A 72,089-nucleotide genomic window follows, 5' to 3' on the forward strand; every position below is an offset into this window, starting at 1 on the left:
TGTTTCTTGAGAAAGGCTTGTACCGCTATATATTTTCCTCTCAGGACTGCGTTTGTTGTGTCCCACAGATTTTAAACCGTTGTATTTTCATTGTCATTTGTTTCCATGATTTTTTTCAATTCTTCTTTAATTTCCCGGTTGACCCATTCATTCTTTAGAAGGATGCTGTTTAGTCTCCATGTATTTGGGTTCTTTCCAAACTTCCTCTTGTGGTTGAGTTCTAGCTTCAGAGCATTGTGGTCTGAAAATATGCAGGGAATGATCCCAATCTTTTGATATCGGTTGAGTCCTGATTTAGGACCGAGGATGTGATCTATTCTGGAGAATGTTCCATGTGCACTAGAGAAGAATGTGTATTCTGTTGCCTCGGGATGAAATGTTCTGAATATATCTGTGATGTCCATCTGGTTCAGTGTGTCGTTTAAGGCCTTTATTTCCTTGTTGATCTTTTGCTTGGATGATCTGTCCATTTCGGTGAGGGAAGTGTTAAAGTGCCCTACTATTATTGTATTGTTGTTGATGTGTTTCTTTGATTTTGTTATTAATTGGTTTATATACTTGGCTGCTCCCACGTTGGGGGCATAGATATTTAAAATTGTTAGATCTTCTTGTTGGACAGACCCTTTGAGTATGATATAGTGTCCTTCCTCATCTATTATAGTCTTTGGCTTAAAATCTAATTGTTCTGATATAAGGATCGCCACTCATGCTTTCTTCTGATGTCCATTAGCATGGTAAATTGTTTTCCACCCCCTCACTTTAAATCTGGAGGTGTCTTCGGGCTTAAAATGAGTTTCTTGGAGGCAACATATAGATGGGTTTTGTTTTTTGTATCCATCTGATACCCTGTGTCTTTTGACAGGGGCATTTAGCCCATTAACATTCAGGGTAACTATTGAGAGATATGAATTTAGTGCCATTGTATTGCCTGTAAGGTGACTGTTACTGTATATGGTCTCTGCTCCTTTCTGATCTACCACTTGTAGGCTCTCTCTTTGCTTAGAGGACCCCTTTCAATATTTCCTGTAGAGCTGGTTTGGTGTTTGCAAATTCTTTCAGTTTTTGTTTGTCCTGGAAGCTTTTAATCTCTCCTTCTATTTTCAATGATAGCCTAGCTGGATATAGTATTCTTGGCTGCATGTTTTTCTCGTTTAGTGCTCTGAAAATATCATGCCAGCTCTATCTGGCCTGCCAGGTCTCTGTGGATAAGTCAGCTGCCAATCTAATATTTTTACCATTTTATGTGACAGACTTCTATTCCCAGGCTGCTTTCAGGATTTTCTCTTTGTCACTGAGACTTGTAAATTTTACTATTAGGTGACGGGGTGTGGGCCTATTCTTATTGATTTTGAGGGGCATTCTCTGAACCTCCTGAATTTTGATGCTTGTTCCCTTTGCCATATTGGGGAAATTGTCCCCAATAATTCTCTCCAGTATATCTTCTGCTCCCTTCTCTCTTTCTTCTTCTTCTGGAATCCCAATTATTCTAATGTTTCGTCTTATGGTGTCACTTATCTCTCGAATTCTCCCCTCGTGGTCCAGTAGGTGTTTGTCCCTCTTGTGCTCAGCTTCTTTATTCTCTGTCATTTGGTCTTCCATATCACTAATTCTTTCTTCTGCCTCATTTATCCTAGCAGTGAGAGCCTCCATTTTTGATTGCACCTCATTAATAGCTTTTTTGATTTCAACTTGGTTAGATTTTAGTTCTTTTATTTCTCCAGAAAGGGCTTTTATGTCACCCGAGAGTGTTTCTCTAATATCTTTCATGCCTTTTTTGAGCCCGGCTAGAACCTTGAGAATTGTCATTCTGAACTCTAGATCTGACATATTAGCAATGTCTGTATTGATTAGGTCCCTAGCCTTTGGTACTGCCTCTTTTTCTTTTCTTTTTTTTTTTTTTTTTTTGTGGTGAATTTTTCCGTCTTGTCCTTTTGTCCAGGTAAGAGTATATGAAGGAGCAAGTAAAATACTAAAAGGGTGGCAACAACCCCAGGAAAATATGCTTTAACCAAATCAGAATACAGCTGGCTGATTAGCTCAGTTGGTTAGAGCGTGGTGCTGATAACCAAATCAAAAGAGATCCCAAATCGTGAGGGGGGAGAAAGGGGATAAAAAGAGGTTCAAAAAGAAAGAAAGAAAAAAAAAAGAAAAAGAAAAGAATTAATAAAAGAAAACGAATAAAGAAAAGTATAAAATAGAAAAAATATATATATTTGATAAACTAGTTAAAAACGTTAAAAAAGAAAAGGGTAAAAGTTAAAAAAAAATTACCAGAAGAAGAGAAAAAAATGAAAAAGAAAAAAATTAAATTAACTGCAAGACTAAAAAATCACAGGGAGAAAGTGATGAGTTCTGTGCTTTGCTTTCTCCTCCTCTGGAATTCTGCTTGGTCTTGAAACTGCACTCCTTGGTAGGTGAACTTGGTCTTGGCTGGATTTCTCATTGATCTTCTGGGGGAGGGGCCTAGAGTAGTGATTCTCAAGTGTCTTTGCCCCAGGCGGAATTGCACCGCCCTTACCAGGGGCTGAGTAATCCGCTAGGCTATGCTTTCAGGAGCTTTTGTTCCCTGCGCGCTTTCCGTAGAGTTCTGGAGGACGGGAATACAAATGGTGGCCTCCTGGTCTCCGGCCTGAAGGAGCTGAGAGCCCAGGGCCCCACTCCTCAGTGCGCCCTCAGAGAACAGCGCCCAGTAACTCCAGTCTGCCTGACCTCCGGCCGCGCTCCGAGCTCACTGAGCCTGTGGCTGGTTCAAGGTAACCCTGAGTTGTGATCTTACTGTCGGCTCTGTCTCTGTAGCCAGCTTTCCCGTTCTAATTCCCGCAAGCTCTGCAACACTCAGACACCTCCAATCCTTCTGTGACCCTGCGGGACCTGAGGCCATGCTGCCCCTGCGTGGGCTTCACCCCATTTTAGCCTCTGGAGCCATGTCCCTCAGCGTAACAGACTTTTAAAAGTCCTGATTTTGTGCTCTGTTGCTCAGCCGCTTGCCGGGAGCCGGACCCTCCTCCCGGGGTCTATCTTCCCGTTGCTTTAGATTCACTTCTCCGCCAGTCCGACCTTTCAGAAAGTGGTTGTTTTTCTGTTTCTAGAATTGCTGTTCTTCTCTTTGATCTACCAATGGATTTGCAGGTGTTTGCAATCTTTAGATAAGCTATCTAGCTGATCTCCTGCTAGCTGAAGTAGTCTCAGCCTGCTACTTCTCCGCCATCTTGACTCCTCCCTCCCCTAAGGAATATTTTAAATCACCATGTCAACATTTATGAAATGACATATATTTTGCTGATAAATTTTCTCCTTTATAACAACTTTATGGGGTGCCTGGGTGACTCAGTAGGTTAAAAACTTTGCCTTCAGGTCAGGTCATGATCCCAGGTTCCTGGGATCGACGCCTGCATCATGCTCTCTGCTCCACAGGAAGCCTGCTTCCTCCTCTCTCTGCCTGCCTCTCTGCCTACTTGTGATCTCTGTCTGTTAAATAGATAAATAAATTCTTTAAAAAAACATTATTTATATGTTTAATTCAAAGTTATATAAGCATATTTTAGAAACTGTGGTCCATAGCCCACCTATATTACAATCACTTGGGGTGTTTCTTTAAAAAGCACAGAGTCCAGGGCCCCAAGTCAACTAAATCACTTGGGAGTGGGGCCCAGGAAGCAGCTTCTATAATCCTCACTGCTGGCCCTGAGGTCCCACATCTAAGAGCCTCTCTTTATTCACATTTGCTTCAATAGCCACTATCAAGATTTTTCACTTCCTCTCACTGACCATGTCCACCTCATGCTGGCTTCAATACATCACTAGAGCAACACAATGAATAAATGTCATGCATTTATATACACACACTTCCTACAGTGCCATAAGACATAGGCTAAGCCTCTCAGGTGCCACTTGAAAGTGATCCTTGGTTTGGTTTCACAAGACTTTCAATGGTCTTGGTTTGGCCACTTGTTCCAGTTTTCCAGAGAAGAGTGAGGATGATAAAATGAGATAGCATATTTAGAGTGAGGTCAGCACACTTTGGAGATCATAATGGAATCAAAATGGGAGGTGGTAGACTAAGCATGAGATGACATCTGGGAAGCTATGTGACTTCAGAGCACTCAGATGCTGCAGTGTAGACTGACACCCAGCATGACAGAGGCTTAGCTGAGCTGGCCCAGGGTAGGTGGTGATCTGACAGTAGGGCTGGCTGAGCCCCACTGTCCCTCAGAGCACCACTGTCCATCATCATGTGATTTAGACCTGCCAAGGAACTCCCGTGTTGGGACCATGTGCCCTATTTGAGGGAAGCAGTGTGCTTTTTCAACCTGGGTTGACCAGCTGAGGATAGATGCTGAGGCAAGAAAATGCTGGTGTTAGTTCCCAGGCCACTGGCCATGTGGAAGCAGCGTCAGGAGGTCCTCTACAAACATGCATGTTTTGCTCAGTGCCAAGCCAACCTATCCTTGGCTGATGATGTCTCTTAACTGCAGGAAAGGCTTTCTGATTTTAACACCCCTCATGGGGCAATGTCTCTGGTGTCCCTTGACCCTGTAGCAACTGTGGAGGAATGGTCTCACATCTCTGCAACAGATTGGGAGCTACACAAATGGGGGAAAGCCCATTCTTCCTGCTGCTTCAAGCAGCTCTGGTGACTCCACTTTTCATGTGGCTCTTGGTAGCCAAGGGTCACAAGCCTAGGGTGCACAGCAGAACCCTCACTGACTTCACTGGAAGACAAAACTACAAGGTGAGAGTCCATTATCTGGCCTTGCCGGGGCCTCTCTGAGCTGCACTGAGCACTGGGCTATGGCAGAGCCATGGGCGCAGGGAGAGCCTGTCAGGAGGATGAGCTGAGGGGAGGTGCTGCTGTCCTGAGGAGTCACTGGTGCCACCAGGTTAGAGGCAAATGTTCCCCACCAGCAGGGCTGGTGATGGCCCTGCTCAGAGCTGTTGCACAAGAGGTGGCCAGATCCCACCACTCTCTGTTCAGGGACCAGTGCGCTCCCCAGCTCACTTCAGAGCAAAATGATGACTTCTATGACCTCCCAGGAACCGAAAACTTAATATGAAACATGCACATGTAGAAACAGCTTGTTGTAGGAAGGAGGGAACATCACGCAGGAAAGTCCCCTGTTCAGCCATGTCCCATTTACTTAGTGAGGAGAGGGAGGGGCCACATCATCATGGAGCTTGGATACCCCCTAAGTCTAGTACCACCTCTTACAGATGAGGGGCAGGGGCTTGCAGAGCCTGGGATCTGTTAGTTCTCCCAATAATGGGTCCATGATTTAAGGAGCAAGACTGATACAAAGGATAGGTCAAGCAAAGCTTTATTTTGTGCCAAGCATCAAGAATCAAACTGACCAACCAGAGAGGGCGACCTCTCTCTGTTTCAAAGACTAGCTTTTAAGGGCAAAGGCCATGCGGTTGGGCCTGGCCACGCACAGATGGCCAATGAAATTGTAACACACAGATAAAGCTGCATAGTCATGCTAGGTCATACATAAGTGACCAATTGAATTACAATTTACCCTAGTAGATATTTGAATTAGCCTATCACCTTGGTCAGAATTGGTGCCCAAAAGGCTCCCAAAGGGCAGGGCCCATACTCCTTGGTAACTAGGGAGACAGTATGCAGCCCCCCACCCCACACTGATCAGATGTCTCCACCTGGCATACTCACCCTTGTATTTGGGTTTTGTTACCTGTGGCTTGTTTCCAGGACTTGTTTTGGGTAAGTCCCGCCGGGGCAAGGGGCAGGGACAGTTTAAGGGTTAAACAGCATGGTTATTTTTTAACCTGGATGAAAGTGTTCTGGCTAAAATAGGTCTTTACAGGATCCAGCCAGAGTCATGTGGCTGGTTAGTGGCAAGCCCAGGATTAGAACCAAGGTCTCTGTCCCTTTCCCATGGCCTAGGAGAAGGTGAAGGTATCCATGGACATCACAGGAACTGAGAGATCACTTTTATTTTATTGAGGTAGGGCTCACCCTTCCCATGTGACTGAGGCACAAATATGGGCCTGTGTGAACTCGTGAAACACTTTTATAACCTGGAAGGTCAGGATCTCCCACTTCAGCTCTGACTAGCCAGCTCAGGACTGGGTGGCTAGCTGCTATGCCTATTTGCAAGCACCAAGTTTTAACATAATAAAGAGTGTGCCCATTCCCCTGAAGGGAAATCTGGAGGACAGTGGACATCCTAGTCAACAAGGGGCAGGACCACTGGCCAGTTACTCCTCCAGTAATAGAGACCTGGAAGCCCTGGATCCTAAACAGGCAACAGCTTCAAATGAGGACTGACTCACCAGTTTGCAACTGCTGCTTCAGAATGATTTATGGGGGTGGGCTTCCACTATCTTCTAGACTCTACCATCATTTGGGGACAGGCACTAATTCCCCAGGCATGGAGGGCCCTGACACCCATGATCTGCTGAAGGTATGTGTGTTGGGCATATGCTGCTGTGTATATTAGTGCTGTCAGGAATCCATAGAGACAAGGGTCTGCAAAGCCCAGTCACAGGATTCAGTTCTTTCAGGACCCAGTGTATGCCTAACTGCAAGCTGTACTCTGCACAAATGTGCATAGTCCCCCTGAAGGAAGAGATGGAGGAAGTTGTCCTGTCTTCCCAGCATCAGCCCAGTCAACTGGCTAGAGTATCCTTCACAAGAAACTTGATTACTGGTGATCCCAGGACACTATCAGGCAGCCAGTCCCAATGGGGACTGACAGTCCTCAATTTAAAATTATCAGCACCTCAGGAAGATGTTGGGGGAGTAGGCTCTGACTACCCTGGATGCTATGCAGTTTTGGGGTCGAGCCTGAGCCCAAAATGCCTGGGGGGCCCAAGAGCCAAAGACCAACTGACAGAGTACAAGACCACACATCCATGGGTGACACAGTTCAGAAGAATCTGTAATTTGAACCAGGGTATCTGAAGGGAAAGGCTGGATTCCAGTAGTTGACTATTGGGGTGTTCCTGGCCACTGCCTCATTCCAAGAGCTAATCTGCACAAATGTGGATATTCTTGCTCCTGAAGACACACCTGGAGGGCTCTGGACTGCCTTGTCAGAGCAGGGCTTTGCAGGATGATTTGAGATATTCTCCAGTAGGAGACATCTATGGGTCTTGATTATCCAATGCTCAGAACTTCATCAGGGAGCCAGTCCAAGTGGGGAGTAACTGCGATGTCTTAAAGCTGCCACCGCAGAAAGATTTTCTGGGAGTCAGCCTTTTCCACCATGGTGACTCTGCAGATTTGGGAAACCAGCCTGATCCCAGCAGGCATGGAGGTCCTAGCAGGCCAATGATGCTGGCTGACACAGTACAGACCCTCTTAGAACACACTACTTGTCTTTCCTGCTTTAGCATCTAAAGGGCTGACTGACTGAACTCCCATTTCCGCTGCCACTGTGTTATGTTTGTTAGTCACCATTCAGTGCACCATTAGTTTTTGATGTAGTGTTCCAAGATTCATTGTTTGCATGCTACACCCAGTGTTCCATGCAATCCTTGCCCTCCTTAATACCCATCATCAGGCTCACCCATCCCCCTCACCCCCTCCCTTCTAAAATCCTCAGTGTGTTTCCCAGAATCCATAGTCTCTCATGGCTCGTCTCCCACTCCAATTTCTCCCCCTTCATTTTTCCCTTCTCCTAATGTCCTCCATGCTATTCTTTGTATGTTTCATAAATAAGTGAAATCATATGATAATTGACTTTCTCTGTTTGTCTTACTTCACGTAACATAATCCTCTCCTATCTTTACCAGATGGACCTAAATGGCCATGATCTGCATGTCTCCATACTTATTCTCTGTATCATATTATGGGTAGAGCTTGGATTTAGGGACTCTCTGGGTCTTCCTTCTCACCTCCTGCTTTTCCTTCCTTCTTGCTGGCTCAATTGGTTCTGTCCACTCCTCATCTACTCTTCCATCATCCCATCCACACACATCAACTTGTGCCTGTTGTGTGCAGTAAGCATGACAGGCACTGAGCACACTGACCTCTAGGCATACTTGCTATACTTTTAAACAGCCAAGTTTGGTATCTAGGCTTTCTACTATTAACTAAAACTAATTGAATTTAAGCTAGAAAATTACTAACATTTTTGGTTAGGCCAAATTAGTTATTTTAATTAAAATGTGACTGTATCAGTTGTGAAGCTAGGATGATCTTTTTATAGAACTTGTGTTAGTAGAACATTGGTTCCTATTTTTGTCCAGCTGATTTCAAAATAGCAATGATAATACAGTAACCCTCAGCTTCTAAATACACATTTTACTGAAAGAGGTACAGGAATTAGAAATTTTTACTATTCTGTTCATTCCTGTTTTTGCATTATAAACAATAACCTGATGTTAATAAAATTTAGAATTAAGGAATCATTAGGGAAGAAACAAATAAGTATTGCTTATTACTTGATAGCTGTAGGATATAATTTTAGTAGCTTAAAGTGTCCTGGGTCTTTTTTATATTTAAAATAAAATTATGCTGAAAATATGATTTCTCGTCTGTTGAAATGTATTTGAGGTAAAAAGAAATGGGGTCACTTATGTTAAGAGGTTTTAAAATGGAGCCAAAGGTCATTAAGGAGGTCGGCCTTACACATGTCCTCACTGGTTGGAAAAATGAACTTTTGAACAGGATCAAACCAGGAATATTCCAGGGGCTCTGCAGAAACATCTGCAAGTTGCAGCAGTAACGGACATTTGCTCAATGATGGCTCTAGCCATCGGAGAACCAATTCTGTTCAGGTGAGATTAGTTTTCTACCACCAACACCAATCATTTTTAACAACATATATAAGCATCCTCTGTTGTTTTAAAAACCCTTAATTTTTTTTATTCCCTAGAGGGGCACAATTTGGGTTACTACCTGAATCTATGTTCCTGAATTGCAATTCTAAGACCCCAAATAAGTGTTTTTGTTTTATTTGAATTTTGCATCTTTTTTCAAGTAACAAGAAGTAGTTAGTAAAGCAAGGTATTATTACATCCAAGTTTTAACAGAAAATCATGAGTTATTGGATGCTATAAGAGGATGCTAACCATCCTGGAGAATTGTTACCTTTGACACCTTCTGTGGGTGAGAGACAAAGGAAATATATGTCTTCCTCCTTTCCAAGCATGTACTTGGAGGTGTTGAATGGATAGGAAAAGAGCTGCCACTCTTCTGTGATACAGTGTCCACACACCCTAGGCCCACTCCAAGATTTATTATCTGTGATGTCAGATCTGCAAGGGGCTGAAAATAGTCCCTATATTTTCAGGGGTACAGAATACTTTGTTGAGATGAGTAAGCCTCTATGGTGTTTTCAAATTATGCCTCAAAAATGCTTACACACTACTCCATTGGGTCTCTGAACAGAAGCATCCTTTGTTGTAGTATGCAGTGAGGGAGTGGATATGTATGGAAAATAATGTTGTGGTGAGATGCGTAGGGAATAAAATTATAACCATTATACACCTAAGCGCTATTTCTGCTTCTGTACCTTCGCTTGCTAACCCATGAGGAGATGGAGAAATACCAGCAGACTTTCTATAGACACTCTGTAACCACACTTCCCCCGCCCAGAACTGAACCTGGCAGAATGGCTGCTCCCAGACCCCCACCCGGCTCTGGGTCCAGAGATAACAGCCATCTGGCGCCAGAGAAACCCCCACCCAGAATGGGACATGACAGAATGACTGCTCCCGGACCCCCAGCTCTGGGTGCAAGAGATAATAAACATCTGGCACCCCGCAGCTTGACAGGGAGACCCCAGCCAATCCTGAGGTGACACATACCCTAGCAGTGCCAACCAAGCAGTTTGAAGAACGACAGCCCTTTGACCCAACCAATCATCTGTTCCCAGCCTTTTCCCGCTCTATAGCGCGCCAGTCATATTATAGAGTTGCCTTTTGATTTTCCCGTGGTATGTGGCGATTTTTTACAAGATACTATGATGTATGCTAAGTCCCTGCCTCCCCAAAAATAGTGTATAAAAGGTGTTGTGTTCCCGAGCTTGGGACCTCTTAGTGTCACCAGCAATGAGTGCGCAGAGGTCCAGGTTTGAACTCGTAATAAATGACCCTTGCTGTTTGGCTTTGACTCAGGACTCTGGTGGTCGTCTTTGGGGGTCTCAGAATTTGGGCATAACAGTGGCTTTACACATAAATACATACAGAGAGTCAAAAGAATGATATTTGCTATAACAAATAGCATGGAGGACAAGGGGAGTTAGAGAGGAGAAGGGAGTTGAGGGAAATTGGAAGCGGAGGTGAACCATGAGAGACTATGGACTCTGAAAAACAATCTGAGGGGCTTGAAGGGGCGGGGGGTGGGAGGTTGGGGGAACCAGGTGGTGGGTATTGGAGAGGGCACGTATTGCATGGAGCACTGGGTGTGGTGCAAAAGCAATGAATACTGTTATGCTGAAAATAAATAAAAATAAATAAGAAAAAAGAATGATGTTTATCAGTAAGTCTATAGCAACGTTATGGCAATAATACAGACTTACAGTCCTTTGACCTGCATTCCTTTTAAGGTATCCCCCTCATCTCTTCTCAGTACCTGGGTTTCCCAGGTGCAAAAGTGAATTCAGACTCACTAGGAAGCTGCTCCCTCCACATCTCATGCAGTCCCTGACTCTATAGAAGTGTCAGTTCCAGCAACTACCTTTTCTCCTAATAGTGATGCTCTGCATCTTTAGAGCTTTTCTTTATTGTTAGAGCTGAAGAAATTCCCTGTGCTGGAGGATCCACTTATACAGTGGTGTGAAGGTGCTTTGGGTGCCCATATTAGTTGCTGCTGAGAACAGTAATTTTTTTTTCTTGTTTTGTTTTGGTTTGGTGTTTTGAGACAGAAGGAACACGGAGTCAGTGAGAGACAGAGAGAGAGAGAGCATCCTACGCTGGCTCCACACCCACCATGGAGCCACCACAGGACTCAATCTTACAACCCAGGGATCGTGACCTGGGTTGAAATCAAGAGTCAGATGCAACTGAGCAACCCAGGTGCCGTAAGATCTTGATAGTTCTGATCAATCATTATTTTTTGCTGAAGGAGGTTTGGGTTGGTTGGATTGCTAATACCTGATGTGAAATTGGAAACTTGTGTTTATGAACACTAAGATAGTGATTGTGTGTGGTGGATGGTGACTTAGTTTACAGAAATATAGGGAAGGGAAAGCTGTGTTCCACAATATGTGACCCAAAGCTGTGTTCCACAATGTGTGACCCAAGGCTTTAGACCCAAGGCTTTATGGAGTCCTTCCATTGTTGACACCAAACATATTGAGCAAAATCTGTTAAATTCATTATGTATGATATAAGTCAACTCCTCTTCTTGCATGGATTATAGAATTTGCATTTTGGGGAGGGAAGCAAGATGGCAGAGAATAGGGGACCTCGTTTTATCTGGTCCCCTGAATTTAGGTAGATAATTATTAAATCATTCTGAACACCTATGAATTCAAACTGAGATGTAAGGGAAAAAAAATTGCTGGAATTCTACAAACCAAAAAGTGACCACTTTTTGCAAAGTAAAAGGTCTGGAGAATCAGAGGGGTTATCTCAGAAGATAATCAGTTGAGGAAGGGAGCCTCTATAAACTAGCTACTAGAAAGTGATATAGCCCCAGAGCCCAATATTAGAACCTTTATAAATCGGCTCCAATGAGAGACATCCATGCCTGAAAGGTGCTCAGGTTGGAAGCAGGGCAGAATCCTAGCTGTGACAGTATGGTCTAGAATCTCCAGGGTCACAGAAAGAACAGGGTTGCATGAGCAGACAGAGTTCCTAAGCATTGGAATGAAGAAAGCAGTGAGGGTCAGAAAACCTGGGAGAGGACCCTCAACTCGGTTTGCCATAAACCATGAACTGCAGCATGATCTGGTGACAGCACTCATGCAGGCGTCCTGCAAAGGACAGAAAAGTGGCAGCCCCGTGACTTCCTCCAGCAGGGATGGCACGGGAATGTGCACAATTGGGCAACCCCCTCAGAGTGTAGGGGTACTGCAAAGGACAGAAAACTTGTAGCCATATGCCTTCCCCAGGAAGGACAGCATGGAGGAGTGCATGACCGGGTGACCACTCTCTGTGTGGGGACCCTACAAAGGACAGAAATTCAGGGAGCTTTTGCCTTCTGCTGGGATGATCCATGCAAGCACACACTACAGGAGACTTTAGATTTTGGCACACACAAAAGTGAAGACCACTTGTCCCTGAGGGTTTAGTGAAGAGAGGGGACTGCCATCTCTTGTCACTGGGACTCAAGATCGGGCAAGGCCTTATTTGTTTTCATCCTCTAGAGAGACACAGAACACCTATGGGGAACAAAAGCCACATAGAGCAATCAGTAGCAGCTCAGTCTGGCCCCCTGACAAGGGAATGTGCAATTCCACCCAGGCAAAGGCACCTGAGATTCAGGGCAGCAGGCCCCTTCCCCAGAACACCAGATGAAACAACAGGGAACAGCAAGTTTACAGAGTGCACAGGACTACAAAACTCTAGGACTAGAGGAAAATAATATAGAGAATTTAAGGGTTTTTTCTCATGATTTGTTTATCTTTCATTTAAAATTTTTCCTTTTCTTTTTTCTTTTATTTTCTTTTCAATTAGTTTCTTACTTTATTGACTCTTTGTTTTTGTCTTTTTTTTTTTTTTTTTAAGGCAGACTGCACTTGCACAGCCTCATTTGGGTGTGTCTGGGGTCTTTGAAGCTTGACTACCCTACATTCTCCTGCAAATGGACCTTGAGAGCTTGTTTGGAGGTTCTAGCAGGGGAGCACAGCTACTCCTACACCCTTGACCAAAGAATGGTCCTCTCCTCTATCAGGGAAGGTCATCCTCTTCGATCGAGTGTGTGGCTTTGGGAGGGATGTACATGGAGTGGTAAAGGAGGAAGGGGACACCCGCCTAGCCAGCCAGATCGACCGAATTAACCTTGGCGATCAGTGGGGTGACAGACGTTGTAGCCATATTGCCCTCACATCCTTTAAGTCTTTTTTTATGAACATATAATGCATTATTTGTTTCAGGGGTACAGGCCTGTGATTCATCAGTCTTACACAATTCACATCACTCATCTTAGCACATATCCTCCCCAATGTCCATCATCCAGTCATCTTATCCCTCCCATCCCCCCACCACTCCAGCAACCCTCAGGTTTTTCCTGAGATTAAAAGTCTCTTATGGTTTGTCTCCTTCTCAGGTTTCATCCCATTTCATTTTTCCTCTCATCTCCCATAATCCTCTGTCTTGTTTCTCAAATTCCACACATCAGCGAGATAAAATGATAGTTGTCTTTCTCTGGTTGACTTATATCTCTTAGCATAATACCCCTTAGTTTAAGCCATGTCATTGAAAATGCAAGATTTCGTTCTTTAATGGCTGCATAATATGTGTGTGTGTGCATGTGTGTAAGTGCATAAATACAGATATAGATATTGATATAGATACAGATAGATGACAGATATAGATATAGATATAGATAATATAGATATATCAATCACATCATCTTTATCCATTCATCTGCTGATGGACATCTAGGCCCTTTCCATAGTTTGGTATTATGGACATTACTGCTATAAACCTTAGGGTGCATGTGCCCCTTTGGCTAACTACATTGGTATCTTTGGGGTAAATACACAGTAGTGCGATTGCTGGGTTGTAGGGTAACTCTATTTTCCACTTTTTGAGGAACCTCCATACTGTTTGCCAGAGTGGCTGCACCAGCTTGCATTCCCACCAACAGTGTAGGAGGGTTCCCCTTTCTCTATGTCCTTGCCAATGTCTGTCGATTCCTGAAGTCTTTATTTTAGTCATTTTGACGGGTATGAAGTTGTATCTCATTATGGTTTAGATTTGTATTTCCCTGATGCCAGTGGATGTTCAGCATTTCTTCATGTGTTTGTTGTCCATTTAGATGTCTTCTTTGTAGTTCCTTCATCTCCTCGGTTACATTTTTTGCAAAGTATCTTAAGGTTTTTGATACTATTGTAAATGGAATTGATTTCTTAAATTCTCTTTCTACAGTGACATTATTAGTGCATAGCAAAGCAACTAATTTCCCTGCACTGATTTTGTATTCTGTCATATTACTGAATTGCTGTATGAGTTCTACTAATTTGGGGGTGGAGTCTTTGGGTTTTCCATATAAAGTATCGTGTCATCTGTAAAGAGAGAAAGTTTGACTTCTTTTTTACCAATTTCAATACCTTTTATTTCTTTTTGCTGTCTGATTGCTGAGGCTAGGACTTCTAGTTCTACGTTGAACAACAGTGGGGATAGGGAGCATCCTTCCTGTCTTTCTGATCTTAAGGGAAAGGATCTCAGCCTTTCACCACTGAGAATGATATCCTTTGTGGGATTTTCATAAATGGTTTTTATAAAATTGAGGAATGTTGCCCAACAGAAGAAAAATTCAGAGGATGGGCCTTCTGCAACAGAGCTAATGGCTACCAACATAGACAATATGTCGAAAAGGGAATTCAGACTAACAATTTTCCAGGCAATAGGGAGACTGGAGAAAGCCATGGATGACCAAATGGAATTGATTAGGGCAGAACTGAAAGCCACCAAGGATGATGTTCACAATGTTAGGGCAGAACTGAAAACCACCAGGGATGATGTTCACAGTGCTCTCAATGAGCTGCAATCTAATCTAAATTCTCTCAAAGCTAGGGTAACTGAGAGAGAAAATAGAACTAGTGATCTGGAGGACAAACAGATAGAGAAAAAGGATCAGGAGGAAAGTCTAACAAACAGCTTAGAAACCATGAAAACAGACTCAGGGAAATAAATGATGCCATGAAACATTCCAACATTACAATTATTGGAATCCCTAAAGGGGAGGAGAAAGAAAGAAATCTAGAAGATATAGTGGAACAAGTTCTTCATGAAAATTTTCCCAATCTTGCAAATGGAACCAGCCTTCATGTACTAGAGGCAGAATGGTCTCCCCCCATGATTTTAGAGTCTTGAAAGTCCTCGACACACCTAATAGCAAGAATGAAGAATTATAATTGTAGGCAGGCCCTCTTGAAGGCAGCTAGGACAAAGCTCCTTACATACAGATGAAAGCCCATCAGAATAACGTCAGACCTGTCCATAGACACCTGGCAAGCCAGAAAGGGCTGGCAAGATATATTCAGGACACTAAATGAGAAGAACATGCAGCCAAGAATACTTTATCCAACAAGACTGACATTTAAAATGGATGGAGAGATAAAGAGTTTCCATGACCAGCAAGGATTAAAAGAGTATGTGACCACCAAGCCGACAATGCACAAAATATTAAGGGGGGTTCTATAAAAGAGAAAAACTTCTAAGAATATCATTGAACAGAAATATGGAGACAATCTACAGAAAGAAAGACTTCAAAAATAACACAAAGTCAATAAAAACGTATCTATCAATAATCACTCTCAAAGTCAATAAAAACGTATCTATCAATAATCACTCTCAAAGTCAATAAAAACGTATCTATCAATAATCACTCTCAAACGTATCTATGGAACCTAAATGTGCCCATAAAGTGACACAGGGTTTCAGACTGGATAAAATGACAGGACTCATCCATATGTTGTCTATAAGAGATCCATTTTGAACCTAAGGATACACCCAGTCTGAAAGTGAAGAGATGGAGAAGCATCGTTCATGCCAATGGGCCTCAAAAGAAGGCTGGTGTACCGATTCTCATATCAGATAAATTAGATTTTAAACTAAAGACTGTAGTCAGAGATACAGAAGGAAACTACATCATTCTTAAAGGTACTATCCACCAATATGACAATTGTAACAATTGTAAATATCTATGCTCCCAATATGGGAGCAGCCAATTACATAAGAAAACTATTAATAAAGATAAAGAGTCATATTTATATGAATACATTAATAGTAGGAGATCTTAACATGCCTCTCTCACTAATAGACAGATCATCAAAGTAGAAAATTAATAAAGAAAAGCATTGAATGACACATTGGACCAGATGGACCTCATAGATATATACAGAACATTCCACCATAAAACAACAGAAAACTCATTCTTCTCAAGTGCACATGGAACCTTCTCCAGAATAGACCACATACTGGGTCACAAATCAGGACTCAACCAATACCAAAAGACTGAGATTATTCCCTGCACATTCTCAGATCACAGTGCTTTGAAACTGGAGCTAAATCACAAGGAAAAGTTCAGAAGGAACTCAAACACCTGGAAGCTAAAGACCATCTTGCTTAAGAATGCTTGGATCAACCAGGAGGTCAAAGAAGAACTGAAACAATTCATGGAAACCAATGAGAATGAAGACACTTCAGTCCAAAACCTATGGGATACAGCAAAGGCAGTCCTAAGGGGGGAAATCCATAGCCATCCAAGCCTCCCTCAAAAAAAATTGAAAAATCCAGAACACAACAGCTGTCTCTACACCTTAAAGAACTGGAGAATCAACAACAAATCAAACCAACTCCACACATAAGAAAGGAAAAAATCAAGATTAGAGCTGAGATGGATGAGGTAGAAACCAGAGATACAGTAGAACGTATCAATGAAACTAGAAGATGGTTTTTTGAAAGAATCAATAAGATCGCTAAACCATTGGCGACACTAATCCAAATTCATAAAATTATGAATGAAAAGGGAGAGATCACAACTAACACCAAAGAAGTAGAAACAACCATTAGAAGTTATTATCAACAGTTATATGCCAATAAGCTAAGCAACCTAGATGAAATGCATGCATTCTGGGAAAACTATAAACTCCTATAATTGAACCAGGAAGAAAGAGACAACCTGAATAGACTGATATCTAGTAACGAGATTGGAGCAGTGATCAAAAACCTCCCAAAAAACAAGAGCCCAGGAACTGACGGATTACCTAGGGAATTCTACAAAACTTTCAAAGAAAAAATAAGACCTATTCTCCTGAAGCTGTTTCAAAAAAACTGAAGCAGAAGGAAAACTTCCTGACTCTTTTTATGAAGCCAGCATTACCCTGATCCCCAAACCAGGCAAAGACCCTACCAAAAAGAATTTCAGACTAATATTGCTGATGAATATGGATGCTAAGATTCTCAACAAGATCCTAGCAAACAGGATCCAACAGCACTTTAAAAAGACTATCCACCATGACCAGGGGGGGATTCATCCCTGGGTTACAACATTCACAAATCAATCAATGTGATAGAACAAATTAATAAGAGAAGAGAGAAGAACCACATGGTCCTCTCAATTAATGCAGAAAAAACATTTGACAAAATCCAGCATCCATTCCTGATTAAAACGCTTCAAAGTATAGGGATAGAGGGAACATTCCTAAACTTCATAAAATCTATCTATGAAAGACCCATAGCAAATTTCTTCCTCAATGGGGAAAAGCTTGTAGCCTTCCCGTTGAGATCAGGAACATGACAAGGATGCCCACTTTCACCACTCTTGTTCAACATAGTATTAGAAGTCCTAGCAACAGCCATCAGACAACAAAGAGAAATAAAAGGTATCCAAATTGGCAATGAAGAAGTCAAACTCTCTCTCTTCACAGATGACATGATTCTCTATATGGAAAACCCAAAAGAGTCCACCCCCAAACTACTAGAACTCATACAGCAATTAAGTAATGTGGCAGGATACAAAGTCAATGTACAGAAATCAGTGGCTTTCTTATACACTAACAATGAAAATACAGAAAGGGAAATTAGAGAATCGATTCCATTTACTATAGCACCAAGAACCATAAGATACCTGGAATAAACCTAACCAAGGAGGTTAAAGGATCTGCACTTGAGGAACTACAGAACACTCATGAAAGAAATCAAAGAAGGCACAAAGAGATGATGACCATTCCATGCTCTTGGATCAGAAGAATAAACATTGCTAAAATGTCTGTACTGCCTAGAGCAATCTATACTTTTAATGCAATTCCGATCAAAATGCCACCGGTATTTTTCAAAGAGCTGGAGCAAATAATCCTAAAATTTCTATGGAATCAGAAAAGACCCCAAATTACTAAGGAAATGTTGAAAAACAAAAATAAACTGGCGGCATCACATTACCTGATTTCAAGCTTTACTACAAAGCTGTGATCACCAAGACAGCATGGTACTGGCATAAAAACAGATGCATAGACCAGTGAAACAGAGTAGAGTGCCCAGATATGGACCCTCTACTCTATGGTCAAATAATCTTCGACAAAACAGGAAAAAATATACAGTGGAAAAAATACAGTCTCTTCAATAAATGGTGCTGAGAAAATTGGACAGCTTGAAGAATGAAACTCGGCCATTCTCTTACACTGCACACAAAGATAAACTTGAAATGGATAAAAGACCTCAATGTGAGACAGGAATCCATCAGAATCATAGAGGAGAACATAGGTAGTAACCTCTTTGATAACAGACACAGCAACTTCTTTCAAGATATGTCTCCAAAGGCAAAGGAAAAAAAAAACAAAAATGAATTTCATCATCAACATCAAAAGCTTCTGCACAGCAAAGAAAACGGTCAACAAAATGAGGAGGCAACCCACGGAATGGGAGAAGATATTTGCAAATGACAGTACAGACAATAGGTTGATATCCAAGATCTATAAAGAACTACTGAAACTCAACACACACAAAACAGATAATCATATCAAAAAATGGGCAGAAGATATGAACACTTCTCCAATGAAGACATACAAATGGCTATCAGACACATGAAAAAATGTTCATCACTAGCCATCAGGGACATTCAAATTAAAACCACATTGAGATACCACCTTACACCAGTTAGAATGGCCAAAATTATCAAAACAGGAAACAACGTGTGTTGGAGAGGATGTGGAGAGCGGGGAACCCTCTGACACTGTTGGTGGGAATGCAAGTTGGTGCAGCCACTTTGGAAAAAAGTATGGAGATTCTTTAAGAAATTAAAAATAGAGCTTCCCTATGACCCTGCAATTGCACTACTGGGTATTTACCCCAAAGATACAGATGGAGTGAAAAGAAGGGCCATCTGTACCCCCAATGTTTATAGCAGCAATGACCACGGTCGCCAGACTGTGGAAAGAACCACGATGCCCTTCAACAGAAGGGATAAGGAAGGATGTGATGCATATACACTATGGAGTATTATGCTTCTATCAGAAAGGATGAATACACAACTTTTGTAGCAACATGGACGGGACTGGATGAGATTATGCTGAGTGAAATAAGTCAAGCAGAGAGAGTCAATTATCATATGGTTTCACTTATTTGTGGAGCATAACAAATAACATGGAGGACATGGGGAGAGGAGAGGTGAAGGAAGTTGAGTGAAATTGGAGAGGGAGATGAACCATGAGAGAGTATGGACTCTGAAAAACAATCTGAGGGTTTGAAGGGGCGGCGGTTGTGAAGTTGGGTGAGCCTGGCAGTGGGTATTTTGGAGGGCACGTATTGCATGGAGCCCTGGGTGTGATGCACAATGAATCTGGTACACTGAAAGGAAATTTAACAAATAAAAATTTTTTTAAAAAATCTTTTGACAAACAAGAATACAGGGCCAGATGACTCCAGGGGAATTCTACCAAACATCTAAGGAGGTACTGATACCTATTCTTCTGAAGCTGCTTTAAAAAAATAGAAATGGAAAGAAGTTTCCCAATCATTCTATGAGGCCAGTTTTACCTTGATCCCAGAAACAAAGATCCCACCAAAAAGAATTCCTTTTCTCAATTCTCAAACTCGACAGCAAATATCCCTCATAAGCATGGATGCCAAAATTCTCACTGAGGTACTACCCAATAGGACGCAACGGTATATTAAAAGAATTATTCACCACGATGAAGTAGGATTTATTCCTGCAATGCAAGGGTGGTTCAACATTCACAAATCAAACAATGTGGTAGGTCACATAATAAAAGAAAAGACAAGAACCATATGATCCTTTCAATTGATTCAGAAATAGCATTTGACAAAATAAAGCATTCTTTCTTCATTAAAACTCTTCAAAGTGTAGGGATAGAGGGAACATACATCAGTATCATTAACATACATCAGTATCATCAGTATCAGTAATCTATGAAAAGACCACAGCAAATATCATTCTCAATGGGAGGAAACTGAGAGCTTTTCCCTTAAGGTCAGGAACATAACAGGGGTGCCCATTCTCACTACTATTGTTCAACATAGGGCTAGAAGTCCTACCCTCAGCAATCAGACAACAAAAATAAATAAAAAGCATTCGCATTGGCAAAGAAGAAGTCAAACTTTCTCTCTTCCCAGATGGCATGGTACTTTATGTGGAAAACCCAAAAAACTCCACCCCAGAATTTCTAGAACTCATACAGCAGTTCAGCAACATGACAGGATACAAAATCAAAGCACAGAAATCAGTTGCATTTCTATACATTAATAATGTGACTGAAGAAAGAGAACCACACACCATACCCAAAGATAAACTCAAAATGGATGAAAGACCCAAATGTGAGACAGGAATCCATGAAAATCTCTGAGAACAAAGGCAATAAACACTTCAACCTTGGCCAGAGCAAAGTCTTGCAAGACATGTCTCTAAAGTCAAGAGAAACAAAAGCAAAAATGAACTATTGGACTTAAGGTAAAAAGTTTCTGCACGGCAAAGGAAACAGTCAACAAAACTAAAAGCCAACCCACAGAATGGGAAAAGATATTTGCAAATGGCATAACAGAGAAAGGGCGGGTATCCACATATAAAGAAATTCTCAAACTCAACACCAAACAAAAAACAAGTAATCCAGTCAAGAAATGGGAAAAAGACATAAACAGACACTTCTCCAAGGAAGACATACAAATGGCCAGCATACACATGAAACAATGCTCTACATCACTTGACATCAGGGAAATACAGATCAAAACCACAATGAGATACCTCCTTACACCAATTAGAATGGCAAAAAGCAACAAGACAGGAAACAACAAATGTTGGAAAGGATGTGGAGAAAGGGGAACCTTCTTACACTGTTGATGGGAAGGCAAACTGGTACAGCCAGTCTGGAAAACGGTATGGAGCTTCCTCAAAAATTTGAAAATAGAGCTACTCCACAACCCAGCAATTGCACTACTGGGCATTTACCCCCGTGATACTTATATAGTGAAAAGAAGGAGAGCATGAATCCCATGTTCATAGCAGCCATATCCACAATAGCTAAACTCTGGATGGAGCTGAGAAGTCCATCAACAGTTGAATGGATAAAGAAGATGTGGTTCATATAAACAATGGAGTATTACTCAGCCATCATAAAGGATGAACACCTACCATTACATCAATGTGGATGGAACCAGAGGGCAATATAAGTCAGTCAGAGAAAGACAATTATCATATGGATTCACTCGAAGAGAGGGAAAACTTTATGGGAGGAAATCAGAGAGGGACACAAACCCTGAGAGACTCTGGACTCTGGGACACAAACTGAGGGTTGTGGAAGGGGAGGCTGGTGGGGGTATGGGGTAACTGGGTAATGGGCATTAAAGAGGACACACGATGTGATGAGCACTGGGTATATATGCAACTGATGAATCATTGAACACTGCATCTGAAACTAATGATGTACTATACATTGGCTAATTGAATTTAAATTTTAACAAAATGCTTTCTCTGTGTTCAAAGATGTTTTTACCATTGTCTCATCATTTTCATTTTTTCATGTTTTTTATTATATAGAGAGGAATATTTTTGTGTTTCCACTTTTTATAGATATTTATATATTTATATATTTTTTCCACTTTTTATTCCCTTAGACTGCTTTATTGAATCACTAGTTGTTTATTACCATGTTGTTCAGACTCTACATGTTTGTGTGTTTCCCAGTTTTTTTCTTATGGTTGATTTCTAGTTACATACCACTGGGGTCAAAAAAAGTTGCATGGTGGGGCACCTGGGTGGCTCACTGGGTTAAGCCTCTGCCTTCTGCTCAGGTCATGATCCCAGCGTCCTGGGATCAAGTCCCACATTGGGCTCTCTGCTCAGCGGGGAGCCTGCTTCTCCGTCTACTTGTGATTTCTGTCTGTCAAATAAATAAATAAAATCTTTAAAAAAAAAAAGTTGCATGGCATGCTTTCAAATTTCAAAAAGTTGCATGGCATGCTTTTTAAATTTATTGAGTCTTGTTTTATGCCCTAACATGTGATATACTCTAGATGTTCCACATACACTTGAAGAGAATGTGTATTCTGTTGTTTGGGGATGGAATGGTCTGTACACATCTGTGTTGTCCACATGGTCTCATTTTGCATTCAAAGACATGATTTCCTTGTGGATTTTCTGCCTTGATGCTCTACCTTTTGGTGTACTTTGGGGCTAAAGCCCCTACTCCTGTTGTGCCATATCATCTTGTCTCCTTATGTCCATTAATATTTGCTTTATGTATTTAGGTGCTTCAAATATTTGGATGTCTAGATACTTAGAATTGTTATATCGTCTTGTTGGATTTGCTCCTTTGCATTATGTAATGTCTTTCTCTATCTCTTTTTACAGTCTTTGTTTTAAAATCCATTTTTTCTTTTATAAACATTTCTTCTCTGGGTTGTTTTCTTTTGTTTTGATTTTGCTCGTTTTGTTTTTTTTTGTTTTGGTTTTTGGTTTTTTTTTTTGCTTCTAAACACATGCATCTACATTTTCCATACCTTAGCTTTTACTCTGCATGTATCTCTACATCTGAGACGATCTCTTCTGGGCACCATATAGATAGGTCTTGCTCATTTATCTATTCTCTACCTTGTCATTTGATTGGAACATTTAGGCCCTTTACATAATATAATTATTGATACATATGTCCTTACTGATATTTTGTTATTTGTTTTCTGGTTGTTTGTAGGTCTCTGTTCCTATCTCCTTATCTTCCTCTCTTTCTTTGTGATTGATGAGCTTCTGTAGTGTTTCTGGCTTTCTCTTTTTTTAATTTTTTGTATCCACTACAGGTTTTAGATTTGCAGTTACCCTGAAGTTCTTCTATAATAACTTGAGTTATAACAGTGTATATTAATTGGATAGTCACTTGAGTGTAAACACATTCTCTACACGTTCCTGGGTGGCTCAGTTGGTTAAGCATCTGTATTTAACTCAGGTCTGATCCCAGGGTCCTGAGATCGAGCCCCACATCCAGCTCCCCGCTCAGTGGCCTGCTTCTCTCTCTCCCTTTGCCTGCTGCTGCCACTTCTTGTGCTCTGTCCCTTTCTCTCTCCCTGTCAAATAAATAATTTTTTTAAATAACACATTCTTTTTTTTCTTAGATTTTAAGGGTTTATTAATTGTACTCTTTTGTACTCTTCTGCTTACTTCCAAAGAGAAGAAAATTTTCTCAACAGCAGAGGAAAAACACATTCCTCCTTCAGTCTCCAAATGTGAATTAAGTAGGCAGGCAAACAAGGAGAACTGTGCTTTAGCTTCCAGCAGCTGAGAATAGAGTGAATCCTGGACAAGCTGCCAGCTAGAAAGTCTACTTTCTCTTCTACTCTTCTACTTACTTGTACTCTTCTACTTACTTCCCAAAAAATAATTGATGAAGACAAAAGCCTACACAGCAAATTTCACAAGGTCAAGTAAAATAAGCAGAGGTATACTGCTGTGCCATATTTATTTGTTTATTTTGAAAAAACTAACACATTCTTTAAAAAAAAAATTCTCTTTTTCCTTATCTCTTCCAAATTTTATGTACATGCTATCATATTTACATAATTTTTTTGTATTTTACATCTCTTTACTCATAATTTACTCATGCAATTTCTGACCACTCATTTTCCATTTTAAAAAAATCAGTTTTACATTTATTTTAAGGATGGTTTGGTGGTGATAAACTCCTTTAGCTTTGGTTTCTCTAGGAAGATGTTGATCTCTCTTTCAAATATGAACAACAGTCTTGTCAAGTACATTTTTCTTGGTTGTAGTTCTTTTTCCTTTCAGCACTTTGTATATATCTGCCACTCATTCTGGCTTGAAGAGAGCTTCATTTATTTTGACACTGTTAAGATGAAGGGTTCACTGGGTTATCTTCTACTGCAGGGTAAAGTTTTTTGCTTGTCTGCTACCTGGAAAGATGTGGAATATGACAGCACATACATACACACACACACACACACACACACACACACACACACACACACAGTGATAGTATTCCTTTGGCCTTTCAAAATTTTCCTTCCTCCTCTAAGCAGCATTACTCTAGCTGATGGGCTGAGTTTTGCCCTGGCAGCCTGCTATGAGACGTCAAAGGGTACAGCGGGAATGTTCGCCATTCTCTGAGCCCACACATCTGCTGCTCTGGTGAGCACAGCCCCTCCCAATAGATTGTCATCCCATAACCAAAGTTTCAAAACAAAGGTGCCTCTGAGAATTCCTTAAGGAACTCGCAAGGTTTGGAGCATGCTGATGTCCACCCAGAGGTCAGCTGCACAGTGCATGTGACAGTGGGCCCTGTCCCAGCACCCTCTGAGTAGGCGATCCACTCTAATGTCTGAGATTCCAAGTTAAGTGAGGAGGCATCACTCCCACCAAAGCCCTGAGCTATATAAAGGCAAAGGACTCACACACAAGGAAAAAGATATTCTTATAGACACTTGGAGAAATTTTATTACACTCATTAATTAACAATGAGTAAATAAGAAATTAAACGAAAAGCAAGTGCACTCCTCTGGAAGTGCCCCTGTGTAAGCAGCGGGGACATGTCTCCAGGCAGGTCCCCCCCAATTACCCTAGAAACACAGGAAATCTGGCACAGATGCGGTTACAAACTGCACAGTTCTACCTTTTTCCTAGCGAGCTGTGAGCCTGTCTGAGGGCCCTCTGGCGCAACACCATGGTAGTAGTTCAGGCCACCGCAGCTCAGCAGGAAACTCTGAAATTTAATGGCACCGGTTCCGGGGATGGCCAAGGTGAGGCTGTGCAGTCTTGGAGCTGTACACCTGTCCCAGGGTCAGGGCCGCACTGCAGTCAGATGAGGTGTCCCAGGACAGCAGACAGGACGTGAAGGTTAAGCCTGCCAAGAAGCAGCCAACTGAATTCATGCCACAGTCAAGGCCAGGAACTCCACTCGGAGGGAACTCCATCCGGAGGGAACTCCACCCGCAGAGCTGGCAGGGACCCCTGACTCTCTCTAGAGACTAAGGACTCAGATTCGGACTTGGACAGTGCAACAGATTCAGATAGTTCAAGCACCTCCTCATTCTCATCACTTTCTCTTGTATATCACTTCCTCTGCTGCTGTCAGGTGAAGATGATTGACAAACTGAGAAGGAAAATAAAAATTTTCCTCTTAAAACAAAGGATGAGTTACTCCTTAAGCTACCTTCTGTTGAAGAACTCACTATTATTCTGCCTGACGATACTGTTTTAAAGATGGTTTCAAATATTATTTTTTTTAAGATTTTATTTATTTATGTGACAGAGAACACAAGTAGCAGAGAGGCAGGCAGAGAGAGAGAGAGAGAGAAGCAGGCTCTGCACTGAGCAGAGAGCCTGATGCGGGGCTCGATCCCAGGGTCCTGGGATTATGACCTGGGCCAAGGCAGAGGCTTTAACGCGCTGAGCCACCCAGACACCCCGGTTTCAAGTATTATTGAGCAATTAGTAGTAATTCCATCTATGATTAACCTACCTCCAGTTAATATAACTGTAATTTTTTTTTGAGACTAATTTTTTATTATTTTTTTTATTAATTTTTTATTTTTTATAAACATATATTTTTATCCCCAGGTCTACAGGTCTGTGAAGTGTGTAAACCTGGTGATTCAGAGACTAATTTTTAAAAGCAATCAACAGGCAGTGGGAAATATATTTGAGATATTTGAACCTGTTGCACATCCATTTATGTGTCACGGTTTAATTCTTCAAAGCACATTGAGAGTAAGGTATGAAAATAAAGGACACTATGCATTTTGCTCCGTCATTGAATGACTTCACTCAGTACATATTCACAGAAATGTCCAGAGTGTCTCAATCACATTCCTCAGTCCCTGCGAAGTCAGTGAATCATTTGCAGAGATTACATGTGACCTGAAACAATTTACTCACTCTCTCAGTCCCATGTAGGTCAGGCCCATCCAAGGTCAAGGCTGAAATGGGCAAATCCTGTGGGGAGGGATGTGAGTGCCAAGTTGTGGGAAAAGGCCTGGAGAATTAGCACTTTGGCGTTCACCTTGAAAGCATCAAGGGAGAGAGGCCTGGGGCAGAAAAAGCAAGGGAGACCCTGACCAACCCTGAGAGCCTGATTGGAATCAGCCTCTGTCAGAGTCTGTCTGAGAAATTTATCTGCAGAGGCTGGTCTGTATGCTGAAACCATGAGGCCAGGATCCTATTCCTGCTGACCTTCACCAAATAATCAGGCCTACCATTCACCAGGTGTCATTTCACTCTGAACGTTATGTACTTTATTTTAATAAATAATTTACTCTAATCCTCAGAGAAGAGTCTTTCCTCATTTTAAATTTCAGAGACAGAAGTTCAACAATAGGAGAGCAGGTGTCAAGGGTCATTTGGTTGTGTGGCCAAATCCTACAGGAGTCAGATCCACCTGGCTCAGATGAGCTCTAAACAGAGGGCATCAGATTGGGAGCACCAGCAATAGGAGTGCTCCAGAGATCAGGCAGACAGGAGGGGAGACAGAAATCATATTCAAACTTCTACTATAAAAAAGGGAACTTCTATTAGAAAGCTTTGAACTTAACTCTCTTAACATGTTGCTTGAATTTCTTTTTATAATCTGTATAATGTCTGTACACATTTATTAGCTGCACATTGAAAATACATTCTGAAAGGAGTAGATGATCCAAAGAGTTCAATGTTCTGCTTCTGTTCCTCCAGTGTTCCCAGCACTATTTCTTGAAGGGACTCTCCTTTTCATTCAGTCTTCTTGGCTTCCTTACCTATTATTGGTTGATTGACCACATGTGTTGGTATTTAATTCTGGGCTCTCTATTCTGTTCTATTGGTGCACATGTTGCTTTTTGTGCCATTACCATGTTGTATTCTGTTACTATGCCTTTGGGGTATGGTTTGAAAAGAGGAAATGTGCTACCTCCAGCTTTGCTCTCTTTTTGCAGGATTCCTTTGGCTACTTGGAGTCTCCTATGTTTCCACACAAATTTCAGAATGATTTCTTCTATTTCTATAAGAAACTCCTTTGGTATTTTGATTGAGATCACATTGACTCTGTAATGGCTTTGTGTAATATGGTCATTTCAACAGTATTAATTCTTCGAATCATAAACATGGACTGTGTTTCCATTTGTTTGTGTCTTCAACTTCTTTCAGAAAAGTCTTGTAGTTTTCATTGTACCAGTTCTTCACTTCCCTGGTTTCTTCTATCCCTATTTTGTTGCTTTTGATGCTGTTTTCATTTTCTGATGCTTCACCGTTAGCATACAAGGATGCCACTAATTTTTGTAAGTCAATTTGTATTATGTCACTTTATTGAATCATTGATTACTTTCAACAGGTTTTTTTATTGACTCTTAAGATTTTTCTGTATGTAAGATGATATTTGCAAAGAGTGACATTTTCACTTCTTCTTTCCTGATGTGGAAGGCTTTTATTTCTTTCTCTTGCCTAATTGCTAGCTAGGACTTCCGCTACTATATTGAATAGAGGTGGGGGAGTATCCTTCTTTGTTATGTTCCTGTTCTTAGAGAAAATGCTTTCAATTTTTCTTCATTGAGTAGAATATTTGCTGTGGTATTCCTGTAGGTGGCCTTTATTATGTAGAGGTATGTTCCTTCTATAGCCAATCTGCTAAGAGTTTTTATCATAAAAGATGGTATATTTAGTCTAATTTCTTTGGGCAACTTTTGAGATGATCATGTGATTTTTATCTTTCGTTTTCTTGGTGTACTGAATTACATTTATTGATCTTTGTAGGTTTAACTACCCTTGCATCCCACAAATAAATCTCATTTAGCCATGGTGCCTAATTTGTTTAATGTGTGAACTCAGTTTGATAACATTTTACTGAGAATTTTTCCATCTGTATTCATCAAGGATACTGGTTTATTGCTTTTTTGATCTGGTGTTATCCTTATTTGGTTTGCTATCCAAGTAATACTGCCTTTGTAGAATGAATTTGAAATTGTTGTCTCTTTCTTAACATTATGGAAGACTTTGAGGAGTATTGGTATTAATTTTCCACTGCATGTTCATAGAATTCACTAGTGAAGCCATTTGACCACAAGGTTTTCTTTTAGGAGTTTTTAGGATTTTTTTGTTTTGTTTTGTTTTTAATTTTTTAATTTTTTTTATAAACATAAAATATATTATTAGCCCCAGGGGCACAGGTCTGTGAATCACCAGGTTTACACACTTCGCAGCACTCACCATAGCATAAACCATCCCCAATGTCCATAACCACACCACCCTCTCCCTATCCCCCTCCCCCGGTCACCCTCAATTTGTTTTGTGACAGTAAGAGTCTCTTATGGTTTGTCTCCCTCCTGATCCCATCTTGTTTCATTTATTCTTTTCCTACTCCCCAACCCCTCCACGTTGCATCTCCACTTCCTCATATCAGGTAGATCATATGATAGCTGTCTTTCTCTGATTAACTTATTTCGCTAAGCATGATACCCTCTAGTTCCATCCACGTTGTCGAAAATGGCAAGATTTCATTTCTTTTGATGGCTGCATAGTATTCCATTGTGTATATATACCACACATAGAATAAAGAATGGATAATTCTTTATCCATCATCTGTTGATGGCCAGCTAGGTTCTTTCCATAGTTTGGCTATTGGGGACATTACTGCTATAAACATTCGGGTGCACATGCCCCTTTGGATCACTATGTTTGTATCTTTAGGGTAAATATCCATTAGTGCAATTGCTGGGTCATAAGGTAGCCCTATTTTCAACATTTTAAGGAATCTCCATGCTGTTTTCCAGAGTGGTTGCACCAGCTTGCATTCCCAACAACAGTGTAGGAGGGTTCCCCTTTCTCCACATCTTTGCCAGTGTCTGCAGTCACTCCAGCCAGGGCTGCCACAATCTCCTTACAATAACCTGGGGAGGATTCTCCTGGGAGGATGATGTTGGGCCCTGAGCCATGGCAGGAACAGAGAATCAAGTTCTGGTGGTTGAGGGCATGGGGGTCCTATAGGTCACTAATTGGCCCCTTGTCCCCTAAAAATAAAGGCCCCTCAGAAAAGCTGGGGGGTCCAACATCAGGCTGGTTGATGGGCTTCCATACTAAACCATTCCTGCTGCTGTGACAAAGTGTGTGCATGCCAGGGGACAAACAAGTCAGAGCAGCAGTCATCAAAGAGCATGCTGTGAGGAAACAGGTTTCCCAGGCTGAAGTCCCTCACTGGCTGATGGTAAAATGCTTGCTCATGCCCATTGAGCTGGGTAGGTATAGTGTCCCACAGTGTGGTGGGCTTCCCAGGGGCTGCCCACCTGAAGGTTGTTTTGAGCAGGCCTGAGAGGACATTGCTGGATGCTGTAGAGGCTTTGGGGTAGGTGGCTGAGTGGGCAGAACCAAATTGGGGGGCTGTATGGGTATGGAGGCAGCCTCTGGTCAGTGGACAGTTTGCTGGTATCCAGGGGGACACCTGGAGTGATGCAGGACAAGGCAATGCCATTGTTGTCACAAACTATTTGGGCAGCTGCTCTTGGGTGTCAGCTGGGCCCTTGGACAAACTCAGGAGGCTGAGGGGCGCATGGTGGTGGCAGGAAGGGATTCCAGTGGAAGCAGGTGGGTAAGCAGGTTACCCAGCACAGGAGAGGAAGCAGAGGTGGAAGGATTGGAGGATGAGAGAGCCAGAGCGCTGAGTGAGGGGTGGCCCAGGGAGAAAGCTAACTGTGAGGGTTGGCTATCAGAGCCTTGAATGTGGGGGTGGGGACTGCTTCAGGAAGCCTAGGGTTTTGGATTGCTCAGGGAAGACCACAGGATGGGTAGCTGAGCAGAGAGTAAAGTCCAACCTTGGTCCAGGCACTGGCTCCCACTGATCCTGAGGTAGATCATGCTGTGTCTTTATTTGGAGGTACTGATGCCCTCACTCAGGCTGGGGTAGGCTGTCTCTTCAGGGCCCTGGGAAATGGGAAGTGCCAGGGGAAAGTGCAGGTTGGTGAGATCAAGTAGGGAGCTTCCTGTGTTCAAGGCTGGTGGAAGGACAGGCACATTGGCAGGCTGATCAGGGAGCACATGGTGCTCTGATTAACATCAAAAAGGTGGTCATTGCAGGGAGTTCACAGGACTCAGGAAGAACATAAAGACAGCTTCCAAGCATACCATGGCAAATCTTTGTCCGCTAACAAGTTTGCTTCTATAACAGGGACTTTGGAGTGCACTTTGCCATTCAGGATGCTAGAAGGGGTGGGGCCTGGATAAGTGTCCTGAGGGCTGGGGTTCCTCACACTGATGTGAAGGCAGAGTTAGTACTTGTCCTATTCAGTCAGATGGTAGTAGAAAGACCTGCCCCTTCTCTGCAGGGACATTGTCCCAGGGCACATCCTCCACCAGCTGGGCTCTGGGGGACGAAACAAATAGGCAGGACCACAGGGAGAGCTGTCTTTCTGTCAGAGATAGTGGTGGAGTGGGGATACCATTTTTCTGGAATCTCACTGTAACTGTTCCAAAGCTCCTGCAGCCCAGTTCTCCACAATGAATACAGAGGCAAGTTGAGGGGGCTCTTGGAACTCAGCCAGGTCAGAGCTAATCTGGTTATCAGTGGGCAGAGAACGGCCATAAGGAGAGCTCCTTTGTATGCCATTTGCAATTTGGGGGCCTGTAGGCCCCATGTGACCCTCAACCCCAGGCTCTCTGGTGTCTGTGCCTCCCCTACACGCCTGTCTTCCTGTCCTTCAGCCTCCACCTGTGCCTCTCAGATAACTATACTGGTCTGTTCAGGTTGTCTACATCTTCTTAAGTCAGTATTGGTCAGTTGTGTGCTTCTAGAAATGGACCCATTTCCTTTAAATATATAATTTGTTGGTATGCAATTATTCATAGTCTCTCATGATTCTACCTATTCCTGTCCAATCCATTGTAAAAACCCTCTTTTATTTCTTCTTTTTTTATTATATTATGTTATATTAGTCACCATAGAGTCCCATGTCTCCTTTTTTTTTCTTAGACTAGCTAACTTTTGCCCTTTTGTGTTCATCATCTTCTAGAACCAGCTTTTTTTTTTTAAAGATTTTATTTATTTATTTGACAGACAGAGATAACAAGTAGGCAGAGAAGCAGGCATAGAGGAGGAAGCAGGCTCCCTGCTGAGCAGAGAGCCCGATGTGGGGCTCAATCGCAGGACCCTGGGATCATGACCTGAGCCAAAGGCCAAGGCTTTAACCCACTGAGCCACCCAGGCGCCCCATAGAACCAGCTTTTAGTTTCATTGATCCTTCTATCATTTTTCTAGTCTCTATTTCATTTACTTCTGCTCTGATTTTTATTATTTCTTTCCTTTTGTTAAGTTTGGGCTTAATTTGGTCCTCTTTTTCTAGTCATTGAAGGGTAAAGGTAGATTGTTTATTTGAGATAGTTCTCATTTTCTGTTGCTCTCAACTTCCTCTCTGAACTGCTTTTACTGCAACCCACAAAATTTGATATATTGTATTTTCATTTTCAACAATGGTTTGAGGCCATTATTTTATTTCTTTTTTGATTTCCTCTTTAACCTATATATTGTGTTACAAACTCAGACAAGCTGAGCACCCAATGCCCAGTAAGCTAATGTCTGAGACTTGGGTTTTGAGGCAAAGAAATCTTCATTAACACAAGGAAAGCCCAGTGAGAAGGCTGGCTATCATTCCCAAAGCTGCATTGCCCTCTGGAGGAGAAGGGACAGCCACTACTTGTTTGGGGAAGGAGGTGAATGTATGAGAGGAGGATGAGGTGTTTCTGGAAACCTTGAGAGGGTGGACCTTGAAAGAATCTGGAGCTCTATATTCTTCTGGAAAATAAGGCACCCCATTCAGGACCTGGAATGATGAGGTATGTCAGATAATTTTGAGACAAATGTTTCTTTCCACTCCCCTTAGGTTCCTATAATCAGTGGGTAAAAAGAAAAGTAAATGATTGATCATGCATGAGATTATGAGATTAAGAGATGCAAAAACGTCCTTAGTAGGGAATAAAACATGACTTGCAGCTAAGGCAATAATGCAACTAATACAATATAGTTCTGCATAAGCTTTCAAGAATAGTCCAAGAACCAGGTGTCTCGACTCAGTTGTTTGAAATTTTGTCATCTCTTTCCCACATATTTTTAGGTCTACTCAGTTGCCTCTTGTTCATTTTACTTTAGCTTTTTTTTCTTAGCTTTAGTTATTTTTAATAACTTTAGCCATTGCTGTTATCATTAAGTGTTTAATGCCCTATTCTAGAATAAGGTTACAGTTTCTGACTCTGTCTGCCAGCTTACTCAGAGTCTCTGTACCTTCTTCTTTTCATTACAGTATTAAAGTTCTGCTCGATATGTCTTGGAGGCAGGACTAGTGGTGGGGAATTCCCTCACATTTTGTTTTTCTGGGAAAGTCTTTATTTCTCCTTCATGTCTGGAAGGTAAATCCTGGATACAGATTTCTTGTCTGGCAATATTTATTTGTCAATGCTATGAATATGTTATTCCACTCTCCCGGCCCACAGAGTTTCTGCTGAGAAATCTGCTGATGTTCTCTCTTATGGGGGTTCCTTTTTAGGTTATTTTCTTCTGTCTTTTCAAGTTCCTTCCTTATTATTGACATTAGACAGTCATCGGAAAGTGTCTTGGAGATGATATTTTTGTATTGAGATAATAAGGTTATCTACTAACTTCACAGACTTCTATGTCCACTTCTTTCTCCAGGATCGGGAAGTTCTCAGTCAATACTTTTGTCGTAACAACTCTGCCCCTCTTCTCCTTTTGGTATACCCACTATTCTTAACTGGCTTTCCTAATAGAGACTGGTAGTTCTTGCAATATTTCTTCATTTTCTAAGCTTGTTTTCCTTTTAAGTAATCTCTACATGCAACGTAGGGCTCCAGGTCACAACCCAAAGATCAAGAGTCCGATGCTCCACTAACTAAAGCAACCAGGCACCCCAGGGTTTCTTCACTTTAAAAAAAAAAAAAAAAAAAAAAAAACCTTAGTTCTCTTCACTTCCATCTGAATCATTTCTATATTCTACCTTGCAAATCATGGATTCTCCCTTCCACATCATCTGCTCTATTTCCAATCTTTCTAATGCATTCATCTCATTTACTGAGTTCGGCTCCAGAATTTTTTGTTTGGTGCTATTTTAAAAATTCAGTCTCTTGGGTAAAGTATTCCTTCTAGCCATTCATTTTATTACTGAGTTCATTGAATTGCCTGATTCTCTTGTATCCTGTTGAATTCTGTTCTGACAGTTATTTTGAATAACTTAATTTGGAGATCACAATCTTCTGTAAATGTAGGCTTGGTGGCTGGAGAACTGTCATTTTCTTTTAGCAAAACCATATTACCATGATTTGTCATGCTCTTTAAGGAGATTTTCCTCTGCCAAGTAGTTTAAAGTAGCTGACACATTTTGTATGTAGGTAGAAATTTATTAACTTTGATTCTACCAGTTCATGGGTGGGAGGTTAGAGGCCCTTCCTTAGTATTACAGCAGGTGGCAGAAGAGCACAAGTTTTTGGTTTATCTTTCCAGAGTAACCCTACAGGCTGTATAGACCATGCTCAAAACAAAAAAATAAAAATAAAAAAAAAGAGGAGGCTGGCAACTCTGGAGGGACCAGTATGTACTAAGTCCCTTGGGTTTGGGGCATGCCCCACACTCCAGGAGGAGGACCTTCAAGTTTGGGAGGCCCACGAAGCTCAGAGTTCTCTTGCTGAACTCTCAGGGCAGACAGTACACAAAGCGTTTCTTCTTCTCTGCCTCCCTGCCTTGCTTTTTCCTTCCCCGCACTGTTCCCTCCTGGTCACAGATGTCCTACCTCAGAGGACCCTGCCATAGCCCACAGGGCCAAGTAGCCTTTCATTCACCCCTTTTCACCCCCACCTTCTTGGCCTCAGGAGTCACAAGTGAGTGTTACCACTACTGTAAAAGCCAGGGTAACAGGCCCTACCATGCTGCCTGGGCTCTGGTCTCCATGACGCACAATCCACACTGCTTCAGATGTAAACGTGGATGGATCTCTTTGGCATCTGGTGTGCTGTGCAGAGGAACCTTTGTTGGGTTTTGGAATCCTACTAGTTGTAAACGGAAAGGTGGAGACAAATGGAAGGACTCCTTCTGCGAAGATGCTAACCTCACTTCTCCCAGGAATGATGGTTTTAACCATTCTTTCTGGAATTACATGGGCAGCTGGTCCACTAGTTTCAAAAGATTTCTCTTTTTTATGTGGATAATTCATATCACATCCATATCTTCCTTTACTCTCCATTTCAAAGGAAATATACCCATAACCCATCTAAAAGTAATCCAGTGTCATAAGGCACAAAGTATACTGTAGGAGGAGATGAAGTCAGATAATATATTAACACATAGAGTATTTAAAATATATACAAAGATCCCAAAGAGTATATTTATGACTTTATTGTTGGGGTAAACATTTTGATAAATATAAAAATTCCTCCACTACCCTTTCCCATGTACTGTGAGCAGTACAATGTCCTCCTCCAAGACAGAGATTAGTGTAGATGTTTGTATCACTCAGTGTCCAGTCAGGAGGCAGAAACCACATCACTCAGGTTAACAGGGAAAATCTGATATAAAGAATTATTAAGAAAGAGGTATTTAGGGCGCCTGGGTGGCTCAGTGGATTAAGCCGCTGCCTTCGGCTCAGGTCATGATCTCAGGGTCCTGGGATCGAGTCCCGCATCGGGCTCTCTGCTCAGTGGGGAGCCTGCTTCCTCCTCTCTCTGTCTGCCTCTCTGCCTACTTGTGATCTCTCTCTGTCAAATAAATAAATAAAATCTTTAAAAAAAAAAAAAAAAAAAAAAAAAAAAAAAAAAAAAAAAAAAAGAAAGAGGTATTTAATTTTGAAAGAAATAAAACAAAGCTCTATGGAAACCAGAAGTAGAAGATATAGGAAGCAGACATTACATCTAGGGCTGAGGTAGAGCATCCAAAAGACGGAATACCTTTGAAAGAAAAAGACTGACATTCTGTTTATTGGACAAGGTGGGACAGCCTTGTCCAAGGGTCCTTGTCCCTGTTTATTGGACAAGGCTGTCCCACCTTGTCCAGGGAAAGAAATTCACCAATAAGCTGCAGATGAAGCCTGTTGGGCAGGAAAACTCTCACTAGAGAACTGGCAAGATTCTCTAGAACACAACCTGCTACAATGCTATATTCATTCACCCAAAGGCAAGGGAAGCTAAGTCTTCTCCAGGTCATTGTCAGTAGCATCATAACATTAAGGGGTAAACAACACCAAAAGTGGAACACATTGGTGGCTCACTCAGTTAAATGTCTTTCTTCAGCTCAGGTCATGATCCCAGAGTCCTGGGATGGAGTCCTGCAATGAGTTCTCTGCTCAGCAGGGAGTCCGCTTCTCTCTGCCTGCCACTCTCCCTGCTTGTGCTCACTCAATCTCTCTCTGACAAATACATAAATAAAATCTTTAAAGAAAAAAAAAAAAAAGGTTTTACTCCTGCTACGTCTTGCTGTGTTCCCTCTGGTGCCCTGTAGGAATTCAGTGTCTACATAGACAAAATCTGACTTGTATACACCTCCCTGGTTAAGACTAATTGAAAAACAAAGGAGGATTGCCCAGAACATTATGCCTCCATTGAAATTTCTCAGCTGAAAGCAGCCACATTCTTAGTGCAGCTCAAGGTTCTCATCTAGGGAGTATATGTATAAATTTCAAGACGAAACAGGCACATGTGGTGCTCATGTACTTCATGAACTCCTAGCCTCCTTGCCCTTCTCACACACTGCCCCATATATTATTGTCCTGACCATTAAGACTATACTTTCCTCCTTGCTTTGTGCTTGTGCTTGGTGTATTGATATGACCCCCAATGAAACTGGAGATAAAGCTTGGCTCGAGGTCTTTTGCCACTAAAGTGTCTGATCCCCAGGCCACTCCTTTCTCCTATGAAGAGGTCTAGAGTAATGTTTTCGTTCACCATCTCAGAGTTTGCTGGCCAAACCCAACAGTGCACTAACTGACAAAGGCGGTGCCAAATGTGCCACATGGCAAAAATGAAACGTTTATTACCTCCAATATCAACAAGTAGGGCACATACATGGTAGATCTGAATCAAAAGACAATTAATAAGGGGCAGATTTCACACTATTAGTTCCTCAGCTTCCACATACACCATTTACTCACATTGGAACTTCCATATAACAACACAACAATGCCACATTTACACATTTACAGGGCTACACTTAAAAGTGAAAAAGTTCTCAGTCTTTCCCCAAAATGAAACAAACAGGCAGTCTCAGGCATTGTATCAGTTATATTGATTCCTTAAGTCCAGCCACACTCATTTGACTCCTCTGTTACCCAGACATTATATTTGAAATATTACCAGGGACAACTTGCTTAAAATCACACTGGTAAGAAGGGAGAAGGAAAATAGATAATTAATACAAAGGACACATCTACATGCCAAGATAGAAAAATATCCAAAGGGACGCCATCCTTTTCCTGTTTTTGGTCACAGACAGGAACTGAGATCTGTGACCGCCTTCTTCTACTTCCAATTTTGTGTCTTCCTCATCTCTCCCAGAACCACAACAGGTCAGTGTTCTCTACTTCAGGAGCCAACAAACCTTTACTCATTAAGGTCTGAGTCCTCAACAGTCTGGTTTCCTTCTGTTTCCTGTGGGTTCCATCCACCTTTTCAGTTGGACTAGAAGTACTGAGAAGCCCTACATAGATCCTGGAACTGTGCTCATGGACAAAGCTTTCTGCAATTCACCCAGGGTCTGAAAACATTCATCTTCATTTACCTCTTTATTCTGGTAGCAGTTCTGTTCTTTCCAACTGCTGTTGACTCACAAGGAAAAACAAACTCTCATTTTCCATTCCCTGAATTAATACAGCACTAGTATTTCAGAAAAAAACAAATATTTACTAAGGTTCGTTAAGATAAGTATGTCTCATCCATTCCAGAATAGGAAGCACATATAATAGAATATTACACTCCACTCTTCTTTAAGTCCATTAGCCATACATTTCTTCAGAAATGTTCAGATGGACAATGTCTTTTAGTCAGAGTGCACATTTCCTAAATAGAGCAGGTAACCTACCTGTAGCCTCTGGTTTCATCTGCACAACTCAAACTATATAAAATAAACACCATTTAATTCTTCAGAATAATTCATATCTCATCTCATTTCATATCAAAACAATACAAAGACTCCATGAAATAATGTTCATGATCAAAAGAAACATGACTTCCAATAGCAAAATTCAGCCAACCCCATTACAGCTGAAAAAGTCAACATTTATCTTCTACTACCTGAGCCTAAGGCATAAACCAACTATTCTCATAACCTCACCCCAGCAGTCTATACGCAGAAAAGAAGGTCAAGACACCCAATCATTCAGGACTAACTTCAGAGGCTAGTACCCCTGGGAATCTGCAGCTCCAGGAGGAGCCACCATGAGGAATCTGGGACAGTGTTGGAGCATTATGGGGACATAGCTTCAGGACCACAGGGGAGTAATGGAGATTCAGCCCCTGGGAAATCACCATCAACACCACAGACTGAACTGAACCCCTGCCCTGGGAGGCTCCCAGGCTCCTCTGAAGAACAAGGAGGGTTGTTAATGGGTACAGGGGTCTGCACAGGCCCACCCACCCCAGAGCAGATGGTCAGGGACACCTCTCCTGACCTCAATCTGAAGTATGAAAAAAGAGTCCCAGAGGGGGAAGCAAGAGAGAAGGAGAAAATGTGGGAACCATCAGTCATGTTGTAGAATGAGACATCCCCTTCCTTCAGGTCCAGGAAATCCCCTACCCTCTGGGGAATTGGCACAATGTGTTCTCCATTAGCAGGGAGGGAACAGAATGTTTTTCATACATCCCCACAACCCAGAACTCCTTTTCTGGCCCTTCCTGGTGCCAGCCTTTCCTCTCCACATCTCTCCTACAGACCCCCAGGGCCCACTCACTTCTTTCTGCATTCCTGATCTCCAACTCCCAGTAGGAGCACCCTGATATGATGCCTTCATGACCCAAGATGCTATAGACTCCATTTCCATTTGCTGTCTCCTTGGATGAGTCCTTGAAGGTCACACTAGTCTTGTCATCAGAGACAGCAAGACATTCATGGGCAGACTCTGGATCCAGACTGACACTGCAGAGACAGTTGCCAATCATTCAAAGACTTACCCTACCACATAACAAGGCACACAACCACCACCCCACCCCCAGACACCCAGCTGCATGCAGGGAGGACCAAAGCTCCTGAGAAGAGAGGCTTCTGACTCAAGAACACAGCCCTCCAATCAGAAGACATAAGCATGAGACTGATCTGGGTGGTAGACATGTCACAGGGTACTTGAGTGCCAGACTGGACTCCAACACTAATGAATACCCACTTATATCCAATATCAGTCACACCCAGTAATCCCAGCTACATGACTTTCAATGCCCCATCCCACCCCACCACCATTGATGATGCCAGCATCTGTATCACCACAGCAAGCTGAAGGAGATGCCAGCAGCCATAGGATAGCAGTAGGAGCACCCAAAGAACAGAAATAACTCACAGGCCTGGAACTTCTCCTTCTGCCAATCTACAAGAAAACCACATTGCACAAATGTGAACAACAAATCAGAGACTTGAGGAGACTGTACATACCAGTGTTGGTACCTATCTCTGAAATACACTGAACCAAGAGTTATAGGAAAAAATGTTTTGGAAGCATTCACATGATGAATTTATTTTTCACTCACAGTCTCTCTCTCTCTCTCTCTCTCTCCTCTCTCACACACAAACCTGCTAACACACTCTCTCATACACCCACAGCCATCATGCTACAGTATTCCTATGAATCCCAAGCCATAAAGCTTAACACCATTGAGAGACTGGATGCTGTCCTAAAAAGTAGACTTTTTGCACAGACTTCATTATCAAAATATTCTTTCTCAATCCCTAGCCACACATCCATCCTGAAAACTAAGTTTTCTTGAGAAAGAACTGAGGAGATCAAAATTTCTGAGGCCTCCATTTACTTATAACGAACTGGCAGAACTGAACTTGCAAACTGATTCAAAATCATGGTAGAGCAATACAACTTGGTGGAGCTGCACTGGGAGAATGACTCTCAGCTATGGGTGAGGAGAGCTCAGGACATGGCACCAGAGAAATCTTGCCCCATCAAGAGATAATGGAGAAGATTCAAGGAAGGGGAGAGAGAAGTTCAAAGCAAGAAAGTAATGAATTTGCTTCCCTTTATCATGGAGTATTGCAAGGAAAAACATCCCTGTGTGTAAGGGGAAACCCAAAAACATTGGGTCTAGTCATCCTCTTCTCTTTATAATCACCTAGAGAGATCAAAAGCAAGGATACACCACACATGATCAGCCCCCAAGTATGGCCGTGTCCTATGCCCCAGAAAATGTGAATATGTTTTGGCAGAGAGGACTTTACAGATGTGAGTAAGATTAAGGAACTGGAGATGCGAATGGGGCAGCAGTGGAATAACAATTTCTCCAAAAACCTAGATGGAACCTCAAACCCAATTAGCCTAAGGACCATATCAAGCTACCCTCTATAAAGTGAGGTCCTGAAATGAGCAAGAGAAGAATACAGGGACCCTGTCTCTCAGTGATGCAAAGTATAAACTCCTCCAACCTTCATACTTCCCTTTGGGAAGAAGAAAGGAAGCTAACTAATCACAGCAAATGTATATCTGTCATAAGACCCTAAAAAGTCAGCATAGTAAAGCTGTTACCTCCAATAGGACAGACACTCCAGAACAAAATTAGAACGACACTACTAACATAACAAGAAGATCAGGGACCTAAACCCCATCCTGGTGTGCAGTCCAATGACAGAGAAGGTGGCATAGTGGAGGCTGGGGAGGTAAACCCACAGGAAACTGAGTCACTTACCTGCATACAGTTTTGCCACCTTCAGGGCTGAAAGGGAAGACACGCTGCTGAGACATGAGCCAGAACAAGTCTGCATAGTATTGATCTACTGGCACTTGCCTCCTTTCTATGCTACAGGTGACACTACCAACAGAGTAAGGAAAGAGGCTAGAGAGGAGATACCCTCCTGACACAGGCAAACAATAGGATGTTTTGGGAAATTCCCTGGACCGCAGGTCAGAGAGCCAGATTGCAGGCTGAGTTCCATGCCTGCCTGTTGCTGCTGTATGACCTTTGCCAAGTTATTGTCCTGAGTCTTAAAAACCACAACATTAAAAATAAAAACACTGAGAAACAAACTGAGGGTTTTGGAGGAGAGAGGGTGGGAGGTTGGGTGAGCCTGTGGTGGGTATTATGGAGGGCACATATTGCATGGAACTGGGTGTGGTGCATAAACAATGAATGTTGGAACACTGGAAAGAAATTAAAAAAAAAAAAAAGAAAAGAAAATGTAGTTGAATAGCAAAACCATTAAAATGACAGTTAAATTAAAAATCAAAAGAACTTTTGAGAGGAGTCAAGATGGCAGAGAAATAGCAGGCTGAGACTATATCAGGTAGCTGGAGATCAGCTAGATAGCTTATCAAACCATTCTGAACACCTACAAATCCAATGGGAGATTGAAGAGAAGAAGAACAGCAATTCTAGAATCAGAAAATTGACCACTGTCTGAAAGGTAGGACAGGCGGAGAAGTGAATCCAAAGCTATGGGAAGATAGACCACAGTGGGAGGGGCCGGCTCCCAGCAAGGGGTGGAACAACAGAGCACTAAATTAGGACTTTAAAAAGTCTGCTCCACAGAGGACATCACTCCAGAGGCTAAACTGGGGTGAAGCCCTTGTGGGGTCAGCGTGGCCCCAGGTCCCACAAGGTCACAGAAGGATCAGGAGTGTCTGAGTGTCACAGAGCTCGCAGGTATTAGAGCAGGGAAGACTGCTACAGAGACAGAGCTGAGGAGTGAGCTCTCAGGTCGGGGTTACCTTGAACCAGTCGCAGGCTGGGTGAGCTCGGAGTGCAGCCAGAGGCCAGGGAGACGGGAGTGATTGAGGGCTTTTCTCTGAGGGCACACTGAGGAGTGGGGCCCTCGGTTCCTCTGGCCAGAGACTGCAAGGCCGCCATTTTGATTCCCATCCTCCAGAACTCTACAGAAAGTGCTCAGGGAACAAAAGCTCCTGAAAGCAAACCCTAGTGGTTTACTTAGCCTGGCCCTTGGTAAGGGCGGTGCAATTCTGCCTGGGGCAAAGACACTTGAGAATCACTACAACAGGCCCCTCACCCAGAATATAAACAAGAAATCCAGCCAAGACAAAGTTCACTTACCAAGGAGAACAACAGAATTCCAGAGGAAGAGAAAGCAAAGCACGGAACTCACGGCTTTCTACCCATGATTCTTTAGGCTTGCAGTTAATTTTTTTTTTCTACTATTTTTTTTTAACTTTTACCCTTTTCTTTTTTAATGTTTTTTAAATAGTTTATCTTAACAATACCTTTCATAAAAAATAATGAAAATAATCTTTTTTGAACATTCATTATTATACTCATATTTTATCCTTCATTGTATTTAACTTTATTTTTTGTATACACCTAGGGTTTTTTCTTCTAAGAAATTTGTGGTACAACTTCTTCTAGTAGATCAAAATATACCCTAAATCTAGCTCTGGGCTTGTTCTAGTCCCCAGCCTGAGCAAATTCTCTCCACTTTCTTTTTCTTTATTCTCCCAAAAAACTTGCTTTATCAACTCCTTTTTTAGAAATTTTAAAAAAAATTATTTTTCATCTTTATAGGCATATTCCATCCCTTCACTATGTTTACCCTTATATACGTTTTTCATTCTTTAAAATTTTGGGAGGTAGTTTCTTCTAAGAGACCAAAATACTCCCAAAATTAAGTGGGTGACCCTGTTCTAGTCCCCAGTCTAATATATATATCTTTTTTTCTTTTTTGTATTTTTTCTTTATTTGTTTTCTTTTTTTCAATTTTTTTTTTCTGAACTTCTTTTTATCCCCTTTCTCCCACTCCCCCACCCATGATTTAGAGTCTCTTCTGATTTGCTTAAAGTGCATTTTCCTTGGGTCTTTGCCAGACTTCTAGTATTTTATTTGCTCCTTCATATACTCTTATCTGGAAAAAATGACAAGGTGGAAATACCACAAAAAAAAAAAAAAAAAAAAGAACAGGAGACAGTACCAAAGGCTAGGGACTAATCAGTACAGACATTAGTAATACGTCAGATCTAGAGTTCAGAATGACGATTCTCAAGGTTCTAGCTGGGCTCAAAAAAGGCATGGAAGATAATAGAGAAACCCTCTCTGGAGATATAAAATACCTATCCGGAGAAATAAAAGAACTAAATCTAACCAAATTGAAATCAAAAAAGCTATTAATAAGTTGCAGTCAAAAATGGGGGCTCTTGAATTGGTCCCGCTCATGTTCATCATCACTAGCCATTAGGGAGATTCAAATTAAAACCATATTGAGATAGCACCTTACACCAGTTAGAATGGCCAAAATTAGCAAGACAGGACACAAAATGTGTTGGAGGGGATGTGGAAAAAGGGGAACCCTCTTACGCCATTGGTGGGAATGCAAGTTGGTGCAGCCACTTTGGAGAACAGTGTGGGGATTCCTCAAGAAATTAAAAATAGAACTTCCCTATGACCCTGCCATTGCAATACTGGGTATTTACCGCAAAGATACAGATGGAATGAAAAGAAGGGCTATCTGTACCCCAGTGTTTATAGCAGCAATGGCCACGGTCACCAAACTGTGGAAAGACCAAGATGCCCTTCAAGGGATGAATGGATAAGAAAGATGTGATCCATACACACTATGGAGTATTATGCTGCTATCAGAAAGGATGAATACACAACTTTTGTAGCAACATGGACGGGACTGGAAGAGATTATGCTGAGTGAAATAAGTCAAGAAGAAAGAGTCAATTATCATATGGTTTCACTTATTTGTGGAGCATAACAAATAACATGGAGGCCATGGGGAGATGCAGAAGAGAAGAGAGCTGAAGGAAATTGGAAGGGGAGGTGAATCATGAGAGACTATGGACTCTGTAAAACAATATGAGGGTTTTGAAGGGGCAGGGGGTAGGAGGTTGGGGGAACCAGGTGGTGGGTATTAGAGAGGGCACAGATTGCATGGAGCACTGGGTGTGGTGCAAAAACAATGAATACTGTTATGCTGAAAATAAATAAACTAAAAAAAAATACAAGAAATAAAGTAAAAAATGGAGGCACTTACTGCTAGGATAAATGAGGCAGAAGAAAGAATTAGTAATATAGAAGACCAAATGACAGAGAATAAAGAAGCTGAGCAAAAGAGAGACAAACAGCTACTGGACTGCAAGGGGAGAATTCGAGAGATAAATGACACCATAAGATGAAACAACATTAAAATAATTGGGATTCCAGAAGAAGAAGAAAGAGAGAGGGGATTAGAAGATATTGAAGAGAATTATTGGAGAGAATTTCCCTAATATGACAAAGGGAACAAGCATCAAATCCAGGAGGTGCAGAGAACCCCCCTCAAAATCAACAAGAATAGGTCCACACCCCGTCATCTAATAGTAAAATTAACAAGTCTTAGCGACAAAGAGAAAATCCTGAAAGCAGCCCAGGAAAAGAAGTCTGTAACATACAATGATTAAAATATTAGATTGCCAGCAGACTTATCCACAGAGGCCTTGCAGGCCAGACAGAACTGGCATGATATATTCAGAGCACTAAACAAGAAAAACATGCAGCCAAGAATACTATATCCAGCTAGGCTATCATTGAAAATAGAAGGAAAGATAAAAATCTTCCAAGACAAACAAAAACTGAAAGAATTTGCAAACACCAAACCAGCTCTACAGAAAATATTGAAAGGGGTCCTCTAAGCAAAGAGAGAGCCTAAAAGTAGTAGATCAGAAAGGAGCAGAGACAATATACAGTAACAGTCACTTTACAGGCAATACAATGGCACTAAATTCATATCTCTCAATAGTTACCCTGAATGTTAATGGGCTAAATGCCCCAATCAAAAGACACAGGGTATCAGAATGGATAAAAAAACAAAACCCATCTATATGTTGCCTACAAGAAACTCATTTTAGACCCAAAGACAGCTCCAGATTTAAAGTAAGGGGGTGGAAAACAATTTACCATGCTAATGGACATCAGAAGAAAGCTGGCGTGGCAATCCTTACATCAGATCAATTAGATTTTAAGCCAAAGACTATAAAAAGAGATGAGGAAGGAGACTATATCATACGCAAAGAATCTGTCCAACAAGAAGATCTAACAGTTTTGGGGCGCCTGGGTGGCTCAGTGGGTTAAGCCGCTGCCTTTGGCTCAGGTCATGATCTCAGGGTCCTGGGATCGAGTCCCGCATCGGGCTCTCTGCTCAGCGGGGAGCCTGCTTCCCTCTCTCTCTCTCTCTCTGCCTGCCTCTCCGTCTACTTGTGATTTCTCTCTGTCAAATAAATGCATAAAATCTTAAAAAAAAAAAAAAAAGAAGAAGAAGATCTAACAGTTTTAAGTATCTATGCCCCTAACATGGGACCATCCATCTATATAATAAATAAAAAGTTAAAAATAGTATTCCTTCAAAGAACAGTACACTATGTCCAAGCATTCTTGATTACCAAAAGAAAGTGAATAATACTAACAAATTTAATCCACACAATTTTTCTAAAATGAATCCCAATATCAACTGCATAAAGAAATTTTCACTTGAAAATTGGAAGTCCATGGAGCAAATAAAGAAATTTTCACTTGAAAAAAAAAAAAAAACACACAAAATTTTTATTCCATCTGCTTTCAATTTGCTTTAAAGGTCAAAAACCATACAATGTATGAAAATGTTTTATGGAATAAAGTATACATTATTCCATGAATGTAAGAAGTTATTATTACATCCAATGATTTCCAGAAAAGAGAGATATGGGAAATAACACAAAAGGAGAGATGAAATACAGACCGGGTTGTTAGGTAAGCTCTAGTGTAAAAGTGGCCAAACATTCTCAGAAAACTCATCACTGGACCACTGACAACTTATCCCACGACATTCCTACCAAAGCTCTGCCCAGTCCTCTACCCAACACTTTGTGATCAGTACCTCCAGGAACTGTGGAGAAAAGACTCTCCCACGATGGTATTATGTGGAGAGATCACACTCCTAAATTTAATGACCCATTTCTTTATATAGTTTCTCTAAAATATTCCAGAGTATTCAGGATAACTGAGAACTAGTTGCATTGAAGCCTGAAAAGCTACAAAGGAGATAGATAGATAACCCAAGATGCATGACAGACTCCAGTGACCACCATCATTCCAGGTTTCAAAACACCATGTGTGAAACAATAGCCCAGATGGGAAAAGCCCATGGAGCAAGTTCTGCCTCCCGCCAGTTTCCACTTATACACCAGGGATGGGTCCTCATGTCTCTGCATGAAACAGAGAGGGGACACTATGGCTTAGGGGACAAGAGACCCAAGGATATACGGACAGTCACTTACCGGCCAGGTAAATAGATTTCCTCCTGTCTGAAAGGCAACACAGGAAAACAGGTGAACTGAGAACCAGAATGTGTCCTACAATGTGACACAGAAACTTCTGGGAAAAATACACGATGTACCAAGATCTGCCTGGAGTTCATCTGAAAAAAAAAAAAAAAAGTGAAAAATACACATAAATTCCCATCACTAAGAGCAGCAAAGACTGCACCTGGAAAACCCACAAGAGCATCTATATGTCTCCATGAAGATCTAACTCCAGACCCCTCGAGCCTCCACAGCCGCACCTGTCCTCTCTGGTCCTCCTCAGCCCCCTGCTCCTGGCAAAGGGCCTACTGTCTGCTTCTCCTCTGCACCAGCTTCCACACTTGTCTGCCTTGACCCTGCCCTGACTTACCTCTGGCCTTCAGTGCCTCTTCCTTTATCTGCTGGTCCTCCTCCTTGTCTCTGTGCAGTTTCCCCCATTCCTGAATCTCCTAGAGCTTTGTAGTATGTTCTCTCATGATGTAGAAGACAACCCCAAAGAGTAGGAGCATCAGCACAGTCAGGATCACCATGAAACCCAGCCTCCAGGGAGAACTCCGAGGGAAGAAGGGTTCTGTGCCCAGCCAGACACCCCATCAGGGCACTGCTCAGGATGGCCCAGGCCAGCACACATAGGAACCCCCAACCAGACCATCCCACCCTTCTAGGAGTGGGAAGTAATACTGACCTGGGATGAAAAAGGCCATTGCCTTCTCCTGGCCCAGGATGAGGTTGAGGACTGAGCAGGTCACATTCCATGAAGAACTGTCCCTCACCACAAGAGTGGCCTCTATGGTGAACAGCCCTTCAGCATCTTGGGCTTGGGTCTCAGAGAACATCAGGAACTTCTCTCCACTTAGAGCTCTCCACTGTACTTGGGGCTTTGGGAACCACCCCAAGGCCATGCACACAACTCAGACCCCATCCTCCTCTGGCCCTGTGATGTGCACTTGAGGGGCAGAGCCCACACCTGAAGAGAGAAGCTAGAGAGCACAAGGAGGCCACCCAAAGCCTAGGGATTCCAGCAGAAACTTCCTGTACACAACTCATGCACAGCATTGCACTTTGGGGTATCTTTGGGGGGGAGTGGTCCTACAAGGATTAATGTAAGGGGTCCTGCCATGAACAGAAGGAAGGAACATGGGGTCCTGTGGCAGGCCCACAGAGCAGGCTCTTCTCCCCAACAATGAGGGTGGGAATTTCATCACCCAGAGGGACAAAAGGAGGAATCTGGTTCCAGGATCTAACCTTCTCTGCTCTTCTCAACTCACACACTCCCCAGGGCATCTGCGGGCACACCCACTGCCACTCGGTCATCACTTTCACCAACCTACAAACCTCCTGAGCTTCCTCCCTAATATCCACATCTCTGATTAGGTGTGCCAGAATTCCTCACAGATGCTTCAGACTCAAATCCTGAACTAATTCATTTTGGCCCCATCTGTGATAGGATAATGTTGAAAATACACCCAATCTTTCATTCTTCTTTTCATTCCAGCCAGCCCTCTGCCACCTACTGTTAATGCCTTCACACTCTGCTTCTGGGCTCCATCCTGTAACTTGATTCAGCCCCTGAGAGTTCAGGGAATGTGACTCTAGCAGAGGTTGGAAATTGCTTCCGCCATTGCCTTGTCCTCTGCCACAGGACAGACATCTTTAGGATATTGCAGGCTTTCCAGCTGAAGCTGTCCCAGATCAATCAATAGCCACCTGGACAACACCAGCTGAGCAAACCCAGCCTAGGTTCACTGGCAGGATACAATACATTAAAAGTAAGAAGCTTATTGTCCCTGTTGAAAATAGCGTAAAAGAGCCCCTTCCCATCCTCTTCTTTTTTTTTTTTAAAGATTTTATTTATTTATGTGACAGACAGAGATCACAATTAGGCAGAGAGGCAGGCAGAGAGAGAGAGAGAAAGAGAGAGAGAAGCATGCTTCCTGCGGAGCAGAGAGCCCGATGCGGGGCTCGAACCCAGGACCCTGAGATCATGACCTGAGCCGAAGGCAGCAGCCCAAACCACTGAGACACCCAGGCACCCCCCCTTCCTCTTCTTGAGGAAACTTGTGTTTTGGGTGTTTTCTCTCCTCTTTGAAATGTATATAAGTACTTAAAAAAAAATAGGCCTTTTGCCAGCTCTGTGATCCAAGAATGTGTTTTGCAAGGACCTGGGTGCCCTCTTTTTGAACTGCTCACACCAAGGAAGACAGCAGCCCTCTCTTCCCATTCTCTGCCAGGGTAGGAGCCTAAACTCTGTGGGCAACACGATTCACGTGTAAAAATCACTACCTGTCATCATGATGGGAGAATTGGTAAAAAAAAAAAAAAAAAAAAAATACACTACTGTAACTTTTATTTGTCTGGGAAATTCCAACTCTCCTTATCTTCCAAATAATACCCTTGCTGAATTCTTGGCCACACATTTTTTTTTTCCTTTTAGCACATTGAATATAACACACCACTCCATTCTGGCCTGCAGAGTTTCTACTGAAATTTCTACTGAGTATATATGAAAGTGTTGAATCACTATATTGAACACCTGAAATGAATATAACACTCTATGTTAATTACAAAGGAATTTTTTAATTATTATATTTAAGGTAGGAGAATTTGGTTTTCCTCAGAATAAAGCCAATGAGCTAACTTATATGCTCACCCAATTTCCAAGCAAATATAAGATGCCCATCTAGGACAAATGGTGCTGGCAAGTCCACCTACTTGAGAGCTCATAACTGTATCCTGAGAACAAGTATGGGATAAGTTCTGTCTGCATATGGAAGAGATGAGGCTTCTTCTGTCTTTGCATTTCTTTTTTTTTTTTAATTTTTTATTTTTTTTCTTTTTTTTTTTTTAATTTTTTATTTTTTATAAACATATATTTTTGTCCCCAGGGGTACAGGTCTGTAAATCACCAGGTTTACACACTTTACAGCACTCACCAAAGGCACATACCCTCCCCAATGTCCATAATCCCACCCCCTTCTCCCAAATCCCCTCTCCCCAGCAACCCTCAGTTTGTTTTGTGAGATTAAGAGTCACTTATGGTTTGTCTCCCTCCCAATCCCATCTTGTTTCATTTATTCTTCTCCTACCGACTTAAGCCCCCATGTTGCATCACCACTTCCTCATATCAGGGAGATCATATGATAGTTCTCTTTCTCTGCTTGACTTATTTCGCTAAGCATGATACGCTCTAGTTCCATCCATGTTGTCGCAAATGGCAAGATTTCATTTCTTTTGATGGCTGCATAGTATTCCATTGTGTATATATACCACATCTTCTTGATCCATTCATCTGTTGATGGACATCTAGGTTCTTTCCATAGTTTGGCTATTGTGGACATTGCTGCTATAAACATTCGGGTGCACGTGCCCCTTTGGATCACTACGTTTGTATCTTTAGGGTAAATACCCAATAGTGCAATTGCTGGGTCATAGGGCAGTTCTATTTTCAACATTTTGAGGAACCTCCATGCTGTTTTCCAGAGTGGCTGCTCCAGCTTGCATTCCCACCAACAGTGTAGGAGGATTCCCCTTTCTCCGCATCCTCGCCAGCATCTGTCATTTCCTGACTTGTTGATTTTAGCCATTCTGATTGGTGTGAGGTGATATCTCATTGTGGTTTTGATTTGTATTTCCCTGATCCCGAGTGATATGGAGCACTTTTTCATGTGTCTTTTGGCCATCTGGATGTCTTCTTTGCAGAAATGTCTGTTCATGTCCTCTGCCCATTTCTTGATTGGATTATTTGTTCTTTGGGTGTTGAGTTTGCTAAGGTCTTTATAGATTCTGGACACTAGTCCTTTATCTGATATGTCGTTTGCAAATATCTTCTCCCATTCTGTCAGTTGTCTTTTGATTTTGTTAACTGTTTCCTTTGCTGTGCAAAAGCTTTTGATCTTGATGAAATCTCAATAGTTCATTTTTGCCCTTGCTTCCCTTGGCTTTGGCGTTGTTCCTAGGAAGATGTTGCTGCGGCAGAGGTCGAAGAGGTTGCTGCCTGTGTTCTCTTCAAGGATTTTGATGGATTCCTTTCTCACATTGAGGTCCTTCATCCATTTTGAGTCTATTTTTGTGTGCGGTGAAAGGAAATGGTCCAATTTCATTTTTCTGCATGTGGCTGTCCAATTTTCCCAGCACCATTTATTGAAGAGGCTGTCTTTTTTCCATTGGACATTCTTTCCTGCTTTGTCGAAGATTAGCTGGCCATACAGTTGAGGGTCTATTTCTGGGCTCTCTATTCTGTTCCATTGATCTATGTGTCTGTTTTTGTGCCAGTACCATGCTGTCTTGATGATGACAGCTTTGTAATAGAGCTTGAAGTCCGGAATTGTGATGCCACCAACGTTGGCTTTCTTTTTCAATATCCCTTTGGCTATTCGAGGTCTTTTCTGGTTCCATATAAATTTTGGAATTATTTGTTCCATTTCTTTGAAAAAGATGGATGGTACTTTGATAGGAATTGCATTAAATGTGTAGATTGCTTTAGGTAGCATAGACAGTTTCACAATATTTATTCTTCCAATCCAGGAGCATGGAACATTTTTCCATTTCTTTGTGTCTTCCTCAATTTCTTTCATGAGTACTTTATAGTTTTCTGAGTATACATTCTGTGCCACTTTGGTTAGGTTTATTCCTAGGTATCTTATGGTTTTGGGTGCAATTGTAAATGGGATGGACTCCTTAATTTCTCTTTCTTCTGTCTTGCTGTTGGTGTAGAGAAATGCAACTGATTTCTGTGCATTGATTTTATATCCTGACACTTTACTGAATTCCTATAAAAGTTCTAGCAGTTTTGGAGTGGAGTCTTTTGGGTTTTCCACATATAGTATCATATCATCTGTGAAGAGTGATAATTTGACTTCTTCTTTGCCAATTTGGATGCCTTTAATTTCCTTTTGTTGTCTGATTGCTGAGGCTAGGACCTCTAGTACTATGTTGAATAGCAGTGGTGATAATGGACATCCCTGCTGTGTTCCAGACCTTAGCGGAAAAGCTTTTAGTTTTTCTCCATTGAGAATGATATTTGTGGTGGGTTTTTCATAGATGGCTTTGATGATATTGAGGTATGTGCCCTCTATCCCTACACTTTGAAGAATTCTGATCAGGAACGGATGCTGTACTTTGTCAAAGGCTGAAAAAGCATCTATTGAGAGTATCCTATGGTTCTTGTTCTTTCTTTTATTGATGTGTTGTATCACATTGACTGATTTGCGGATGTTCAACCAACCTTGCAGCCCTGGAATAAATCCCACTTGGTCGTGGTGAATAATCTTTTTAATGTACTGTTGAATCCTATTGGCTAGTATTTCGCTGAGTATTTTCGCATCTGTATTCATCAAGGATATTGGTCTATAGCTCTCTTTTTTGATGGGATCCTTGTCTGGTTTTGGGATCAAGGTGATGCTGGCCTCATAAAATGAGTTTGGAACAATTGAGCCTCATAAATTGAGTTTGGAACTCAATTTGCAAATGAGTTTGCAAATTCTTTTTTTTTTTTTTAAATATTTTATTCATTTATTTGACAGAGAGAAATCACAAGTAGATGGAGAGGCAGGCAGAGAGAAGAGAGAGGGAAGCAGGCTCCCTGCTGAGCAGAGAGCCCGATGTGGGACTCGATCCCAGGACCCTGAGATCATGACCTGAGCCGAAGGCAGCAGCTTAACCCACTGAGCCACCCAGGCGCCCGAGTTTGCAAATTCTTTCAGTTTTTGTTTGTCCTGGAAGCTTTTAATCTCTCCTTCTATTTTCAATGATAGCCTATCTGGATATAGTATTCTTGGCTGCATGTTTTTCTCGTTTAGTGCTCTGAAAATATCATGCCAGCTCTTTCTGGCCTGCCAGGTCTCTGTGGATAAGTCAGCTGCCAATCTAATATTTTTACCATTGTATGTTACAGACTTCTTTTCCCGAGCTGCTTTCAGGATTTTCTCTTTGTCACTGATACTTGTAAATTTTACTATTAGGTGACGGGGTGTGGGCCTATTCTTATTGATTTTGAGGGGCGTTCTCTGAACCTCCTGAATTTTGATGCTCGTTCCCTTTGCCATATTGGGGAAATTCTCCCCAATAATTCTCTCCAGTATACCTTCTGCTCCCCTCTCTCTTTCTTCTTCTTCTGGAATCCCAATTATTCTAATGTTGTTTTGTCTTATGGTGTCACTTATCTCTCGAATTCTCCCCTCGTGGTCCAGTAGCTGTTTGTCCCTCTTGTGCTCACTATATCACTAATTCTTTCTTCTGCCTCATTTATCCTAGCAGTGAGATCCTCCATTTTTTATTGCACCTCATTAATAGCTTTTTTGATTTCAACTTGGTTAGATTTTAGTTCTTTTATTTCTCCATAAAGGGCTTTTATATCTCTTGAGAGCGTTTCTCTAATATCTTCCATGCCTTTTTCGAGCCCGGCTAGAACCTTGAGAATTGTCATTCTGAACTCTAGATCTGACATATTACCAATGTCTGTATTGATTAGGTCCCTAGCCTTTGGCACTGCCTCTTGTTCTTTTTTTTGTGTTGAATTTTTCTGTCTTGTCATTTTGTCCAGATAAGAGTATATGAAGGAGCAAGTAAAATACTAAAAGGGTGGCAACAACCCCAGGGAAATATGCTTTAACCAAATTAGAAGAGATCCCAAATCGTGAGTGGGGAGAAAAGGGATAAAAAGAGGTTCAAAAGGGAAGAAAGAAAATAAAAAAGAGAAAAAAAGAATAAAAAAGAATACAAAAGAATTTAAAAAAAGAAAACAAATAAAAATATAAAAAAGAAAAAATATATATATTAGATAAACTAGTTAAAAAACGTTAAAAAAAGAAAAAGGTAAAAGATAAGAAAAAATTTAACCAGAAGGCGAGAAAAAAAACAAAAAATGAAAAAGCAGAAAATTAAATTAACTGCAAGACTAAAAAAAATCACAGGGAAAAAACCATGAGTTCCGTGCTTTGCTTTCTCCTCCTCTGGAATTCTGCTGCTCTCCTTGGTATTGAAACCGCACTCCTTGGTAGTTGAACTTGGTCTAAGCTGGATTTCTTGTTGATCTTCTGGGGGAGGGGCCTGTTGTAGTGATTCTCAAGTGTCTTTGCCCCAGGCGGAATTGCACCACCCTTACCAAGGGCAAGGCTAAGTAATCCACTAGGGTTTGCTTTCAGGAGCTTTTGTTCCCTGAGTGCTTTCCGTAGAGTTCCGGAGGGCGGGAATACAAATGGCGGCCTCCTGGTTTCCGGCTCCGAGGAGCCGAGAGCCCAGGGCCCCACTCCTCAGTGCGCCCTCACAGAACAGCGCCCAGTTACTCCCGTCTGCCTGGCCTCCAGCCGCGCTCCGAGCTCACCGAGCCTGCAACTGGTCCAAGGTAACACCGAGCTGTGAGCTTACTGTCGGCTCTGTCTCTGTAGCCGGATTTCCCGTTCCAATACCCGCAAGCTCTGCAACACTCAGACACCCCCAATCCTTCTGTGACCCTGCGGGACCTGAGGCCACGCTGACCCCGGGTGGGCTTCGCTCCAGTTTAGCCTCTGGAGCGATGTCCCTCAGCGGAACAGAATTTTAAAAGTCCTGATTTTGTGCTCTGTTGCTCAGCCGCTTGCCGGGAGCCGGCCCCTCCCCCTGGGGTCTATCTTCCCGTGGCTTTGGATTCACTTCTCCGCCGGTCCTACCTTTCAGAAAGTGGTTGTTTTTCTGTTTCCATAATTGCTGTTCTTCTTCTTTTCGATCTGCTGATGGATTTCCAGAAGTTTGCAATATTTAGATAAGCTATCTAGCTGATCTCTGGCTAGCTGAGGTAGTCTCAGCCTGCTACTTCTCTGCCATCTTGACTCCTAACTCTGTCTTTGCATTTCTTGATAGACTCTGTGATGCACAGCATACTGTAGTTAATGCTAATTTAATAATAAAAAAGACCTTTCTTCCTACTATCTTAGGGACAAGATTCTGAGCTGAAAGATTATAGTTTTAATATATTTCCCATACAAGACCATAGATTTATGAGTAAGACCTGTTAAGATTAGCCAAACACAGCCCAGATGAGCTGAACTCCCTGAATGCCAGATTAAATACATGTTTGTTGTTATAGGCCACTGAGATTTCTATGTCTGTGTGACACAGCATATGGCAACAATCTGCAGCTTCCACATAAAGGCAATATTTCTACCACTAAACAATTAAAAAAAAAAAAAAAACCCTTTGAGTACCTGAAGTCCCTTCTCTCCACACCTCCAAACTGTCCTTCTCCCCAAATCTCCTCACTCAGCTGGGTCTACTTTCCAAAACTCTCTGATGCTGGAATGCTCCCTTCCCACCACACTGCCCCTACATGAATGCAGGAGGCCATCCTCTCCACCCCATAACTACACCCAATCTTGTTCACCAACCATACATCTTCCATTGCAGCTGTCAAAGCAAACCTGCCCTCACACACCTCACTCCACTGCTCTGTTGAAAATTCCCTCAGCCCTGCATCTAAATGGCATAAGAGCACATGAAGCCTTTGATGGTCTGGTATTACCACCCCCACTACCATGCAAACAAAACTCCTATACACTTCCTCCCCAACCCCACCATCTGCACCCTTCAGGGAGTACACACTCCATTCCCAGGACAATTGGGTTGACTACTCAGACCCACACTCACCATGCTGTGTATGCCCCACACAGATCCATCAACCAGAAGGCCATTTCAGAACACTGTCCGCTTCACTCAAATGTCTGCTCAAGTGTGCGTTACTCATGGGCTTCTCCTGATAAATCCCTTCTCTGTGCAACTGGACCAGGAATACCTTTATATTCTGAAAAGTCACTGCTCACCACCATCCTATTCATGTCCACACCAAGCATGTGGCCTCTCTCTCTGCCCAGACTCACCAGCCATACTCCTCCTTCAGGTGTCTCACGTGGGTTGTTCTGCTGCTTGGAACTCTCACACCTAATATATTTATGTGGCTAAATCTCTACTCACCACCATATAACATTGTCTATGACCTATCTATTTGCTATTTATTATCTGTATAATATAAACTCTACAGGGCAGGGACCTTTATTTGTTATACTGAGATATCCAGGTGTAGAGAACAATAGCTATCATGTACCAGGAGTTCTATATATTTAAACTGAATAAATGAAGAGTGAAAGACCTATTTTACCTCTTTATAAATTGAGGGCTATTAACTTAGACCCTGAGGTGGCTCCAAATTCCAATACTGCAGGTATCTAAATATACATCAGCAACACACCTGCCACCTTCAGTTCCAAACCGGCCTCTTCATAGTAGATTCCCATTCAGAAGAAGCAGGTATACAGCCCATTGTCGAAAGCCTGGACATTGTGGATGCGCACAGCAGCCTCCCCCTGGGTAAGGAAATCCTTCACCAGTGAGGTTCGCCCTCTGTACTCAGCCAACTGCTCTTCTCTCTGCTCCCGCTGGTTTTGATAGATGAGCTCTGCTTCTGAGAACTTGGAGTGGAACCACTGCAGCTCCATATTCTCCACATAGCCAGGTGCACACGACATGGCAGTGTGATGTTCGCACCTAATAGTGCCACAATGGGTTCGGAGGGGCCAATCACCATAAACTCCTCTGTAGACACAGACATAGGAGTGAGAAAGCCAGAGAGATGCAGGACAGGGAAGGAAACACACTGTCAGGAGGGAGGGCCTGACTGAGGGACTCAGCTGTGTGTCAACAACTAATGGGACAATTTTATCCTACAACTTTTAAACACACAAATGGTGTAAAAGCGACTCCTCAGCAGCCTGTGCTCCTGACTCCAGGCCCTTCTGAGAAGGACTCTCTAACTTTGAAGGTCCAACCTTCCACTGGCATCACAATCACCAGTAAGCCCTCTGAAACACAGACTGCTGGGCTCTACCCCAAAGCCTCCTGGTTCAGTAGGTCTGGAGTGGGTTCAAGAATGTGCATTTCTAAGGAGGTGGTGAGAAGCTTATACTGATGTTCCAGGGACCTGACTCTGAGAACCACGGCTCAAACCTGCCTACTCTTAGGGCAAGACTGAAAACTCACCAAAGAGCACTACTGTGGCCTTGTGGTATCATCCACTAGTTCATACTATGTTGAACAAGAGTGGTGAGAGTGGGCATCCTTGTCATGTTCCTGATCTCAACAGGAAGGCTGCAAGCTTTTCTCCATTGAGGATGATATTTGCTGTGGGTCTTTCATAGATAGATTTGCTGAAGTTCAGAAATGTTCCCTCTATCCCTATACTTTGAAGCGTTTTAATCAGGAACGGATGATGGATTTTGTCAAATGCTTTTTCTGCATCAATTGAGAGGACCATGTGGTTCTTCTCACTTCTCTTATTGATTTGTTCTATCACATTGATTGATTTGTGAATGTTGAACCATCCTTTAACGCAGGGATGAATCCCACTTGGTCATGATGGATAACCTTTTTAATGTGCTGTTGGATCCTGTTTGCTAGGATCTTGTTTTGAATCTTAGCATCCATATTCATCAGTAATATTGGTCTGAAATTCTCCTTTTTGGTAGGGTCTTTGCCTGGTTTGGGGATCAGGGTAATGCTGGCTTCATAGAAAGAGTCTGGAAGTATTCCTTCTGCTTCAATTTTTTGAAACAGCTTCAGGAGAATAGGTGTTATTTCTTCTTTGAAAGTTCGGTAGAATTCCCCCAGGGAATCCGTCAGGCCCTGGGCTCTTGTTTTTTGGGAGGTTTTTGATGACTGCTTCAATCTTGTTACTAGATATCAGTCTATTCAGGTTGTCCATTTCTTCCTGGTTCAATTATGGGAGTTTATAGTTTTCCAGGAATGCATCCATTTCATCTAGGTTGCTTAGATTAATAACTTTTGATGATTGTTTCTACTTCTTTGGTGTTAGTTGTGATCTCTCACTTTTCATTCATAATTTTATGAATTTGGGCTTTCTCTCTTTTCTTTTGGATTAGTGTGGCCAATGGTTTATTGAGCCTATTGATTCTTTCAAAAAACCACCTTCTAGTTCCATTGATATGTTCTACTGTTTCTCTGGTTTCTACCTCATTGATCTCTGCTCTAATCTTGATTATTTCCCTTCTTATGTGTGGAGTCGGTTTGATTTGTTGTTGATTCTCCAGTTCTTTAAGGTGTACAGAAAGCTGGTGTGTTCTGGATTTTTCAATTTTTTTTTTTGAGGGAAGGCTTGGATGGGTATGTATTTCCCCCTTATGGCCGCCTTTGTTGTATACCATAGGTTTTGGACCAAAGTGTCTTCATTCTCATTGGTTTCCATAAATTGTTTAAGTTTTTCTTTGATCTCCTGGTTGATCCAAGCATTCTTTTTTTTTTTTTTTTAAGATTTTATTTATTTGACAGAGAGAGATCACAAGTAGACAGAGAGGCAGGCAGAGAGAGAGAGGGAAGCAGGCTCCCCGCTGAGCAGAGAGCCTGATGCGGGACTCGATCCCAGGACCCCAAGATCATGACCTGAGCCGAAGGTAGCGGCTTAACCCACTGAGCCACCCAGGCGCCCTGATCCAAGCATTCTTAAGCAAGATCGTATTTAGCTTCCAGGTGTTTGAGTTCCTTCAGGACTTTTCCTTGTGATTGAGCTCCAGTTTCAAAGCATTGTGATCTGAGAATATGCAGGGAATAATCTCTATTATTATTATCTTTCGGTATCAGTTGAGTCCTGATTTGTTACCCAATATGTGGTCTCTCCTTGAGAAGGTTCCATGTGCACTTGAGAAGAATGAGTATTCTGTTATTTTAGGGTGGAATGTTCTGTATATATCTATGAGGTTTATCTGGTCCAATGTGTCATTCAATGCTCTTGTTCCTTTATTGATTTTCTGCTTCCATGATCTCTCTATTTCTGCGAGAGGCATGTTAAGATCTCCTACTATTAATGTATTCATATCAATATGACTCTTTATCTTGATTAGTAGTTTTCTTATGTAATTGGCTGCTCCCATATTGGGGGCATAAATATTTACAATTGTTATATTATCTTGGTTGATAGTCCCTTTAAGAATGATGTAGTGTCCTTCTGTATCTCTGACTACAATCTTTAGTTTAAAATCTGATTTATCTGATATGAGAATCGCTACCCCAGCCTTCTTTTGAGGCCCATTGGCATGAAAGATGTTTCTCCATCCCTTCACTTGCAGTCTGGGTGTATCTTTAGGTTCAAAATGGGTCTCTTATAGACAACATATAGATGGGTCCTGTCGTTTTATCCAGTCTGCAACCCTGTGTCATTTTATGGGTGCATTTAGGCCATTCACATTGAGAGTGATTATTGATAGATGTTTTTATTGACATCGTGTTACCTTTGAAGTCTTTCTTTCTGCAGATTGTCTCTATATTTCTGTTCAATGCTATTCTTAGGATTTTTCCTCTTTTATAGAACCCCTCTTAATATTTCGTACAGTGTCTGCTTGGTGGTCACATAGTCTTTTAAGCCTTGCTGGTCTTGGAAACTCTTTATCTCTCCATCCATTTTGAATGTCAGTCTTGCTGGATAAAGTACTCTTGGCTGCATGTTCTTCTCATTTAGTGCCCTGAATATATCTTGCCCTTTATGGCTTGCCAGGTGTTTGTGGACAGGTCTGACGTTATTCTGATGGGCTTTCCTCTGTACGTAAGGAGCCTCTTTGTCCTAGTGGCTTTCAAGAGATTGTATCTACAATTATTATTTCTCAATTTTACTATCAGGTGCCTGGATGTTTTTTTGGAATCTATATTCTTGGGTGGAGACCGTTCTGCCTCTAGTACATGAACACTGGTTCCTTTCACGAGATTGGGTAAATTTTCATGGACAACTTGTTCCACTCTATCTTCTAGACTTCTTTCTTTCTCCTCCCCTCAGGGATTCCAATAATTTTGATGCTGGTACGTTTCATGGCATTATTTATTTCCCTGTTTTCGTGGCTTCTAAGCTGTGTGTTCCAGGCTTCCTCCTGATCCTTTCTCTCTATCTGTTGTCCTTCAGATCACTAATTTTATCTTCTATCTCAGCTACCCTAGCTTTGAGAGAATTTAGATTAGATTGGAACTCATTGAGAGCATTGTGAACATCATCCCTGGTGGCTTTCAGTTCTGCCCTAACATTGTGAACATCATCCTTGGTGGCTTTCAGTTCTGCCCTAATCAATTCCATTTGGTCCTTCATGGCTTTCTCCAACCTAGCTATTACCTGGATAATTATTAGCCTGAATTCCCTTTCTGACATATTGTCTATGTCAATAGCCATTAGCTCTGTTGCAGGAGTCCCATCCTCTGTATTTTTCTTCTGTTCGGCATTCCTCCTCCTAGTCATTTTGGTGAGAGATGACTGAATGGATGCAGCTGGATGTATCAACCGTGCACAGTCAAGGTGCACCCTGGAATGCTTCTGAGCAATCAGGATTCCCCACCCAAATGAGAGAAAAAAGAAAAGAAAAAGAAAGAAAAGAGTGGGGGAAGGGAAGATAAAAGAGAAGGCTCAGCCCAAATGGGCCCCAAGGTAGGATTTATGAAGTATACAAATAAAAACAGACAAACAAAAAGACTGATTAAAGTATATGACAAGAGAAATATATATATATATATATATATATATATATATATATATATATATATTTAAAAAAAAAAAAAAAAGGAAGAACCTCATCAAAAAGAACCCCAAGTATAAGATTTATATACTATCAGGACAAACACAAATACACAGAAACACTGGTGAAAGAAAAAGATGTGAGAGTGTTTATAAATTCTCAGTGTGGGCGAGGAAGGTTATTTTTATTCTCCCTGGATGTATCTTGATATCTTTGTTAAAGGACTCAAGTTTCCTAAGATAAAGGGGGATTAAAAACTGGTTTACTTATAGGGGTAGCATTGATTGAGAGAAGGGGATTATCTTGAAGTTTAACTCCATATGAATATTAGAAAAGAAAAATAAAAAAAGAATAAACTAGACTAAACTAAACTAAAACTTAAAAAATTTTTAAAAATAGAAAATCAAAAGAAAAACACGGGTATATATATCAAAAACTTCAGGGTAGAAGGTTATTATGGAATTTGATGTACTGGACATCTCACTGTGATGGTGAATAGGTTAAAAAATTATCTATATATTTTTTTTTTAATGAACCAGAATAGTGGGAATGAGTTAAAAATAAAAGTTGCTTCTATGAAGAATTGGTGGTTGTTCTCTTGTTGTCTTTTTTTTTTTTTCTTTCCTGGTTGGTTTTCTGGGGGAAGGGGCCTGCCACGTGGGTTTTCAGTCACTGATGTTCCCTGAGTTAAGTCCTCCGGCCCCCCCTCAAGGGAGTGGGCTTTGAGGAAACTGGTTTTTCAGGCTTTTGTTCTCTGGAGGTTTTTATGTTTGTTCACTTGTTCTCTCACCTTGATAGCTTTTGATGGTTTTGGAGGTTTAGAGGAAAGAAAACTGCACCTGGACCTCCCTCTCAGAGAGAAGCCTCAGTCTGTTCCCCTCTGTGTCTCCAGAGCACATTAAGTTTCCCATGGGCCACTGACAGAGCAGGTTCTGAGTCTCAGTCCCCGGAGATGCAGGATTTCCTGCTTGTACCCAAAACCATGGCAGCGGCGGCGCTCTGGGCAGCTCCAGACCACCAGAGTTTCCAAGCAGTAATCACACACTGAGATTTTCCCTCTGGCCCAGGCTGGGAGTGCCTGGTCTTTCTGGGTCCGAGAGCACTGGGCCTTCTTGCACCTCTCCCAGGGGAGGGTGTGGGGCTCACTCATCTCAGACTCTGATAGCCTGTTCTGCCATATGGCTCCCAGCACCTCACGGGAGCCAGACCCCACCCGTTCTTGGGGGCGCTGGTGGCTCAGGGACCAAGACCTGGTTTTTCTGCCACACTTCCTCTGGCTCAGTGCCAAGGGAGGCTGTCCTGGGTCCGGGGATTTAAGCCCCTGTCCCTAACTGCCCTGATTCCCACAATTTCCCCCCACAGTCCTTTGCTCTTTTTGAGTGCTTTCAACCAGACTCCAAGTTAATGCTGGTCCCCAGAGGCAGGGCATTCTCATATTGGGGTAGTACTTTCCAATCGGCCGCCTCTGATGGCTCCCTCCCCCTTTTGTTTATCTTCTGATATCAGTCTGAAGTTCCCACTTATCTTTACCTGCCCACTGGTGTCTTTTGCCCCTGTAGAGATCCAGATGTGTACAATTCTGATCTCAGGCTGATTTCATGGGTGATTGGAGTTCTTTGGTCGGTAATCAGCTCACTTTAGGATACAGGTTGAAACGGCGCCTCCTCCTACTTCCCTGCCATCTTGTCTCCCCCCTCTATGTGTTTAATTTCAAATAGCATTTGGGGCATCTCCAGAATCTGTCTAGAGCCAGGGACTCCACTAATAGCCATCTGTCCTGATGGAGACAGCAGCAGAGCGCCAGGGGCTCTCACCCACCCCTGGGAGACACAGGGAAGGGGAGGGGACACACTCACCTGCAGAGCCCCCAGTAGGCAGCTGGAAGAGGAGAAGGAGGGAGGGGAGATGGGAGAGCAAAGAGCCCCTGCAGCAACCCTCCATTTCCTCAGACCTGGGGAGACACAGGGCCGGAGGCAGGTGAACACCTCTGGAGAGGATGTAGGGCCAGCTCACAGGTCTGGGCCTCAGAGCAGACAGCAGGGCTCAGGGCTGGCAACTGTCCCCAGCTCAGTATGCTGATTAGGTGGGGGCCCCACAACCCTGATGCCAGGAAAGCCCGCCCAACCCTTTGGAAACTTTCCCAGCCTGCTCTGCCCACAGGACCAGACCCCTTCCCACTTCAGCACAGAGGCCTCCTCCATGTCTGCATGAGTCACAGGACACAGGACACCACAGACGTCCAGGGACACAAGGTGTAGACTCAGGGCCCTCCCCATGAAGGACACACCAGCTCCTATGTGCTGTTTTTCTGCTGCCCCCTAATTATGACCATGAGAAGCATGAGACTACATCCTCCTCAAGGACAATGTGACTTCCAACACAAGCACGTTGTTCTGGGGTCCTTTGATAGGTGAGTTCACCCTGATTTCTGCTCCTGCCTCCTGCAGCCCTTTTCTGCTCAGGGCCAAGGACGTGGACTTGTTCATAGCTGAAGCCAGACAATTCCCCAAGAATGGTTAATCCTCATCTTCTCTATCTTTGAGGAGTTTCTGCCTCAGGATAAAGGATCCCAGCAGAGCAGTGGGAAGCACAGGATAAAATGAGACCTGGTCAAAAAGAAGGGCTTCAAACCACTGACTCTGAGGGGAGAGGGGAGCCAATGGTCCTGGGAAGGACAGATTCTGGGGCTGGCTGCTAAGGTCTCCTCCATACTAAGCCACCTGCTGTGGGAATCACCTGAGGCAAGTTTCTTGACTTGCTCTGCCCCTGGTCCTATCTGCCATATGGAGAGAGTAATAAGATCTCATCCCATAAGAAATAGCTTATGAATTTATGTATGGAGAGTCAGTGCACATTAGAACAGTGCCTGTTCCTAGGAACACTACACAAATGTCATTAAGTAAATGAATAAAGTGGAGCCACCACTGTAGTTGCCCTGGGACATCTCAGAGCCTCATTATTATTCATACCAGCCCCCCATCCCCACCAGGATCTCATGTCCTCCTCCTAAGCATCTGCTCCCCACTTTCCTCTTCTTGTCCAGCAAGTGTCTTCAGAACCCACTCACTTGCTTGAAAACCTGGGGCTTCTGGAGCATCTCTAACTCAGTATCGTGAGACCTCAGCCAGCCCCAAATCTACTCTCAGAGACTGCACATGCTGTTCACTGCTGAAGCCCCAAACCCTGCTTCCAGATCCAACATTTGTGCCATAGGCTCCTCTTGTCTGAGAGGCAGGTGGTTCCCAGGAGAGCAGAGAAGCACAGCCTGGCACAGGTTGTAGAGGTCTCAGCTGAAACAGGGACCTGGGGTACTCAGCACTCCCAGACAGAAGAATCCTGCGCTGACTCCTTCCACCCTTGGAAAGTGAAAGCTTACAAAATGAAACCCTAGCAGTGCAACTGCCCCTAAGAACAATGTATTACTTAAAATATAACCCCTGGGAAATTTTACTAGTTACCAAGCACATTTAGATACAACCTTAAGAAAAACAGATACTACAATAGGCCTCTGGGGGAGAGGACGATATATGGCCTTGAAGCTGAGCAGCTGGGAATGCCTGGCCCACTCAATGTGGAACTCTGCCTGCTTCATTTTGCCCCTTTCCCCCCAGAGAGCACCTGTGGCTACTTAGATAAGTCCTTTGAATGTGCTTGTTCAACTATAAACTTTATACTACCTGTACAAATATATTCTGCCCTCCTTCTTGTATATCTACAAGGCATATGACTAACGTTTGACCTTCATTGACTCTTCTGTTGGTTACTGTTTCTATCTAATAAAAGCGAGACTATGGAGTTACTCGGGGCAGCAGTCTTTTTGACTGTTGTCCCCTGCTCCCAATCTCTTGCAGCTGACTTGTTTGTGCCTAATTCTTCTCCCATTCGCTGACTGGAAGCAGCAAGTGGCACCCAACGTGGGGCCAAAAACAGAACAGAAGAAGCCCCAACGTGAGTTTTTGTACAGCCGTGCCTTTTTCCCGTTGGTGAGTTGTGGGTAATTATTGCAGAGTATGGGTAATCTAGAGAGCACAAATTATTATCACACTTACGTTTGCTTACTGAGATGGCTCCTAAAGGTGGGAGGAGCAAAAGTCAGCAAGGGCCAACTTATGGAGCTTTTAAAGGTAATTAAAGAACATTGCTCCTGGTTCCCTATATTAGGGACTTTAGATTTACAAACATGGGAAAAGGTAGGTCATGAGTTAAAACTTTTGCATACTAAAGGAAAACTAATTTCAATTACTATATGGCCTACTTGGACCCTCATTCGCTCCATTTTGGAGCCTTTACAAACCCTTGATTCGGAGAGTGATCATGAATGTTCAGGAGAAACTAAAAAGGAGGAACCTGAACATGCCATCCAGGAGGAGAAAGAAATTGCCATCATAAAAGAATATATAAAGGAGGAATCTCCTCCTCCTCCTCCTCTAATAATGGAACAAAAGGTGCAAATGGCACTACCGCCATTGGTTTCACCATTCTATAAGAAGGCACCATTTAATGAAAAAGATGAAAAATACACGCTATCAGCCATTCAAAAAGGCCTCCTTGAAGCACGGCAACCGGAAGACCTAGATGCCTTACATTTTAATTTCCTGGTTATTACTAAAGAACATTTCCCTCCAGGACATGATCCTAACAATCCTAATGGTATCTATGAGGCCAAGTATGAGCCATTTCCCTTCAAATTATTGAAGGAACTAAAACAAGCAGTACAAAACTATGGAGTTAATTTTCCATTTACAATGGGAATTATTCAAGGCATTGCAGAAGACAATTGACTTGTTCCAACTGATTGGTCATTGTTAGCAAAAGCAGTTCTATCTTCAAGTGAGTTCTTATAATTTAAAACATGGTGGCAAGATCATGCAGAAACAACAGCTACCCATTACAGAGTTAGTAATGTTCCTATTTCCATGGAGCAGCTCATGGGTACTGGGCCATGGGCCCAGATGCAAGACCAGGTACTAATGAATGATCAAGCTATTGAGCAGCTCCGGCATTGCTGTTTGAGAGACTGGGAGAGAATAGAATCCCAAGGAGAAAAGTGCTCTTCTTTTCAAAAGGTGATACAAGGTCCAAAAGAAGAACCCTATACTGATTTTATTGTAAGACTACAAGAGGCTATCAAAAGACAGATAAATAATCTTGAGGCTGATGATACCATTCTTCAGCTGCTGGCTTATGAGAATGCTAATTCTGATTGTAATAAATTGATAGCACCCTTTAAAGGCAAGGGAACACTGACAGATTATATTAAGCTACGCCAAGGAGTAGGAACAGAGACCTATAAAGCTGATTTGTTAGCTCAAGCAGTGGTTGCTCTGACCACAGAAAAATTTAAGGGACAGTGTTTCAACTGTGGGCAAGCAGAGCATACCAAAGCTCAATGTAGGCAAAAAGGAAAATTCCCTCTGTAAAATGTAAAAAATAAAACACCTGGTATCTGTCCCAAATGTAAAAGGGGAAATCATTGGGCAAGTCAATGTCATTCCAAAATTAGCAAGGATGGATTCCCCCTTCAGGGAAACTTATTTTGGGGCAAGCCCTCAGCCCCGAAAAACAAGAGGACCAATTCTCCCATAACACCCAGCTCTCAAACAAATGTACCATTTTAAATTTATTACATGCCACAACTGGTAGTGCTGGATTAGATATCCCCATTCCCAAAGATTACCTTTTAATGCCTACCAAGCTTCCCATTAAGATTCCAATATTTATGGCCCTTTACCAAAGAGGACCACTGGATTACTTTTGGGGAGATCTAGCCTTATTTCAAAGGGAGTACTAGTTCATACCGGTGTTATTGATTCAGATTATACTGGTGAAATTTTAGTGATGTTAACTACTGTGACTCCATACCATTTTCAAAAAGGAGACTACATTGCCCAGTTGTTACTTTCACCCTATCTCCAGGGTCAATCTAAAAACAAACAAAGAAACTCCAATGGGTTTGGAAGTACTGGAAAAATTGGAGCATATTTAACTGAGAAAATTTATCAAGATAGACCAATTTGTCATCTTAAAATATAAGGAAAGGAATTTTCAGGTCTAATTGATACTGGAGCTGATGTCTCTATCATATAAGCTCATTACATTGGCCTAAAAAATGGCCATATAATTCCTCTTCTGTTACTATTACAGGATTAGGACAGGCTGTCAATGTGCGTCAAAGCACCAATATTCTTTCCTGTGAAGGACCTGAGGGTCAAAAGGGTTATCTACAGCCATATATTGTAGACTAACCCATTAACCTTTGGGGGTGAGATTTACTAAGTCAATGGGAAGCCTCTCTGGTTATACCTTCTCCTAAGGAGGATTCCCAGATTTTTCACTAAGGGCCACTTCTCCTGAACCCATTAAGTTAAATTGGAAGAATGACAAACCCATTTAAATGGAGCAGTGGCCCCTAACTAAAGAAAAATTACTTACTTTGCAAACCCTAGTAGAGGAACAGATGGAAAAGAGACATATTGAAGAATCTCACAGTCCTTGGAATTCACCAGTTTTTATTATTAAGAAAAAATCAGGAAAATTGAGACTTTTAACAGACCTGAGTGCGGTTAATTCTGCTATCCAACCCATGGGATCTTTGCAACCTGGATTTCCTTCGCCTAATCTAGTCCCACATGAATGGCCAATATTTATAGATTTACAGGATTGCTTTTATACTATACCACTTGCTAAGGAAGACTGTCCCCATTTTGATTTCACTATTCCTAATGTAAATTTAAAGGAACCAGCCAAACGATATCAATGGAAAGTTCTTCCACAAGGAATGTTGAGTAGCCCCACTATCTGTCAGGAGTATGTGGCAAAAGCTATACAGCCCATTAGAAATCAATTTCCACAAATTTATCTTATCCATTATATGGATGATATATTATGTGCAGCCTCTGACAACATGCAATTGCAAGATGCATTCAGAATGCTTCGATTGCAATTTGAAAAATACAAGCTAATTATAGCTCCAGAAAAAATACAAGTCACCACACCTTTCTCATATTTGGGGTTCATTATGGACAGGACCTCAGTTAAACCACAAAAAGTTCAAATCCATAGAGATAAAATTACAACCTTGAATGATTTGCAAAAATTATTAGGAGACATTAACTAGATAAGACCCCAAACTGGAATTCCCACTTATGCTTTATAGCATCTATTTGCCTCTTTAAAGGGAGATCCTAATTTAAACAGCCCTAGGACACTATCAAAAGAGGCCTTAAAAGAATTACAATTTGTTGAAAGCCAGATTCATTCTATGCAAATGGATAGAGTCCAACCTGAGATACTATTAAATCTTCTTGTTTTTCATACCCCACATACACCCACTGGGTTAATTATCCAGGAAAAATTAATTATAGAATGGATTTTTCTTCCAAATAATACTGTTAAAATGCTCACTACCTATATAGACTATATTGGCAGTATTATTCAATTAGGAAGAAAAAGAATTCGGCAAATACAGGGCTATGATCCACAGGTTATTGTTCTGCCTTTAAATAAGACACAAATTGAAATGGCATTCCAAGGGGCACCTGGGTGGCTCAGTGGGTTAAGCCTCTGCCTTCTGCTCAGGTCATGATCTCAGGGTCCTGGGATCGAGCCCCGCATCGGGCTCTTTGCTCAGTAGGGAGCCTGCTTCCCTCTCTCTCTGTCTCTGCCTGATTGTGATATCTCTGTCAAATAAATAAAATCTTAAAAAAAAAAAAAAAGAAATGGCATTCCAAAATAATTTAAATTGGCAGATTGCCCTTAGTGGCTTTACTGGAAACACTTCTTCTCATTATCCATCTTTACCTGTTGTTTACTTTTTAAAACATACTGCTTTTGTCCTTCCTAAGATTACTTCTAAAAATCCAATAACAGATGTCCCTACTTACTTTTCTGATGGCTCTGTCAAAGCTAAATCTTGTTATTATGGTCCTACTTCAAAGATTATATCTACTACCAGTCTCTCAGCACAAAAATCAGAATTAATGGCGGTTATTACATTGTTTCAAGACATTTCTTCTGCATTTAATCTGTTATCAATTCTTTGCATACAGTGTATGTTTTAGAGCATATTGAAACTGCTACTACTTCTGATGTCTCCCTCTACTCTTTATTTCATCATTTACAAACCCTCATCCATCAGTGCTCTGCTCCTATCTATGCTACTCATATCCAAAGTCACACCAGCCTTCCTGGGCCCTTAACTGGACATAATGAAATAGCTAATTCTCTTATATTCTCAACTTTTCAGGAAGCCTCCTATTTTCACTCTCTTACACATGTTAACCAAAAAGGACTTTGGCACAAATTCCCTATTACTAAGGAGCAAGCAAATTCTATTGTCCACTCCTGCCCTTCTGGTGCTATCAATCTACATACACAGCCAGCAGGTATCAACCCACGAGGCTTAACAGCCAATGAGATATGGCAGATGGATGTTACTCACATCACTTCATTTGGGAAACAATCTTTTGTTCATGTCACTATAGACACATATGCTCGCTTCATTTGGGCTACAGCTCAGACAGGAGAAACTGCTGCACATGTTATCAGACATCTCCACTCTGCTTTTGCAGTCATGGGAATGCCTAAAGCCATAAAAACTGATAATGCATCTGCTTATGTTTCCAATAAGTTACAATGCTTCTTCAATCTATGAAATATTAAACATTTCACTGGCATCCCATATGATCCTCAGGGTCAAGAAATTGTAGAACTGGCTAATCAAATATTAAAATTACAGCTTCATAAACAAAAAGAGAAAATACAAGGTCCTCCTCAAGATGTATTAGCACAACTTTTATTTACTCTTAATTTTTTGGATTGTGATGATAAAAACACTGCAGCAATAGAAAGACATTTTAGTAAACAAAAACAAGACAAAATTTATCCTCCAATTTGGTGGAAAAATATTACTTCTAATCAATGGCTCCCTGGTAACTTAGTTACCTGGGCAAAGGGATATGCATGTGTGTTACCCAACGAGGCTGTCAAGCCTGTATGGGTGCCCTCTCATTTCATAAAGTTTCATCATGAGCAAGAGGAAAAGATTCAACTTTTTTTTTTGTTTGTTTGTTTGTTTGTTTTCTTTTTTTTTTTAATTTTTTATTTTTTATAAACATATATTTTTATCCCCAGGGGTACAGGTCTGTGAATCACCAGGTTTACACACTTCACAGCACTCACCAAATCACATACCCTCCCCAATGTCCATAATCCCACCCCCTTCTCCCAAATTCCCTCCCCCCGGCAACCCTCAGTTTGTTTTGTGAGATTAAGAGTCACTTATGGTTTGTCTCCCTCCCAATCCCATCTTGTTTCATTTATTCTTCTTCTACCCACTTAACCGGTCCCACCGATCATCAGCTTCAAGGGTCTCACCTTAAAGAACACTTGAGTCATGATACCTGGGACAGACAAAGCAAAGATTCCAACTTGGGGCCAGATAAAGAAACTGAGCAAGAAAGCAGAGGAAGTTCTGGAGAATGAGCAGCGTCCTTTCACCCCTAACAACCTGGCAGTAACTATGATGGCTCTCATCACAGTAGCCATAAGTCTTCCTGGATGTTATGCACAAATAAATAACTTTACTTACTGGGTTTATATACCCAATCCTCCCCTACTCCGTCCAGTAGAATGGAGAGAGGATATAATACCAATTTATTTAAATGCCTCAAAATGGGTACCTGGAATTTTAGATCCTAGATTGCCGATATTGCCCTTAGAGGAGGGCACAAATATTAATCTTACTTTTGGATATCAAAATAGATCAATATGTATCAGCAATCATTCCAGTTGTCTTATCCCTGATGATCAAAGATGGTTGGTGGACTTTCCTACTGATAATTATCTGACTACAGTTCAGTTACATTTACTCTCCACTAAAGGATTCCTAGCCCATAAATATCAGTGTCCTAGCTATAACACAGCAGCACCCCCTATTCCCCAATGCAAACTAACACAAATATAGTCTGATGAGGGAATTCGCCCTTTATGGGAGGATTGTGAGATTCTCACCCCAGTGTTGTTATTAATGATTCCTATGGAATTGTATGGGACTGGTCCCCTAAGGGCACGGCAGTCACCAATTGCACTGGGAGACCCTGCTCCTCTCATTGAAATTTAAAATGGCAAATTTTTGATGATCTCATTTTACCACAAACCTTAACCTCAGGAGATGCACCTCTGGTCTGGCTTGGGCAAGAACTTTCTATGCCATCTCCTTTTGTTACTTATCATAAAAGACAAAAGAATTTATTTATGGAAGGTCACCACCACTTTAAATCACATAAGAGTTTGGAATGGCTCTTACATTCATCAGTCTAATAACTATGCACTTTCTTTTTTCCTAATGGATGAAGAATGGATAAAAGCTTGTGTTAGAGATCCCTATGTTTTTGTTATTGGAAAAATGACTTTTGATCATAGCTATAGAGAAATAAACTGTCTCAAATGTAAAATGTTCACCTGTATAGATGAGAATGTTTATACAGACAATTCTATCATTCTCATAGCTTAGAAGAAGAATAGGCATTTGGTTACCGGTAAAACACCACCATGTTTGGGAAAGCTCTCCAGATATGCATGTACTTTTAACAGTTTTAAAGGACTGGGTCCATAAAACAGAAAGATTTCTTGGGTTTCTTATAACAGCTATTTTAGGCATTATAGTCATTACTGCTAGAGCTACTACTGCATAAATAGCCTTGTATCAAACTGTACAAACCACACAATTTGTACAGAAATGGCTAGAATGCTAGCAAAGTTTGGAATCAACAAATGATAATAGATAAAAAATTAGATGAAAGTATTTCTGATTTAGAAGCAGCCATAATATACATAGGAGATGATCTTCAAAATATAAAACTTAGACTTCATATTTTATGTGACTGGAATATTTCTTCTTTCTGTGTTACTCCCCATGCCTATAATAAATCAGAAATATCTTGGAGCAAAATTTGCCAGTATATTACTAATCATTATAGTGATAATCTAACATTAGATATTAGACAACTTCAAGATACTATTCAAAGTATTACTCACTCAACATTACAATCTGTTCCAGAAGTGAGTTTTACTCAAAAAGTTAATGATATCCTATCTAACTTAAACCCTTTTACTTGGATCAAACAAACTGATCTCAGCATTATAGGTGAAATGATTATTCTTTTTATTGCGATAATCTTTTTATGCTTAGTCCTCAGATGCACGTGAAAAACACTCCAATGACTGAAGGATCAAACAAAATCAACTTTTCTACTTCTTCACAAACAAAAAGGGGGAAATGAAACTGCCCCTCAGAACAATGTATTACTTAAAATATAACCCCTGGGAAATTTTACTAGTTACCAAGCACATTTAGATACAACCTTAAGAAAAACAGATACTGCAACAGGCCTCAGGGGAGAGAACAATATATGGCCTTGAAGCTGAGCAGTTGGGGATGCCCGGCCCACTCAGGGTGGAACTCCGCCTGCTTCATTTTTCCCTTATCGCCCCTTTCCCCGCAGAGAGCACCTGTGGCTACTTAGATAAGTCCGTTGAATGTGCTTGTTCATCTATAAACTTTATACTACCTGTACAAACATATTCTGCCCTCCTTCTTGTTTATCTACAAGGCATATGACTAACGTTTGACCTTCATCGACTCTTCTGTTGGTTACTGTTTCTATCTCAGAAAAGCAAGACTGTGGAGTTGCTGGATGCAGCAGTTTTTTTGACTGTTGTCCCCTGCTCCCAATCTCTTGGCGCTGACTTGTTTGTGCTTAATTCTTCTCCCGTTCGCTGACTGGAAGTGGCATAGAAGACTCTGCCCTGCCCACTGGATGGTGCACCCTAGTTATCAGGAAGGAAACGGGATGATCAGAGCTGCAGACACAGGGCAGGTACAGATACACAGACCCATTCTGCAGGGGAACACACAGAAATGCAGACTCCGCAATCCTTTGTTGAACAACTGCCACTCTCCAGGTTTGCTAGCTTCTAGACCAGGAGCAAAAAGTGTGTGGCACGGCCAAGATTAAAAAAGCCCTATGCTTGGGGCTACTTGTACATTCTGTTCACTACCAAAACTATTCTCTTGGTTGGTGAATGCTATGTGGCAGGAGCCTTTGAAATGCCCCCAGTGCAGCTACTTTACTTTTCTTCACCAGGAGATGACCCAGGTGCTCCTCACAGTGTGGCAACAGAGGGGTTAAGCCTGAGCATCACAGAATCTTCCAGGACCAACTCCAGGATACTGGCCCTGCCCCAGCTGAATGGACAGCACCCTGTGACTTCTTAATATTGTACTATCACACAAGGCCTGGAAGGACCATTCAGCCTCTCCCTGCCAGGCCATAGTGTGCACCAGGAAAGGTGGATTCCGTGGTCTCTGAAGGAACACTGTGGAGCACAAGGGCCCCTCCCTTCCTGCAGTTCCCCAGCTCAGTAAAGGACACCTGGGGTCACCAAGTTATGCCTGCCAGAAACTGGAGGGTCATTCTACCACATACTCCACTTTCCCACCCAGTCTGCTGCCAGCGCACCAGAAAGTTCAAGACTTTTCTCTGATCCATATCCATGGCTACCTTTGAGATCCACACCCATCTCACTTCCCCCCTCACCCAGACATGGTGTCCCTGCTTCCCCATGGGTGTCCCCTGCCCACTTCCAGGCTCGCCCTCTAAAGTTCATTTTCCATCCAAAGGTATAACCTCTCAAATCATCTTGTATCAGCTCTGCTTCACCCCTTCCAGGGATCCCCCTGCTAAACCTCTTCTCTGTGGCTCCTGAGTCCCAGCTTCCTCTCTGACCTCATTCCACTGCTCCCAGTGCTCCCTCTTGGCCTGGCAGCGTTCCTCCAGTTCGGGGAGCTTTCCCAGCCTCAGGCCTTCTCACAAGCCCCTGGATGTTCCTGTTCTCTGTCGTCCTCCAAACCGGTCACCATTCCAGTCTCATCTAAAGTGACCTCCCTCAGAGGGGCCTTCGACAACCTGCTCATCCCCATATGTGCCCTACACACATGCTTGTTGGGGTTTAGTGGTTCCCTGTGCTCCTCCACAGCCCTGACATGTGATC

At 42.0% G+C, this 72,089-nt stretch overlaps 1 protein-coding gene and 3 pseudogenes across 4 annotated transcripts; 1 reads left to right on the top strand and 3 right to left on the bottom strand.

The window, feature by feature from the left end:
• The first annotated feature begins 24,758 nt into the window (after nt 1–24,758).
• Nucleotides 24,759–27,096, top strand: LOC131834688 (H/ACA ribonucleoprotein complex non-core subunit NAF1-like; annotated as a pseudogene).
• A 1,289-nt stretch (nt 27,097–28,385) lies between these two features.
• On the bottom strand, nt 28,386–33,861 carry LOC131834689 (CREB-regulated transcription coactivator 2-like; annotated as a pseudogene).
• A 2,189-nt stretch (nt 33,862–36,050) lies between these two features.
• Nucleotides 36,051–41,163, bottom strand: LOC131834303 (butyrophilin subfamily 3 member A1-like). Of its 4 annotated transcripts, XM_059178790.1 has the most exons (4): nt 40,954–41,159; nt 39,935–39,961; nt 38,587–38,613; nt 36,051–38,171 (listed from the first exon to the last, which is right to left on the bottom strand). In XM_059178790.1, the coding sequence occupies exons 1-4, from the start codon at nt 41,102–41,104 to the stop codon at nt 38,107–38,109; spliced, it is 270 nt and encodes an 89-aa protein (XP_059034773.1). In that variant the 5' UTR covers nt 41,105–41,159; the 3' UTR covers nt 36,051–38,106. The 4 variants fall into 4 exon arrangements, with proteins under 4 accessions (XP_059034773.1, XP_059034772.1, XP_059034774.1 ...); XM_059178789.1 differs by having other exon boundaries at nt 36,051–38,613; nt 40,954–41,163; XM_059178791.1 differs by lacking the exon at nt 39,935–39,961 and having other exon boundaries at nt 40,954–41,161.
• A 4,505-nt stretch (nt 41,164–45,668) lies between these two features.
• LOC131834300 (butyrophilin-like protein 1) lies at nt 45,669–57,414 on the bottom strand (annotated as a pseudogene).
• Nucleotides 57,415–72,089: the final 14,675 nt, after the last annotated feature.

Source organism: Mustela lutreola, chromosome 6 (genome assembly GCF_030435805.1).
Source record: "Mustela lutreola isolate mMusLut2 chromosome 6, mMusLut2.pri, whole genome shotgun sequence".
Lineage (NCBI taxonomy): Eukaryota > Metazoa > Chordata > Mammalia > Carnivora > Mustelidae > Mustela > Mustela lutreola.

What these genes read in the sequence shown, in the direction of transcription:
- LOC131834303 (XM_059178788.1), bottom strand. Translation starts at nt 39,990, where the DNA reads ATGTCTCAGCAGCGTGTCTTCCCTTTCAGCCCTGAAGGTGGCAAAACT. An exon ending in GGTGGCAAAACTGTATGCAG is followed by an intron (nt 38,614 to 39,934) that starts GTAAGTGACTCA and finishes GTTTTCTTGTAG; the next exon opens with ATTGGCAGAAGGAGAAGTTC. An exon ending in GAAGGAGAAGTTCCAGGCCT is followed by an intron (nt 38,172 to 38,586) that starts GTGAGTTATTTC and finishes CTGTCTCTGCAG; the next exon opens with TGTCAGTCTGGATCCAGAGT.